The sequence below is a fragment of the Bos indicus genome, chromosome X (assembly GCF_029378745.1).
Source record: "Bos indicus isolate NIAB-ARS_2022 breed Sahiwal x Tharparkar chromosome X, NIAB-ARS_B.indTharparkar_mat_pri_1.0, whole genome shotgun sequence".
NCBI classification, from domain to species: domain Eukaryota; kingdom Metazoa; phylum Chordata; class Mammalia; order Artiodactyla; family Bovidae; genus Bos; species Bos indicus.
The window spans coordinates 15,584,889-15,656,977 of record NC_091789.1 but is presented as its reverse complement, the minus strand read 5'-3'; the positions used below and the strand labels follow the sequence as shown (position 1 = coordinate 15,656,977).

Sequence of the window (72,089 nt, the reverse complement as noted above, 5' to 3'; positions counted from 1 at the left end):
AGTGTCCTTAGTGGTTCCCAGGACCAGCCCTGCTGGGGGGTTGACTGCTTGGCCCATCTCGTCCTCCAGGAAGCCAGTTCAAAACTCAACCTGGCGTGGATGTGGTCTTGCTCTAAAGAGACTCTCCTTGCTGACTCCTAACATCCCCCAAGGAAACACAGCTTTCAGAACACAGACTTTCCAATTTTCCTAGTAAAATGAATGAAAGACGCTTTTGGGGAATAAAGTGATTTCTTTTTAGCTCCACTTGTTTACTTTTCCATAAGCTCCCAAGATGGCTTACATGTTAGCTGTTAATCACACCATCTGTTCAAACAGTACTTCAGTAAATGATTCAATTCATATTTTTCTTCTAAAAAGATCTTTTAAAAGGCAGTGTTTATATCTCTGTTATCCTTCATTTGGCAATGTAGCATGAGCTATTTTAATGTTGCCATCACTGTAAACACACTGAATTCCCCATTTCTTAACCGTGCAGAAAATAGGACAACTTCTCTGTGTTTGTTCCACTTGACTCTAGGCTTGGAGGCTAGAGATTGTAATAGATAAAGATTTCATATTTCTAAAAAGAAAAAGATTAAGACACAAAGTTCCAGTCAATATTTATTCTGAAAGCTTAAATTTAGTGACAATGAGTAGTTTCCAGCCACTTGAGGCCTTTTTAGGCCAAGCAACTGTGAACAGAATGTGCTTAGTGGTGGGGTCAGCTATACTGTGATCCTGGCCTGTCAGACTCAGCTCATATCACAAGAGGCAAAATTGCCTGTGAGGAAGTTCCTGGGTCCCACCAGCAATTACAAGCCCAAAGCTTGGGTGATATAAGGCTTGAGGAGGAGGTATATGCTCTTTTGATGCTTTTGAGAAAGAGTCTCTTGAGTTAGTAGAGTGAAAAGGATATGCAGGCAGAGGTAGAGTTCTTATTGTTTCAAGATGTTCTCTGGATCTCTGAAAGCCCCACATTCATGTGAGCCTCTAGGAAAGGTTGTACAGCAGCAAGGATATGTCCTAGTGCTGGTCCATATGGAGACGGTTCTCTTTTGTTTCCTAAGACCTGTAGCCAAATGGAAAGAGTGCTATGTTGTGCAGTCACATACAAATTATAAGAAATGTACAAAGTAAGCAAACACAGATTTGTGTTTGGGGACACTGACAAAGAGGGGACTTACTTTCCAAGCCTAGAAATAAAGAGTAAATGAAGACCACTGATATTAAAGGAGGCATTTTTCCTGGGTTTCCAGGGTCAGATAGCTTACTAGTTGAGTAGGCATATATTTTGTGGAGACCACATCAACCCTATGCACAGGATTGGAAAAGAATGAAGTGTTTATTGGAATGGTAATTAGTCTGTTTGATTCCATCAGCAGGTCAGGATACCCGTGTGAGCCCGGTCCAGATCTTGGAAAGTCTTAAATGCCACACTGATGAGTCTTGCTTTTTTGCATCCACATGACTAAATACCATTGAGGATATTAAAACAAGAAAGTGATGTGCTTTGACATGTCTCAGGAAGATCGGTGACACCATAATGTAGAGCCTAATTGCAGTGGGCTGTTGAGGAGACTGTTTCAAGTCATTGGAACAGTCAGAGCAAGAAATGATGAGTGCTAGAAGTGAGAGAGGAGTGGGATGAAAGACCAGGAACGAACTTGAGATTTATCACAGAGGTAGAAGAGGCAAAGCTTCCAAGATGATTGGACTGTGTAGTGAGGGAGCAGGAGGATTACAGGATGTCCCTCAGGTGGATGGGGGCACCATTAAATGAGATACAGAAAACAAGAGGGGGAGATTTTAGGGTGAATATGGAGTTTTCTGGTTTGGAATGGTTCCATTTGGGTTGTCTGTGAAGCCTTGAAGTAGATACATGTCCATTTTTTGAGAACACTTGTGACCGGAGCTCAGAAGAGATATCCAAAGTCTAGATAGAGCTTTGGCAGTTATTACTCTAAATAATGATTTGTCACAGTGTTCATGAGTTTGAACTTTCTTTTACCAATATCTTTTGCTCTAGTTGTCTTATAGAAATCATGTTTCACCCATGCCATGGTATATCCTCCCCCAATATGGTTTAGGGTAGAGAATGAAATCAGTATGAAACAATAATCACCAGGTATACAGCGAATAATAATAAGTCAGTTTGTAGGCAGTGAAGGAATGAACAATGCAGTTAAGACCGAAATATTGTAAATACCCATGAACCATGCATATATAAAGAGGTATAATTAGTCAGACATGTTGAGCTTTGAAACATTGCGTGGTAAGGCTTAGTTATCTTCAAATGGACATGACAAACTGGCAAGGACCATGTATCAGTCGAAATCAGTTTCAGCTTCAAGGGATAGAAAACTTAATATACAGCAGTTATAAAAGATGGGTAATCCCGAGGAAACTAGAATTGAAAGAGACACATGTATCCCATTGTTCATTGCAGCACTGTTTATAATAGCTAGGACAAGGAATCAGCCTAGATGTCAATCAGCAGACAAATGGATAAGGATCTATCCATGTACAAATGTGATACATATACACAATGGAATATTATTCAGTCATAAAAAGGAATGCATTTGAATCACTTCTAATGAGATGGACTAAACTGGAACCTATTATACAGAGTGAAGTAAGTCGAAAGAGAAACAAAAACTGTATATTAATGCATATATATGGAATTTAGAAAGACGGTAACAGCAAAGATCTTCATGACCCAGATAATCATGATGGTGTGATCACTCACACTCACCTAGAGCCAGACATCCTGGAATGTGAAGTGAAGTGGGCCTTAGGTAGCATCACTATGAACAAAGCTAGTGGAGGTGATGGAATTCCAGCTGAGCTATTTCAAATCCTAAAAGATGATGCTGTGAATGTGCTGCACTCAATATGCCAGTAAATTTGGAAAACTGAGCAGTGGCCACAGGACTGGAAAAGGGCAGTTTTCATTCCAATCCCAAAGAAAGACAATGCCAAAGAATGCTCAAACTACAGCACAATTGCACTTGTCTCACATGATAGTAATGCTCAAAATTCTCCAAACCAGACTTCAGCAATACATGAACTGTGAACTTACATATATTCAAGCTGGTTTTCGAAAAGGCAGAGGAACCAGAGATCAAATTGCCAACATCCACTGGATCACTGAAAAAGCAAAAGAGTTCTAGAAAAACATCTATTTCTGCTTTATTGACTATGCCAAAGCCTTTGACTGTGTGGATCACCATGAACTGTGGAAATTCTGAAAGAGATGGGGATACCAGACCACCTGACCTTCCTCTTGAGAAACTTGTATGCAGGTCAGGAAGCAACAGTTAGAACTGGACATGGAACAACAGACTGGTTCCAAATAGGAAAAGGAGTACATCAAGGCTGTATATTGTTGCCCTGCTTATTTAACTTATATGCAGAGTACATCATGAGAAATGCTGGGATGGAAGAAGCACAAGCTGGAATCAAGATTGCCGGGAGAAATATCAATCACCTCAGATATGCAGATGACACCACCCTTATGGCAGAAAGTGAAGAAAAAGTAAAGAGCCTCTTGATGAAAGTGAAAGAGGAGAGTGAAAGAGTTGGCTTAAAGGTCAACATTTAGAAAACTAAGATCATGGCATCTGGTCCCATCACTTCATGGGAAATAGATGGGGAAACAGTGGCTGATTTTATTTTTGGGGTTCCAAAATCACTGCAAATGGTGATTGCAGCCATGAACTTAAAAGACGCTTACTCCTTGGACAGAAAGTTAAGAGCAAGCTAGACACCATATTAAAAAGCAGAGACATTACTTTGTCAACAAAGGTCTGTCTAGTCCAGTAGTCATGTATGGATGTGAGTGTTGGACTATAAAGAAGGCTGAGCACCAAAGAATTGCTGCTTTTGAACTGTAGTGTTGGAGAAGACTCTTGTGAGTGCCTTGGACTGCAAGGAGATCCATCCAGTCCATCCTAAAGGAGATTAGTCCTGGGTGTTCATTGGAAGGACTGATGTTGAAGCTGAAACTCTAGTACTTTGGTCACCTGATGCGAAGAGCTGACTCATTTGAAAAGACCCTGATGCTGGGAAAGATTGAGGGCAGGAGGAGAAGGGGACAACAGAGGATAAGATGGTTGGATGGCATTGCCGACTCAATGGATATGAGTTTGGGTAAACTCTGGGAGTTGGTGATGGACAGGGAGGCCTGGCATGCTGTGGTTCATGGGGCCGCAAAGAGTTGAACACGACTCAGTGACTGAGCTGAACTGAATAGCTATCCTATATTCAAGACAGCAAAAGAGACACAGATGTAAAGAACAGACTTTTGGACTATGTGGGAGATGGCACAGGTGGGATGAATTCAGAGAATAGTACTGAAACATGTATATTACCATATGTAAAATAGATGATCAGTGCAAGTTTGATGCATGAAGCAGGGCACTCAAAACCAGTGCTCCGGGACAACCCAGAGGGATGGGGTGGGGAGGGAGGTGGGAAGGGGGATCAGGATGGGGGACACATGTGTATCCATGGCTGATTCATGTCTATGTATGGCAAAAACCATCACAATATTATAAAGTAATTATTCTCCAATTAAAGTAAATCAATTTGAAAAGTAAAATAAATAAAATAAGAAAACATGGGTGATTTTTTGTACCTTACATAATAGATAACTGAAGATGAGAAGTCTTGTAAAGCTATAGTAGTTCTACAATATTTATGGACTTGCATTCCTTCCAGCTAAATATTCTGCCCTCATTCCCATAGAGCAGAAGCTTCATAGAGCTCCAAATATCACATTTACATTCTCAACATCAGGACTGAAGAAAAGGAAAATAAGGGGAGGGGAAGCTCACTTTCTCCTTTTTAGGGCTTTCTAAACATTTCCCACAACATTTTTACTTGTATTTCATTGATACGAATTTTGTTATCTGGACACACCTAGCTTCAAGAGGAGTTGCAGTTTTTTTTGTTGTTTGTTTTTTAAGCTAAATATGTTGCTACCTAAGTAAAATTTAGTGATCTAGTACCAAAGAAGATTGGGAGGAAGAATGGGAGAAAGGATAATGGGATAGATAAATATCAATCCTTGCCACAGGACATAATCTCAATTTGGGCCCATTTGGTGTAAAGAAGAGCTAAAAGAGAGTATCATCTAGAAGATCCATGGGAAGGTTTCCAGTCTGATAAGTGGAACATGATATTTTGAGGGATTGTCCAGGAAAACACTTGACCTAAGAGACATCCAACTTGAGTTACCAGGTATAGCCTCACAGGCACTTAAAAACAGTAAAAAAAAAAAAAAAAAAAAAAAAGCAGTGACAAGTAACATTTGGAAGGTAAACTAATCAAGTGTATACCCCAAGGGATCCATCAGTAGGTAGAAGGATCCCAGTCACAATATCCCATTTCAGGAATAGGATACTAATCCTTGGCTGATGGTGATGGTGAAGGACATCAACAAAAGCACAGCAAGGTCTAAGTCTTAGAAGGCACGGGCTACTCAGCAGAGGTCCAAGGCAGGACTATAGATCCAGTACTGAGACACAAAGGGAGAAATAGCAAAAAGATAAACTAGTTGTTGGCTCCCCAAGAAGGACCTTAGAACAATGGTACTACAAATTTTGGATTTCATATATTAGTACATATTTTTAAAGTAAGTTTGCCATAACATTGCCAATTTTTATTTGCCAAGTAAAGATATACTAAAAACAAAGAAACCAGCCACAACTTACAAACTTTGTTATTTCATTTAAAAGACTATTTTAAGCTAAAAAAATGAGATAAATTCAAAGAAAAGAACAGTCCTTGTTCAAAATTTAAAATGTACAGAAGAAGAGACAAAATTAAGGCTCCCACTTACCCCTGTCCCTTTATCACCCACTGTCCCTCTCTGGAGGCAGTCATTGTTATCTGTTCCTTGGACATCTTTCCAGAGATGTTCTATGTAGAAACCAGCAGATACATGTGTGTGTAGAGCATTCTGTACACATTTTTTTTAAACTAAAAAGGGTATCTTTGAATGCACTCATGTGAATATATAAAGACCTTCCTGAATCCCTTAGACGAAATGGAGTAGCCATCATAGTAAACAAAGGAGTCTGAGATGCAGAACTTGGATGCAATCTAAAAAAACAAAAGAATGATCTCTGTTTGTCTCCAAGGCAAACCATTCAATATCATGGTAATCCAAGTCTATGCCCTGACCAGTAATGCTAAAGAAGCTGAAGTTGAATGGTTTTATGAAGACTTACAAGACCTTCTGGAAGTAACACCCCCAAAAGATGTCCTTTTCATTATAGGGAACTGGAATGCAAAAGTAGGAAGTCAAGAAACACCTGGAGTAACAGACAAATTTGGCCTTGGAGTACAGAATGAAGTAGGGCAAAGGCTAATTGAGTTTTGCCAAGAGAACACACTTGTCATAGCAAACACCCTCTTCCAACAACACAAGAGAAGACTCTACATATGGACATCACCAGATGGTCAACACTGAAATCAGATTGATTATATTCTTTGCAGCCAAAGTTGGAGAAGCTCTACACAGTCAGGAAAGACAAGACTGTGAGCTGACTGTGGCTCAGACCATGAACTTCTTATTGCCAAATTCAGACTTTAACTGAAGAAAGTAGGAAAAACCACTAGACCAATCAGGTCTGACCTAAATCAAATCCCTTATGATTATACAGTGGAAGTGAGAAATAGATTTAAGGGACTAGATCTGATAGACAGAGTGCCTGATGAACTATGGATGGAGGTTCGTGACATTGTACAGGAGACAGGGATCAAGACCGTCCCCATGGAAAAGAAATGCAAAAAGGCAAAATGGTTGTCTGAGGAAGCCTTACAAATAGCTGTGAAAAGAAGAGAAGAGAAAAACAAGGGAGAAAAGGAAAGATATAACCATTTGAATGCAGAGTTCCAAAGAATAGCAAGGAGAGATAAGAAAGCCTTCCTCAGTGATCACTGCAAAGAAATAGAGGAAAAAAACAGAATGAGAAAGACTAGAGATCTCTTCAAGAAAACTAGAGATAGCAAGGGAATATCTCATGCAAAGATGGGCTCAATAAAAGACAGAAATAGTACGGACCTAAGAAGCAGAAGATATTAAGAGGTGGCAAGAATACACAGAAGAACTATACAAAAAAGAGCTTCATGACCCAGATAATCATGATGGTGTGATCACTCACCTAGAGCCAGACATCCTGGAATGTGAAGTGAAGTGGGCCTTAGGTAGCATCACTATGAACAAAGCTAGTGGAGGTGATGGAATTCCAGCTGAGCTATTTCAAATCCTAAAAGATGATGCTGTGAATGTGCTGCACTCAATATGTCAGCAAATTTGGAAAACTCAGCAGTGGCCACAGGACTGGAAAAGGGCAGTTTTCATTCCAATCCCAAAGAAAGACAATGCCAAAGAATGCTCAAACTACCACACAATTGCACTTGTCTCACACAATAGTAATGCTCAAAGTTCTCCAAGCCAGGCTTCAGCAATATGTGAACCATGAACTTCCAGATATTCAAGCTGGTTTTCGAAAAGGCAGAGGAACCAGAGATCAAATTGCCAACATCCACTGGATCACTGAAAAAGCAAAAGAGTTCCAGAAAAACATCTATTTCTGCTGTATTGACTATGCCAAAGCCTTTGACTGTGTGGATCACCATAAACTGTAGAAAATTCTGAAAGAGATGGGAATACCAGACCACCTGACCTGCCTCTTGAGAAACTTGTATGCAGGTCAGGAAGCAACAGTTAGAACTGGACATGGAACAACAGACTGGTTCCAAATAGGAAAAGGAGTACATCAAGGCTGTATATTGTTGCCCTGCTTATTTAACTTATATGCAGAGTACATCATGAGAAATGCTGGGCTGGATTAAGCACAAGCTGGAATCAAGATTGCCGAGAGAAATATCAATCACCTCAGATATGCAGATGACACCACCCTTATGGCAGAAAGTGAAGAAAAAGTAAAGAGCCTCTTGATGAAAGTGAAAGAGGAGAGTGAAAGAGTTGGCTTAAAGGTCAACATTTAGAAAACTAAGATCATGGCATCTGGTCCCATCACTTCATGGGAAATAAATGGGGAAACAGTGGTAGATTTTATTTTATTTTTGGCTCCCAAATCACTGCAGATGGTGATTGCAGCTGTGAAATTAAAAGACGCTTGCTCCTTGGAATACATTGTATGATCAACCTAGACAGCATATTAAAAAGCAGAGACATTACTTTGCCAACAAAGGTCCATCTAGTCAAGGCTATGGTTTTTCCAGTAGTCATGTATGGATGTGAGAGTTGGGCTATAAAGAAAGCTGAGTGCCGAAGAATTGCTGCTTTTGAACCGTGGTGTTGGAGAAGACTCTTGAGAGTCCCTTGGACTGCAAGGAGATCCAACCAGTCCATCCTAAAGGAAATCAGTCCTAAATATTCATTGAAAGCACTGATGATGAAGCTGAAACTCCAATATTTTGGCCACCTGATGCAAAGAACTGACTTATTTGAAAAGATGCTGATTCTTGATGCTAGGAAAATTGAAGATGGGAGGAGAAGGGTATGACAGAGGATCAGATGGTTGGATGGCATCACCGACTTGATGGACATGAGTTTGAGTAAACTCCAGGAGTTGGTGATGGATAGGGAGGCCTGGCATGCTGCAGTCCTTGAGGTTGTAATGAGTCGGACATGACTGAGTTACTGAACTGAACTGAACTGAATTCTTTTCATGTATCTTGTAGCCCATTGTGTAGATTTACCAAATTTGTTTATAGCCATTTATTAATGGAAATTTTGATTATTTTTAACCGTTTGCTATTATGAAAAGTGCTTCAGTAACCTGGCTCATAACTCTCTTTGAAGTGAATCTAATTATGAATATCTCTTTATTTTCACTTTTTTTTTCATTTCAACATCTACTGTTACAAGCTTTACCATCACCAGTACCATTTTATGTACTGGTATTTGACCAACTCTTTCCCTCTACATCCTTGAAGTCATTTAGGTTTTTTAAATTGGCCATTTGCTTTTAGCTGTCAGGTATCTCATCGATGGGCTTCCCTTATAGCTCAGCTGGTAAAGAATCCAACTGCAATGCAGAAGACCCGGGTTTGATTCCTGGGTCAGTAAGATCCCCTGCAGAAGGAAATGGCAACTCACTCCAGTATTCTTGCCTGGAGAATCCCATGGGTAGAGGAGCCTGGCGGGCTACAGTCCATGGGGTCGCAAGAGTCTGACATGACTTAGTGACTAAGCCAACAATACCAACACCTCCTTTATAAAATAGAATCCACTGGAAAAGGTGGTTTATCTTGTGAAGTGGGAGCTGAGTTTCTGTTTCCAACTGCTTTTTTTTTTCATACTGTTTTTCCCCTGGTTAAATATTTTTCCTATTTGGTTTTGCATGTTTATTTGTAGCCAAACACAGAAATTTGATATGGCTGGACATAGGCTAATTAAAGATGCCAGATGTACCAACAAAAGGACAAGATTTTGAATGCTACTCAGGCATTGGGTGGATCTGGCACAGTGAGACAAGAATATCCTCAGGTGTTGGGATATATTAGAATCTCTTTTGTACATCTTGGCTTCACCTGTATATTATTTACTTGTCATTATGAAAATTAGCTGTGTGAATTCCAGCATACTTCCTGCAGGTACACCCTGACAGTACCTTACCTCATGCTCTCTTTGTACGCCTCTCAACTTCTGGGCTGGGATTGACCAGTGATCACTACCATGAGACATCACTGCTACCTGTATATCTACAATCTGAAAGCATGTATGATTGAAGAATGAACTTTTTGTTCATTGGGAGATAAGAGATGCTGGCTAAATTCATCCATCTTGTTTTCACTCATGAATATGATTGAGTTTATAAAACTTCTTGAAAAATCCAATGAAATTAACAAACAGTCTCACTGAGCTGAGTTTAGCTCAGTAACACGTCCTAGAATTGGCTTTACCTGTTTCCTTCATTCACTATCCATGTCCCCCCATTCTTATTCTCTGGAATTTTACTCCATATAACTGCACATAAATACTCTGCCTCAAATTGGGGTAGTGATGTGAGATAAGACCTTGTATGTAAGATATTTAGGCAAGCATGGCCAAAGCAAACAATAGAGAATACAGATCAGCAGTCATAAACAGGGATTTAATAATAATGGAAGCTTTTCCAGACATGAAGATGGGACATGGTGATCAGAAATTCATTGTGCATATGGTAACTATATTTAGTAATCTATGAAGGTAATCATCATTCAGGAATTTTGTGATCATAAAGTTGTACTCTAGGTCAGGTAGGATTTGGATTTCTGAAAGGATGGAGGGAACACTGCTTGAAAGTGTAAGACTGCTCATGAGTCCTAGAGGACCTAGAGTTATAGGCATTTGATGACCCAAAGAACTACTTTGAATAAAGCTAATGGAGGTCCACAGGGGCACTAGGTCAAGGATGGAATAGAAACTGTATATATTGAATCACAAAAGTATTTAGAATTTCCTATGTAACCCTTGCCCAAATTCAAGCTTGCAATTGGAGTGAGGCTTGGTAAGTAGGCAGGGGGGCAAAAGACCCTGTGCTATGCTGAAAGAAGTGTTTCAAAACCAAAGACTGGGAATGACACAGAAATTGACAAGAGGGGCAGTGTTTCTACACTTGATGACTCTAGCAGGTGGAGTGAAACAAATACTATCCTCCTAATGCAGATCATGTTTCTTGGTTTAGCATTTCACTCTATGACACACATGAATTTCTCTACCTATTTGATGAGAAAACTTGAACATGCCACCAAAATAAATGACAATCAGAAGTTTATCTTCAACAGTTTACTTTAAGACACATTCTTAGATGTACAATAGGAACTACACTGGATGTTTAGTCAAGATCCCTGTCTGTAAGTGGTGCCCTTTAGTGAGTCATCTGATTTCTCTGATTCTCTTTTCAATTCTGAAAAAGAGGCTACTTTTCTTTGCCTTATCTAACTCATAGGTTTGCTATAAGTATGAAATATGATAATATATGTGAAAACAATGTGTAAATTGCTAAATGTTATGCAAATGCTAGTTATTATTATAAGAAAGTATCTTTAATGTTTAGGAAAATAGAGCTCTTTATATGATTTGCCTTAAATTTTGCATATGATGCAAATGCAATAACATTAGCTTCAGGGTGGACACATTTCCTATATTTATGACATTAGGTTCCTGGACCACTGCTTTGTCCTTTCCAGTCTAATGCCAAAAATATAGCTTTCAAGCCCCTGTCCATGCAGCAAATGTCTCATTATCCTCTGTGGAAGTCTCACTTTAGATGTCATTTTGTAAACAGCATCATTAAAGATTAAGAAAAGCATCACTGAGTCATTGTCATGTAAGTTATAGAGTCTTGAATAATATCTAAGGCAGAAATGTGTTCTTTGTGGGGAACTTTATTTTTTATTCTCAGTGTTATAGGAAAGCATAAGAATTGTAAAGCAAAATGTCAAAATGTTTAAGGATTTCTGTGTGATACTATGTATGTAAATTTTCTCTCCATTTATAGTCTTATTTGATATCCACATTACCATGTCAGTTTTTTCTAGATGGAATTAGTCACACTCTTGATACTCAAATGTGTGGTCTATAGGCTAACAGCATTATAATCACCAATCTGAAATTCATCAGGATTTCTCAGGTGATTCTTAAAGTTTAAAAACCAGAGGTCTACACTAACCTGTTCTTATGAATCAGTTCACTTCAGTCTTCTTAAATTTTTAGGCTCTGTTCCTGTGCCCCACTCTGCTTTGCTTTGGGGTCCTTACATCAATTCCAGATTCTAGCCCTATGAATTTGTCTGTCTTTATAGTATATGTGTTCTCTCAAGTGTCTGAAATTCCTCTTTTCCTTATGCATGTTGTTTTGACTCACCAACTTGTCCTAGTTGCTTTTAATACATAAACATATTGCTCTTGTTTAGTTGCTAGGTCATGTCTGGCTCTTTTGTAACCCCCTGGACTATAGCCCACCAGGCTCCTCTGTCCATGGGATTTCCCAAGCAAGAATACTGGAGTGGGTTGCCATTTCCTCCTCCAGGGAGTCTTCCTGACCCAGGGATCAAACCCACATGTCCTTCAAGTCTTCTGCATTGCAGGCAGATTCTTTACTGTTGTGCTACCTGAGAAGCCCCATAGAAATATATGGTATATATTTATATTGAGGATCTACTTCTTTAGAACCTAATCCCACACCCCTATCCATTTAACTCAGCCAGTACTGAATAGGCCAGGCCAACTCCTTAGGAAGGAAGGGAGTTGGAGAAAATCAATTTGGCAGTACTGTAGAAGTTGCCTACATTAGATAGGGTATGAATATCTGAGTCTTGGCACATTTCTTATTCCTCTAGACTGACTTTTTTGGTAGTTATCTGGTCCTTTTCATAGTATAAGCTTCTGGAATATAAAGAGATCTCTACTTTTACTTCCTAGACTCTCATTTCTGCATATTGGCAGCGATATACTAGAGTAGGCAAAACAGAGCAATGGTTGATCCAAAAGTCATTTGATCTGGCTCTGGAAATTGGAAACTTATAGCAAACACATCAAGATACCTAGCATACCAGGGAGAATGTGGAGAGTGTACCTTCTTGCCACATCTTTTTATTCTATCTAGTGAACACCATGGCTACCTAACTGCTTCAGAGCTAGTGTGTGAAATTTGCTAGCAACACAATTGTTTGTGGCAATCTCTTCTTTGGGAAGGGGCAGTTTATAAGCCAGAGTATACTGTACAGTTTGTATATAAGAGACCAGTTCTCTTCCTTATGTGGTACCACAGAGACTGGACTGTCCACTCTCTTCTAAAATCTAGCGTTTGCTTTTTCTAACAATTATCATCAGTGAGAAATAAATTCAAAAACTGGAGAACTATCATTAATATCCATTTTCTTAAAGATGAAACTGTCATGGAAAAGAGTCTTTTGACAACTGATTCCCATTTGATTGGGTCTGAGATAGGTTCATCTTTTATTCAGTTCTTTGTGGACAGTTGCGAAAGAGCAAAGGACTGATGACTCATTGACAAGGATGCAGGACATTTGAGGACATGAGACCATTATCCTTCCTTTGACCACCTTCATTAGGGAATCTTTCACAGTCTTGTTTCTCAGAGTGTAATGAGTGGGTTCAGCCTATCATACAACATTGTAATGATATTATCCTCATCCTGGGAAGATGAGAGTGTGGGCTCATATACATTAAGATTGCTGGCCCATAGTAAATTGTGACCACAGCCAAGTGGGAGCCAGTGGTAAAAAAGGCCTTGAGTCTGGCCCCTACAGAGTGGATCTTCAGGAAAACCACAGTAATATGGAAATAAGAGAGCACAGTGAGCCCAAAAGGCAGGAACAGTATTATTTTACTGCTAGGAAATATTAGGATCTCCTTTACTAGCAAGTAAGTTTGAAGATTACTTGGAGCTCACATGTGAAATGGTTAACTACCTCGTGGCCACAAAATTGGATTGATGTGACTAGGACAGGGATCATAGCCATTAAGATAGCAGTGGCCCAAACTCCTGCCACCATCCAGACACAAACTGTTGCACAGGGGTTTTGCAATGGCAATAAACCTGCCATAGGCAATAACACCTGAGTGCTGAAGGATTGATGCTTTTGAACTGTGGTGTTGGAGGAGACTCTTGAGAGTCCCTTGACTGCAAGGACATCAAACTAGTCAATCCTAAAGGAAATCAGTCCTGAATATTCATGGGAAGGACTGGTGCTGAAACTGAAGTTCCAGTACTGATGTGAGGAACTGACTCATAGAAAAGACCCTGATGCTGGGAAAGATTGAGGGCAGGAGGAGAAGGGGTTGACAGAGGATGAGATGATTGGATGGCATCACCAACTCAATGAACATGAGTTTGAGCAAGCTCTGGGAGTTGGTGATGGACAGGAAATCTGGCGTGCTGCAGTCCATGGGGTCACAAAGAGTCGGACATGACTGAACGACTGAACAGAACTGAGGTGATAACAGCGAGAAGGAAACACTCCATCACCCCCGAGTAAAGAGAAGTCATCATTTGGAACAAGCAGCCACTATAGGGTGTAGTGGGAATGTCCTTAAAGCAATTCACCAGAACCATGGGTATAGAGCTTATAGACTAACAATTATCTGAGAAGGATAAGTGACTGAGAAACAAGTACACAAGCATGAAGACGGGAATCAATCTGGATAATGCCAATGATGAGAATATTGTCCACAAAGGTAACCAATTAGATGAACAAAAGGAGCTGAGATGCAGGCAGTCTGGAGAGTCCCACCAGAATGAATTCCATCACATTTGCATTATTTTCTTCAGTTGAAGAAATCACCATCCTTTCTATGAAGAGAAAAAGGAGGAAAGTATGACAAATGTGACAGAGTCCTAAGAAGGCACTGGGAAAAGTGCAAGGCTGATGGTGAGGAAGAACTTCACTTCACCAGAGAGAGGAAAAATATAGTTTATGCCACTCTAACTGTAATCCTTTGCATCTTCTCATAGCTGTGGTTAGGTCAAGGAGGCCTTGTTTTTAGCTCTTCATCCTCTCACTCAACAGTCAAACCTGAAGAGGCAGAACCACACCCTCCTTACAGACTATTTGTTTTAAAATGGAGTCTTTTGTATAGAAATTTGTTTTGAGTGGCTAAACTTGATTTTATGTCTGTAATGAGTGTTCTCATGGTGAAGTGCAGCCTTTCAAAGGAAGGCTTTGAAAGGCCTTCCTATACTTACTAACACATTTACTTGGCCCAGAATAATAAGAGAAGCCATCCAATACAAGGGCAAGCATCTCAAACCTAAACAGAATATTTCCCTTGTCTTTGTCTAAGTAACAAAATAAAAATTATTTTGCTTCCAGTCAGACTTCAAGTCTTGAACATCTATTGTGTTTAGAGAACAATTTCTTAGGTACAAGAGGCTAAAAGATACAGTTGAAATTAAAGATCTGATCATAGAATTCAAGGAACTTGAAAAGGGACTTGATCATCAAGAGAAGTCAAGAATGTGTTGAGGGTAGCTCTGTGCCAATTTTGAGCTTTGCTTTTTGTGAAATTGCATGCAACTCTCACCCAGGATAATTGTAGTTGAGTTGAATTATAACAAAGAACCAGTGAAATTTATAGGAAAGAGTACCTAAGTAAGGGCATTTTAGCTTTGGATGGACTCTTTACTTGCTATGTGACTCAAGTGAGTGGCAGTTTCATTACCTATAGAATGAGGGGAAATATATGCCTTTCCTACGTCACAGAAATAGATAGATAGAAATAGACAAAAAGATTCAAGGGATTAGATCTGATAGACAGAGTGCCTGAAGAACTATGGACGGAGGTTTGTGACATTGAACAAGAGGCAGTGATCAAGACCATCCCCAAGAAAAAGAAATGCAAAAAGGCAAAATGGTTGTCTGAGGAGGCCTTACAAACAGCTATGAAAAGAAGTGAAAGGCAAAGGGGAAAAGGAAAGATATACCCTTCTGAACACAGAATTCCAAAGAATAGCAAGGAGAGATAAGGAAACCTTCCTCAGTGATCAATGCAAAGAAATAGAGGAAAACAACAGAATGGGAAAGACTAGAGATCTCTTCAAGAAAATTAGAGATACCAAGGGAACATTTCATGCGAAGATGGGCTCAATAAAGGGCAGAAATGGTATGGACCTAATAGAAGCAGAAGATATTAAGAAGAGAAGGCAAGGATACACAGAAGAACTGTACAAAAAAGATCTTCACAACCCAGATAATCCCGATGGTGTGATCACTCACCTAGAACCAGACATCCTGGAATGTGAGTCAAGTGGGCCTTAGAAAGCATCAATACGAACAAAGCTAGTGGAGGTGATGGAATTCCAGTTGAGGTATTCCAAATCCTGAAAGATGATGCTGTGAAAGTGCTGCACTCAATATGTCAGCAAATTTGGAAAACTCAGCAGTGGTCACAGGACTGGAAAAGGGCATTTTTCATTCCAATCCCAAAGAAAGGCAATGCCAAAGAATGCTCAAACTACCACACAATTGCACTCATCTCACATGCTAGTAAAGTAATGCTCAAAATTTTCCAAGCCAGGCTTCAGCAATATGTGAACCGTGAACTTCCTGATGTTCAAGCTGGTTTTAGAAAAGGCAGAGGAACCAGAGATCAAATTGCCAACATCTGCTGGATCATGGAAAAAGCAAGAGAGTTCCAGAAAAGCATCTATTTCTGCTTTATTGACTATGCCAAAGCCTTTGACTGTGTGGATCACAACAAACTGTGGAAAATTCTGAAAGAGATGGGAATACCAGACCACCTGACCTGCCTCTTGAGAAACCTGTATGCGGGTCAGGAAGCAACAGTTAGAACTGGACATGGAACAACAGACTGGTTCCAAATAGGAAAAGGAGTTCATCAAGGCTGTATATTGTCACTCTGTTTATTTAACTTATATTCAGAGTACATCATGAGAAACACTGGACTGGAGGAAACACAAGCTGGAATCAAGATTGCTGGGAGAAATATCAATAACCTCAGATATGCAGATGACACCACCCTTATGGCAGAAAGTGAAGAGGAACTAAAGAGCCTCTTGATTAAAATGAAAGAGGAGAGTGAAAAAGTTGGCTTAAAGCTCAACCATTCAGAAAATGAAGATCATGGCATCCGGTCCCATCACTTCATGGGAAATAGATGGGGAAACAGTGGAAACAGTGGCAGACTTTATTTTTTTGGGCTCCAAAATCACTGCAGATGGTGACTGCAGCCATGAAATTAAAAGACACTTACTCCTTGGAAGGAAAGTTATGACCAACCTAGATAGCGTATTCAAAAGCAGAGACATTACTTTGCCAACAAAGGTTCGTCTAGTCAAGGCTGTGGTTTTTCCAGTGGTCATGTATGGATGTGAGAGTTGAACTATAAAGAGAGCTGAGCACAGAAAAATTGATGCTTTTGAACTGTGGTGTTGGAGAAGACTCTTGAGAGTCCCTTGGACTGCAAGGAGATCCAACCAGCCCATTCTGAAGGAGATCAGCCCTGGGATTTCTTTGGAAGGAATGATGCTAAAACTGAAACTCCAGTACATCGGCCACCTCATGCGAAGAGTTGACTCATTGGAAAAGACTCTGATGCTGGGAGGGATTGGGGGCAAGAGGAGAAGGGGACGACAGAGGATGAGATGGCTGGATGGCATCACTGACTCGATGGACGTGAGTCTGAGTGAACTCCGGGAGTTGGTGATGGACAGGGAGGCCTGGCGTGCTGCGATTCATGGGGTCACAAAGAGTCGGACATGACTGAGCAACTGATCTGATCTGATCTGATTGGTGTTTTTCTTTCTGACTTACTTCACTGTGTATAACAGGCTCCAGTTTTGTCCACCTCATTAGAACTGATTCAAATGTTTTCTTTTTAATGGCTGAGTAATACTCCATTGTGTATATGTACCACAGCTTTCTTATCCATTTATCTGCCGATGGACGTCTAGGTTGCTCCCATGTTCTAGTTATTGTAAACGGTGTTGTAATGAACGTTGGGGCACATGTGTCTCTTTCAGTTCTGGTTTCCTCAGTGTGCATGCCCAGCAGTGGGATTGCTGGGTCATATGGCAATTATATTTACAGTTTTTTAAGGAATCTCCACACTTTTCTCCATAGTGGCTGTACTATGTTGCATTCCCACCAACAGTGTAAGAGGATCCGCTTTTCTCCACAGCCTCTCCAGCCTTTATTGCTTGTAGACTTTTTGATAGCAGCCATTCTGACTGGCGTGAGATAGTACTTCATCATGGTTTTGATTTGCATTTCTCTGATAATGAGTGATGTTGAGCATCTTTTCATGTGTTTGTTAGCCATCTGTACGTCTTCTTTGGAGAAGTGTTTATTTAGTTCTTTGACCCATTTTTTGATTGGGTCATTTATTTTTCTGGTATTGAGCTCATGAAAGGAAGACTAATCCTTTTTTTAAATTTTTAATTGGAGAATAATTGCTTTATCATATTGTGTTGGTTTCTGCCATACATCAACATGAATCAGCCACAAGTATACATATGTCACCTCTCTTAAACCTCCCTTCCACCTCTACCCCATCCCACCCCTCTACTTGTCACAGAGTAGGTTAGCTCCCTGCATCATACAGCAAATTCCCATGGGCTATCTATTTTACATGTGGTAACATATATGTTTCAAAGCTCTCAATTCATCCCACTCTCTCTTCCCCTACTGTGTTCACAAGTCTGTCTTCTATACCTGCATCTCTATTGCTGCCTTGCAAATAGTACCATTTTTCTAGATTCCATATATATGTGTTAATATAAATATTTGTTTTTCCTTTTCTGACTTACTTAGAGCCTGTATAACAGGCTCTAGGTTCATCCATCTCATGAGAATTGAGTCAAATTCATTCCCTTTTGTGGCTGAGTAATATTCCATTGTGTGTGTGTATATATATATATATATATATATATATATATATACTATATCTTCTTTATCCTTTCATCTGTTGATGATATTTAGATTGCTTCCATGTCTTTGATATTGTAAATAGTGCTGCTATGAATACTGGGATGCATGTATCTTTTTAGATTAGTGTTTTCTTAGAAACACTTTTTTAAGGAGGAAGCCTGATCCTTCCTTATGTAATACTTGATACACAAAAAAGTAGTTTAAAGTATACATTAAGTTGTTTGCATAGCTAGAAATGTGGTATTCTGGATAATCAAATCTACTATATACTGATATTTATGTATATGAATATTTACCTTTATGTGTATTATTAAGAGTAAGGCCAATTTATTCAATAACTTGCTGAAAGTAACAATTATTAAGCATAGAATTAATGTTAAGTTTGTAGTTCTGGGTCATCAGTAAGAGATAGGAAGTGAGAGGCAAAAATGAGGAATGGAGGAAAGAAGGCAGAAAGAAGAGAGAACATCAACATCAAGAATGAAGTATGGAAGAGAATAATTTCATTGCAATAAAGGAGGGTAGAATTGGAAGCCAGTTAAACAGAGGCAGATTTCAGCTGAATAGGAGGATAGATTTTCTGTCTAGATAGCTAGAGTTATCTAATATGATGGAATGAGCAGTTTCATGAATTAGTGGGCTCCCTCCTTCACTGATGCACATTCAATTTCAGCTTGGTTGTCTGGGAAATCCCATGGACTGAGGAGCCTGGCAGGCTACAGTCCATGGGGTTGCCAAGTGTCAGACACAACTGAGCTACTAACACTTTCACTTTTCACCAGCCGACAGTATGCAACTGGCTAGTCCCAATTTCCACAGCTTCTTACTTCCATATCACTTCTTTAGCTTGTTACTATTAATCTGCCCATGATAAGCATCCTTCACCCCACCCTCCTTAACCCTAAAACTTTATCCAGCACTGATACAAGAAAGTTTGGATTACATCACTTCTGCTACTACCATCAGTTGCAATACACTCATATTTCTTGGCTATGTGATAATAAGCTTCTTAAGATTATATTTTCATAGTGAAATGTTGGGGATAAAATGGTAAGGATAGAGAATTTGTTCTTACATTTTAATATCCTTAGCCTCATGTGCTTAATTTGGGAAAGTTAGTAGGAGGCAAGTGTGCACTGAGAAATCCTTGATTTTAGATACTTTTTGTGGCCTCAATTCACCTCAAAGGTCATGGTCCCCCTCTGCTGAGCTAAACCCTTCTTCTCTTTAAGTAAATTAAATTTGAGAGATAAATTTTGAGCATCTGTAATGTACATGATACTGTGCTACCTGCTGTGTTCTTATAGGACTCTACACATACTTCTATTAGAGCACTCTGTGTATTAAGTTGTTGCTGTTTGTTCAGAGTCTGGTTTCCTCACTACACTGAGAGAGACAGAGAAATAATTTTTTTAAGTGTATCCAGTGCTCAGTACAGTGTCAAGGACAAAAACAGTGCTCAGTAAAGGTTGGAAGGATAAATTTGTAGATACTTAAAAAGAAACAGGGATAAGTGAAGGACGTGATCCCTGTCCTGGAAGAGGTTACCACCTAGCAGGTAGAAGAGGAGAGGACCTCAGGATACAAATAACTTGAAAGAAGTCACACAAAAGTCTTGTCAGTCTATTTTAGAACCCAGTGAATAACTGAGAGATTTATTTTGACCAGGGCATCTTCAGTTTATCTAAATTTGAACTCAATGAAACTTTGGGGGTTTACTTAATAAAGCCTTATGGCAGATTTATACTTGGCCCCAAATTTTCTGTATTATCTTCAATATAGGCTTTTATTTTGTCTTAGAATTGCATGACTTGATGACCAGCTTCATTTTTCTGCTAGACAATATTTTTTCTTGCCATGAAAAGGTACTAATATTAAAAATCAAAATAGAGTTGTTGTTTTCTTGGGAGAAAAATGGGAAGGTAGAGGAATGCTAACTGAATTTTCTGAATCTAAAACTGATACGGGTAATCTGACAATTATGAGGCAACTTTCAGGAATATCATGATGGAGTATTAGAAGCAGAGCTTATCCTAGATAATTGAGTTATGAGGGACAGTATGGTGTTTAAGGGTGTGAGCTCTGCAGACAAACATAGGTTTGAATCTTGCCCTTGCTACTTCATGTGACCTTGGCCAAATCATCTAACTTCTCTGAGTTTTAGTTTTGTCATTTGTAAAATAATTTCTACTCTAGAGTAATGTTACGACTTCTAAATGAGATGATAGATAAAATATTATCCTCAGTATACAATAAGTACTGGATAAATTTATTTCTATTCTATTGTTATTACAGGAGCCTGAATATGATGCTCAAGTGATATAGGAATTGACTAGAAGTTGGACAAGATGGCTTTTTAAGTTATTCCTGGCCAGAGACACTGAGTTTATAATTCTTTGGCCGGGGGGAAAATAAACTTTACTTACCATTGCCTGTGCTGATCAGATAACCTCAAAGCCCAGACACACTGCATAATTCTCCGACAGCAATAACTCAGCTGGCAGTTTCCAGGCAGAGATGTAGAAGAAAGTCCAATATCCGGGAAGGCTAGGATCTACAACTTCCTGTGGCCTGCCTAGTGAAATTTGACCAGATAAGAACAGTTAATAAAAAGCTCTTGTTATATAAAAGCTCCTTTTATCTCTGAATGAGAGTATATTGATGTTAAATACCCGAATGGATGAAATTAATTTGAATAGTCTTCTATTGTTGCAAGAAATATGGAAAAGTATTCAGGAAAACTTGAAAAACTCATTTTTGTGGCATGAACTGAAAGAAGTATTTTCTTATTCTGAAAAAAATGATGGTTCTACTGCATGAGGGTAGAAGCATTTAAGGTAGAAGCTTTCAAGCACTGGACCCAGAGTCACCCCATTGTGATGTCTAAGAAGAGATCAACTCTTATATTCTGGATCTGCCTTCTGTGACACTTTGCAAGTCATGCCAGATTCCTATCAAGGCCAAACAATTTACCTTGAGGTCCACAAGTTTTTCCAACTGCAGTTAGTGACTTGAATTAAGAAAGCATTGCATTTCAACGAAAACATTTAATGGCTATAAATTCAATTTCCAAGAAGCTCTTCTCTTTTGAATACTCAAGCAGCAGGGTCCCTGGGCAATGGCCTTTTATTTCTCTTGCCTGCTCTGCAATGATTACAGAGACAATCCAGGTAAATATTTTGATAACTTGATTTTCCTAGTGATCCCTCTCCATTTTCATTTCTGGAAACAATTTTTTAAGCATGATCATACACCTTTTCTCCTTCCATCATGAACAGGAGAATGTACTATAACATCAAAGACTGCATTCATGCCTCAAACTCCCTACGAGTGCACACCCAAGCTAAAGGCCTGATAAGGATTTAGCAAGAAAGCAGCATGGCATAGTATTTAAGTGAGAGTTCTGTTGTCAGGCAATCCTGAGTTGGATTTCCAGATTGCCACTTACTAATTGTGTGAACTCTGCATCTGTTTCTTCATCTGAAAAATAAATATGATCATAGCAATACTTATCTAATAGAGTTATTTTCATAATAAAATATAACAACGCATAGCAGTACCTGATTAGTGTTCAGTAAATGGTAGCTTCTATTATTGAGAAGCAAATTTCTTCATCAAGTTCACAAGATGAGAGGATGTAGCTGGAAGTGGTAACTGTGTATACAAGTACTTTTTGAAATATTAGATGATTCTGAAAGTATGTTGTTGTTCATCTCCTGGAGTTTGCTACATTGGCAGGTGGGTTCTTTACCGCTGGCACCACCTGGAAAGGTCTGGGTTTGTCATATATGGCCTTTATTATGTTGAAGTATATCCCTCTCTCTGATACTTTGGCCACCTGATGCAAAGAGCTGACTCACTGAAAAATATCCTGATGCTGGGAAAGATGGCAGGCAAAAGGAGAAGTGGGTGTCAGAGGATGAAATGGTTAGATAGCACCACTGACCCAATGGACATGAATTTGAGCAAACTCTGGGAGATAGTGGAGGACAGAGGAGCCTGGTATGCTGTAGTCCATGGGGTCATAAAGAGTTGGACGTGGCTTAGTGACTGAACAACAACAACCACAGCTTTCCCTCTACTTTCTAAAAATTTTTTTTTATTATCATAAATGGCTGTTGAACTTTGTCAAAATAATTTTCTGCATCTATTGAGATGATCATATGGTTTTTATTTTTCATTTTGTTAATATGGTGCATCATATTGATTGATTTGCATATATTGAAGAATACTTGCATCCCTGGAATAAATCCTACTTGATCATGGTGTTTGATCTTTTTAATATGTTGTTAGATTCTGTTTGCTAGCATTCTGTTGAGGATTTTTGCATTTATGTTCATCACTGACACTGACCTGTAATTTTCTTTTTTGTGTGGTATCTTTGGTTTTGGTATCTATGTGATGGTGGCCTTATGGGATGAGATTGGGAGTGTAATTTTTTGGAAGAGTTTCAGAAGGGTGGGTGTTAACTCTCCTTTAAATGTTTAATAGAATTCCCCTGTGAAGCCATCTGGTCCTGGCCTTTGGTTTGTTGGAAGAATTTTAATCACTGTGTCAATTTCAGTACTTATAATTGGTATTTTCACAATTTGTATGGAAATACAAAAAACCTCGAATAGCCAAAGCAATCTTGAGAAAGAAGAATGGACCTGGAGGAATCAACCTGCCTGACTTCAGGCTCTACTACAAAGCTGCAGTCATCAAGACAGTATGGTACTGGTACAAAGACAGAAATATAGATCAATGGAACAAAATAGAAAGCCCAGAGATAAATTCATGCACCTATGGACACCTTATCTTTGACAAAGGAGGCAAGAATATACAATGGAAAAAAGACAATCTCTTTAACAAGTGGTGCTGGGAAAACTGGTCAACCACTTGTAAAAGAATGAAACTAGAACACTTTCTAACACCATACACAAAAATAAACTCAAAATGGATTAAAGATCTAAACGTAAGACCAGAAACTATACAACTCCTAGAGGAGAACATAAGCAAAACACTCTCTGACATACATCACAGCAGGATCCTCTATGACCCACCTCTCAGAGTAATGGAAATAAAAGCAAAAACAAACAAATGGGACCTAATTAAACTTAAAAGCTTTTGCACAATGAAGGAAACTGAAAAGACAGCCTTCAGAATGGGAGAAAATAATAGCAAATGAAGCAACTGACAAAGAATTAATCTCAAAAATATACAAGCAACTCCTGCAGCTCAATTCCAGAAAAATAAAAGACCCAATCAAAAAATGGGCCAAAGAACTAAATAGACATTTCTCCAAAGAAGACATACAGATGGCTAACATACATATGAAAAGATGCTCAACATCACTCATTATCAGAGAAATGCAAATCAAAACCACATGAGGTACCATCTTACACCGGTCAGAATGGCTGCTATCCAAAAGTCTACAAACAATAAATGTTGGAGAGGGTGTGGAGAAAAGGGAACCCTCTTACACTGTTGGTGGGAATGCAAACTAGTACAGCCACTATGGAGAACAGTGTGGAGATTTCTTTAAAAACTGGAAATAGAACTGCCATATGACCCAGCAATCCCACTGCTGGGCATACACACTAAGGAAATGAGAATTGAAATACACACGTGTACACCAATGTTCATTGCAGCACTGTTTATAATAGCCAGGACATGGAAGCAACCTAGATGTTCATTGGCAGACAAATGGATAAGAAAGCAGTGGTACATATACACAATGGAATATTACTCAGCCATTAAAAAGAATACATTTGAATCAGTTCTAATGAAATGGATGAAACTGGAGCCTATTATACAGAGTGAAGTAAGTCAAAACAAAAAACACCAATACAGTATACTAACACATATATATGGGATTTAGAAAGATGGTAACGATGACCCTGATGCTGGGAAAGATTGCGGGCAGGAGAAGAAGGGGACGACAGAGGATGAGATGGTTGGATGGCATCACCGACTCAGTGGACATGGGTTTGGGTAGATTCTGGGAGTTGGTGATGGACAGGGAGGCCTGGTGTGCTGTGATTCATGGGGTCACAAAGAGTCGGACACAACTGAGCAACTGAACTGGAACTGGAATGATGACCCTATATGCGAGACAGCAAAAGAGACACAGATGTATAGAACAGTCTTTTAGACTCTGTGGGAGAAGGCGAGGGTGGGATGATTTGAGAGAATAGCATTGAAACATGGGTGGGATGATTTGAGAGAATAGCACTGAAACATGTATATTATTATATGTGCAACAGATCGCCAGTCCAGGTTCGAGGCACGAGACAAGGTGCTCAGGGTTGGTCCCCTGGAATGACCCTGAGGGATGGGATGGGGAGGGAGGTGGAAGGGGGTTTCAGGATGGGGAACACATGTACACCCAGGGCTGATTCATGCCATTGTATGGCAAAACCCACTACAATATTGTAAAGTAATTAGCCTCCAATTTAAATAAATAAATTAAAAAAAAATAAAAAACATTGGTCTTTTCATAACTTCTGTTTCTTTCTGGCTCAGTCTTTAAGAATTGTAAGAATTTGTCCATTTCTTCTAGGTTGTCCATTTTTATTGGTGTATAGTCACTTCTGGTAATCTCTTATGATCCTTTGTATTTCTGTGGTGTCCATTTTAACTACTTTTTCATTTCTAATTTTATTGATTTGAGTCTTCTCCCTCTTTTTCTTGATGAGTCTGGCTAAAAGTGTATCAATTGTGTTTATCCTCTCAAAGAACCAGCTTTTAGTTTCATTGATCTTTATTTTCTTTGTCTCTATTTCATTTATTTCTGTTCTCATCTTTATGATTTTTTTCTTTCTACTAACTTTGGGTTTTGTTTGTTCTTCTTTCGCTAGTTGCTTTAATTGTAAGGTTAGGATGGTTATTTGCAATTTTTCTTGTTTCCTAAGGTAAGATTATATTGCTATAAACATCCGTCTTAGAGCTGCTTTTGCTGCATCTTCTGGGTTTTGGATCATCATGTTTTCACTGTCATTCATCTCTAGGTATTTTTTTTTTTAGAATAGTTACTTATTTTACAAAATTTTAGATTCCCACAGCAGCCATCTAGAACCTGTCCAATATGTACAGAGTGAAATAAGTCAGAAAAAGAAAAAGAAATGTCTCTAGGTATTTTTTATTTCTTCTTTGATTTCTTCAATGATCTCTTGGCTATTTAGGAACATATATTTTAGCCTCTATGTGTTTGTGTTTTTACAAATTTCCCCCCTGTAATTGACTTCTAATCGCATAGCATTGTGCATGGAAAAAATGCTTGATTTGATCTTCAGTTCAGTTCAGTCACTCAGTCGTATCTGACTCTTTGTGACTCCATGGACTACAGCATGCCAGGCCTCCCTGTCCATCACCAACTCTTGGAGCTTGCTCAAACTCATGTCCTTGGAGTCAGTGATGCCATCCAACAATCTCATGCTGTGTTGTCCCCTTCTCTTCCTGCCTTCAATCTTTCCCAGCATCAGGGTCTTTTCAAATGAGTCAGTTCTTTGCATCAGGTGGCCAAAGTATTGGAGTTTCAGCTTCATTATCAGTCCTTCCAATGAATATTCAGGACTGATTTCCTTTAGGATGGACTGGTTGGATCTCCTTGCTGTCCAGGAGACTCTCAAGAGTCTTCTCCAACACAACAGTTCAAAAGCATCAATTCTTTGGCACTCAGCTTTCTTCACAGTCCAACTCTCACATCCATACATGACTACTGGAAAAACCATAGCTTTAACTATATGGACCTTTGTTGGCAGAGTAATATCTCTGCTTTTTAATATGCTGTCTAGGTTGGACATAGCTTTTCTTCCAAGGAGCAAGCGTCTTTTAACTTCATGGCTGCAGTCACTATCTGCAGTGATTTTGGAGCCCCCAAAAATAAAGTCTGTCACCGTTTCCATTGTTTCCCCATCAATTTGCCATGAAGTGATGGGACCAGATGCCATGATCTTAGTTTTTTGAATGTTGAGTTTTAAGCCTATGATATGATTTTTAAGCCTTGAAGATATGATTTTAATTTTCTTGAATTTATCTAGGCTTGATTTGTGACCTAAGATGAGATCTATTCTGGAGAATGTTATGCATGCACTTGAGAAGAAAGAGTATTGTGCTACTTTCAGGTGGAATATTCTTTAGGTGTCAGTTAAGTTTATCTGGCTAACTTCTCACAGTTAAAATATAGATAATTGATTTTAAATCATTCTTTTTAAAATATAAACATTTGAAGTTATAAATGTTTCTCAAAGCACAACTTTTGCTGTATCCCATGAATTTTATGGTGTTTCTTAATTTTCACTAAGTTTGAAGTATTCTGTAATTATTCCCTGGTGGCTCACATGGTAAAGAATCCACCTGCAATGTGGTAGATCTGGGTTTGATCCCAGGCTTGGGAAGTTCCCCTGGAGGAGGGCATGGCAACCCACTCCAGTATTCTTGCCTGGAGAAACCCCATGGACAGAGGAGCCAGGAGTGCTGCAGTTCATGGGGTCAAAAAGAGTTGGACACGACTGAGTGACTAACCACAAGCACATAATTTTTCTGTGATTTCTTCCTTAATTCATGTGTTAGTCATGTCCTACTTGACTCGGGTATTATATTGAATTTCATTGTTGACTTTGAAACTAATTTTCATTATGGCCTGAAAAGATATCCTGTTAGATTTAAATATGTGAAGTTTTTGTTGTTCTGTCACTCAGTCATGTCCGACTCTTTGCCACCCCATAGACTGCAGCGCGCCAAACTTCCCTGTCCTTCACTATCTCCCAGAGTTTGCTCAAATTCATGTCCACTGAGTCAATGATGCCATCCAACCATCTCATCCTCTATCACCCCTTTCTCTTCCTGCCCTCAATCTTTCCCAGCATCAGGGTCTTTTCCAATGGGTTGACTCTTCACATCAGGTGACCAAAGTATTGGAGCTTCAGTTTCAGCATCAGTCCTTCCAATGAATATTCAGGGTTGATTTTCTTTAGGACTTACTGGTCTGATCTCCTTGCAGTCCAAGGGACTCTCAAGAGTTTTCTCCAGCACCACAGTTTGAAAGCATCATTTCTTTGGTGCTCAGCCTTCTTATGATCGAACTTGCATATCCATACATGACTACTGGAAAAACCTTAGCTTTGACTATATGGACTTTTATTAGCAAAATGATGTCTGTTTTTAATACATGGTCTAGGTTTGTCATAGCTTTTCTTTCAAGGAGCAAGCGTCTTTTAATTTCATGACTGCAGTCATCATCCACAGTGATCTTGGAGCCCAAGAAAATAAAGTCTGGTACTGTTTCCATTTTTTCCCCATCTATATCACATGAAGTGATGGGACCAGACACCGTGATCTTCCTTTTCTAAAGATCTTTTTTCTGTTGAGTTTTCAGCCAGCTTTTGCACTCTCCTCTTTCACCTTCATCAAGAGGCTCTTTACTTCCTCTTTTCTTTCTGCCATTAGGGTGGTGTAATCGGCATATCTGATGTTATTGATATTTCTCCCAGAAATCTTGATTCCAGTTTGTGTTTCATCCAGCCCAGTATTTCATATACTCTGTGTATAAGTTAAACAAGTAAGGTGACAACATACAGCCTTGACTTACTTCTTTCCCAATGTTGAACCAGTCTATTGTTCCATGTTTGGTTCTAACTGTTGCTTCTTGACCTGCATACAGGTTTCGCAGGAGGCAGGTAAGATGGTCTCTTATTCCCATCTCTTTAAGAATTTTCCACAGTTTGTTATGATCCAACAGTCAAAGACTTTAGCATAGTCAATGAAGCAGAAGTAGATGTTTTCTTGGTATTCCCTTGCTTTGTCTATGATCCAATGTATGTTGGCAGTTTGATCTCTGGTTCCTCTGCCTTTTCTAAATCCAGCTTGAGCATCTGAAAGTTCTTGGTTCATGTACTGTTGAACCTAGCTTGAAGGATTTTGAGCATTACCTTGCTACTGTGGGAAATGAGTGCAATTGTGCGGTAGTTTGAACATTCTTTAGCATTGCCCTTCTTTGGAATTGGAATGAAAACTTACCTTTTTCAGTCCTGTGGCCACTGCTGAATTTTCCAAATTTGCTGACATACTAGTGTAGCACTTTAACAATATCATCTTTTAGGATTTGAAATAGCTCACCTGGAATTTTATCAACTCCACTAGCTTTGTTGGTAGTGATGCTTCCTAAGGCCCACTTGATTTTGCACTCTAGGATGTCTGGCTCTAGGTGAGTGATCACACCATCATGGTTATCTGGGCCACTAAAACTTTGTATAGTTCTTCTGTGTATTCTTGCCACCTCTTCTTAATATCTTCTGCTTCTGTTAGGTCCAGACATACCACTTCTGTCTTTTACTGTGCCCATCTTTGCATAAAATGTTCCCTTGGTATCTCTAATTTTCTTGAAGAGATCTCTAGTCTTTTCCATTCTATTGTTTTCCTCTATTTCTTTGCATTGATCACTGAGGAAGGCTTTCTTTCTGGAACTCTGCATTCAGAATGTGTATCTTTCCTTTACTCCTTTGCCTTTCACTTCTCTTCTTTTCTCAGGTATTTGTAAGGCCTTCTCAGAGAACCGTTTTGCCTTTTTGCATCTCTTTTTCTTGGGGATAGTTGATTACTCACTCTTGTACAATGTTGTGAACCTCTGTTCATAGTTCTTTAGGCACTCTGTCTTTCAGTTCCAATCCCTATATTAAATTCATCAAAGACAAAGAGATACAGTAAAGAATGTGAAGATAATGTGAGAGAACAACATTGACATATATACACTTCCATGTGTAAAGCAGATAGCTAGTGGGAAGCCACTGTATAACACAGGGATCTCAGCTCATGCTCTATGGTGATCTCTAGATGGGTGGGCTAGGGGAGGGGGTGGTGGTGGGAGGGAAGCTCAAGAGGGAGGGGTTATATGTATGCTTACTACTGATTGGCATCATTTTATGGCAGAAACCAATGCAACATTGTGACGCAATCATCCTCCAATTAAAAATAAAGCAAAAAAAAAAAAAAATTCCCAAACTTCTAACAAAAACAGAGACTTTTATGCAAAATGTGGTTAGATTTCTAGTTCTACCAGTTATTAGCTGTGTAGCCAGTCCTCTCTGAGTCTGTGTAAAGTAGGTAGCTGGTGGGAAATGCAAGGTTAACTTAGCATATCAATGTAATACACTGTGTTAAATTCATTAAAGGAAAAAAATCCCACATCATCTAAACAGATAGTTAAATAATTTTAGAAAATCGAATACCCTTTTATAATAAAAAAGCATTAGGCAACTAGGAACAGAAGGAATGTTACTCAACCTGATGAAGGCCAGAAATGAAAGCTACATACACAACTGCAAGCTTTCCCCCTAAGATCCTGGAAGAAGACCAGTATTTCTACTTTTACCACTTGTCTTCCTCATTGTGAGATGCGAGAGTTGAACAATAAAGAAGGCTGAGGAAAAAGGAGAAAGGGATGGCAAAAGATGAGGTGAGGAGATAGCATCACCAGACTCAATGGACATGAGTTTGCGCAAACTCTGGGAGACAGTGGAGGACAGAGGAGTCTGACGTGCTGCAGTCCATGGGGTTGCAAAGAGTTGGACGTGAGTCAGTGATTGAACAACAACAGGAATTCCACATTGTGCTGCAGTGTTTTTCCAGGGCAATCAGGCAAACAAAAATAACAACCAAGAACCCCAAAATCATCCATATTGGAAAAGAAGTACAGCTATCTCTATCCACAAATGCCATAATCTAATGTATAGGAAATCCTAAGGAGCACAGAGAAAAAATGATTAGAACTAATAACCTCTTTCAACAAAGTTGCAAGATACAAGCAATATAGTATATCAATGGTATTTCTATACACTAGCAATGAGCAATCAAAAATTAAATTAAGAAAATCATTCCAACTAAAAACTTAGAATAAAACACTTAGGAATAAATTTAACAAAAGAGTTGCAAGACTTGTTGAGTGAAAATTACCAAAAAAAAAAAAAAAAAAAAACTGTTGCAAGAAAGTAAAGGAAACCTAACTAAATGGGAAAATTTCCTATTTTCATGACTAGGTATACTTAATATTGGAAAATAGGAAGAAAGCAGTACTCTCCATATAAATCTATAGGTTCAACCCAATCTTTACCTAAATCTCAGCTGGAATTTTGTAGAAATTGCCCCATTAGCCCTAAAATGCATGTGGAATTGCATGGGACCCAGAGTAGCCAAATCAATCTTGAAAACTAACAAAATTGGAAAATTCGCAAAAGAAGCACATGAAAAGATACACATCACTACTTACTCAGTTCAGTTCAGTTCAGTTCAGTCACTCAGTTGTATCTGACTCTCTGCGACCCCATGAACTGCAGCATGCCAGGCCTCCCTGTCCATCACTAACTCCTTGAGTCCACCCAAACCCATGTCCATCGAGTCAGTGATGCCATCCAACCATCTCATCCTCTGTCATCTCCTTTTCCTCCTGCCCTCAATCTTTCCCAGCATCAGGGTCTTTTCCAATGAGTCAGCCCCTCGCATCAGGTGGCCAATGAACGCCCAGGACTGATCTCCTTTAGGATGGACTGGCTGGATCTCCTTGCAATCCAAAGGACTTTCAAGAGTTTTCTCCAACACCACACTTCAAAAACATCGATTCTTCTGCGCTCAGCTTTCTTTATAGTACAACTCTCACATCCATACATGACCACTGGAAAAACCATAGCCTTGACTAGATGGACTTTTGTTGGCAAAATAATGTCTCTGCTTTTTAATATGCTGTCTAGGTTGGTCATAACTTTCCTTCCAAGAAGTAAGCATCTTTAAATTTCATGGCTGCAATCACCATCTGCAGTGATTTTGGAGCCCCAAAAAATAAAGTCAAAATCACAATTAGATACCAACTTAGCCTACTAAAGTGGCTATAAAAATCTAATTTTACACTAACAAGCATTAGTTAGAAATTGGAAACTGTATACTGCTGTGGCATGGATTCCCCTATTTCTCTAGTTTTGCTACACATGTATTCACATTCTGAAGATTATTATTTCTGAAAACACAGGAACAAGCACCTGATGAATAGATAAATAAAAGTAAATCTGCTATATCCATACAATGGAATATTATTCATCCATAAAACATTATTCAACATAGATGAACCTTGAAAACATAATGCTAGATCTCTCCAGATATTCTACAATTTGAAAGTTAAAACTGCGCTAAAATAAGTTAATTGATGAAAGGTTTGTGGAAAATGGACGCCAAAAAGGGTTTGTACATGATTAATCAGGATTGACTAAGCATAAAACATGTTTAGCTGAGTAAATAAAACTTTAAAGTATGGGGGTGGAAAACGTAAATTTGGCTTTTCTCTCCATTAAAAAAAGACAAGTTTTCTGAAGATGTTAAACTGCCTTTGACAATGGATTTTAAGTTTCTTTACCTTTTAAGTGATCCTTTCTGTACTTGTCTTTGAAAATTTTTATTGTCTCTTTGGCTAAGTAATAGCTATTTTTTCACAGTGACCTGCAATCCTGTTGTGTTTTAAATGTTTCTTGAAGGTTCTTTTGACAATACTTCTCATATCAAATTACCTCTAGCTAACTTTGGGATGCTTCGAAAGGCCCCTGAAACAGCCCAGTGGAAAATATTGAACTAATTAAGATCACTTGGTATGTTAAACTGCATGGGAGGTGATGTCAAATGAGTACTAAATTTTAAGTTATATGGTAAATGATCCAGATAGTCTAGAGATTATATTGACTTCCTAAAAATCTAATAAGTCCTTATTAGATTTTTTACAATATTTTGTACAATATTTGTACAATATTATTAGTCGTCATTCTAGTTATTATCTGAAAGTGTTGTATGTCACAGTAGTAACTGGGTTGCCTTGTCAATTGCATTGCAGTCAGACCTAAACTTGCCTTCTTAAGTCTTTTGTCATTATAGACAGTTATGGTTTCACTCTGATGCCTTTGCAAAAATGCCTCCTCTTCAAGAAGATTTATAAAAAGGTCTTTTGGGTAAATACAAGTTCCTGATTTTCAGACTGTAATACTGAACTGAGTAAGAAACTGAAGAATTCTAATGGAAAACCTGATGGTTTCATAAAGCTGTTAACAAAAAGGATTAGTTACATAGGACTGACTAAACTGGTAAATATGGTTATACATTTTATGAAAGTGTGAAAGTATTTGTCACTCAGTCATGTCCAACTCTATGATCCCATGGACTCTTGCCTTCCAGGCTCCTTGATCGATGGAATTCTCCAGGCAAGAATACTGGGATGGTAACCATTCCCTTCTCCAGGGCATCTTTCCAACCCAGGGATTGAACCCAGTTCTCCTGCACTGCAAGTAGATTTTTTTACCATCTGAGCCAAGATTACTGGTTTGAATATGTCTTTTCCAGGTGTAAGAAAAATCTTATTGTGACTTACAGTAACTTGGTAAATTATGCCTTTTGTGAGCAGAGTTGGATCATTTACCTTTTTTTTCTCTCTAATTTGTTGATTCTGTCAGTAACATATGCTTGCCTCAAAGATTAAGCCGTGCATAAATGTGCATGGCTGGTACAATGAAACTGAAGATAGAACATTAAATCAGTCACAGCTCCTTTGATCTCTCCATTATTACAACTAGATTACAACTAGTTATATTAATCTTGTTTAAATTTGTTCTTTGTTTTCAAATTGTGTTTGTTTCTCCCTGCTGCATTTTGTCATTGTGAATGTTACTAGCTGCATTACTTATATCCTGTCTAATTTATAAGATTACTGTCTCTTGCAGTAACCAAAGTGTAATCACACCTGTATGGCTAAACATTTTGAGAAAATAACATTTATAACATAAAATAATTCTAATAGTGAGATTCTAGGTATGGAAAGAGAAAATGTCTCTTGGATTATAGTTAGAATCCAGAGAATTTTTAATTGTTGCTGGGGCCTGGTCCAAAATTTAACACCTGGAGTGGCATATTAAGAATTTTTACCTGAACTGGGATGAGCCTCCCAGTGCCATGGGACAAAAGTTGATCATGAAATGTCTTCCAAATATTGGTCAAATTCCTGACCAAGAGGGAAAAACTTGAGAAATGGAATCAGCAATTGTGGCCGTCCAATGTGAGCTGGTGAGCCCCAAGGAAGGAGAATACCTGCCATCTAGTAGCCATCACACTGCAGCCACTCCCTATCATGAGCCCCAAGGAAATTCTGAGAATACAAGATTATAGGTCTCCACATAGCTAATGTATATACCAAGAAAAAAATTTTAATGAGCCCTGACTCTTGCATCTTCCCATACATAGAAAAGAACTAAATTCCTTAACTTGAAATGCTGCCTCCTGGGTTTGAAGTTCAGTATTTCTAAGTTTGCAGGTGTAACCTTTTTGTTCCAAAAGAGGAACAAAAAGAAGACAAATCTCAACATTTGAAACATTGGCACTGATGGCAGACACTCCCAGAAAGATCCATCTGATGAAACAGAATGGTCATCATCCCCTTTCTCCCACAAGATTGTGGAATGGACTTCAACAGCAGGGAATTGTTGCAGAGGAGAACCAATTCTGACTCCATGTTGGAACTCTATTTGATTTGCTTTTCATTGCTGTTGTTATTATAATCATACATAATGGCCTGCCTCAAAGGACCCTGCCCCTCTGCCTATTAAACTAAAGTGTCTTTGTTCAACTCATAGCGAGATATTGAGACCCTGCCCATCTGTCAATTGCTACAAAAAAGAAGATATTAACCCACCCCTTCTAAAGGCTGGCCCTTCTGGAGATGTTGTGCAAGACTGAAGATCCTTTTTACTTTCCTTGCCCACTGCCTCTCCCTCTTTATTCTGCCTTTTGACTTTAGTTCCTCATTGCTTCTCTTTTTGGTTCTATAAAAGAACCTGGAATCCAGACCCCAAAAAGATGGTTACTTTAAGACATAAGTCTGCCATCTTCCCAGTCAACTGGCTTTCAGAGTAGAATTGTATTCCTTGCCTCAAAAAAAAAAAAAAAAAGAAAGAAAGAAAAGATTATGCTAAAAAAGGTACATATTGTATGCTTTCATTTATATCATATTCTATTATTTGATCATAGTCCACAAAACTATTGCAGGAATAAATGAACAATTTTCTGTATTGCCTTTCCATATGATGAAAATGGTAGATTTCACAGTTATGCTTTCCTGAATTGTAGAAAAACAAGATTCATTTTGCAGTAATTAATTTTATTTTCTTATTACTTAGTACTGCTGTTGTTGACAAACTCACTCAAAACCCAGTTCAGTTCAGTCAGTCATGTCTGACTCTTTGCAAACCCATGGACCGCAGCAAGCCAGGTTTTCCTGTCCATCACAAACTCCTAGAGATTGCTCAAACTCATGTTCAACAAATCAGTGATGCCATCCAACCATCTCATCCTCTGTCATCCCCTTTTCCTCCTGCCTTCAATCTTTCCCAGCATCAGGGTCTTTTCCAATGAGTCAGTTGTTCTATCAGGTGGCCAAAGTACTGGAGCTTCAGCTTCAGCATCAGTCCTTCCAAAGAATATTTAGGACTGATTTCCTTTAGAATTGACTGGTTTGATCTCCCTGCAGTCCAAGGGCTTCTCAACAGTCTTCTCAAACCCCACAGTTCAAAGGCATTAATTCTTTGGTGCTCAGCTTTCTTTATGGTCCAACTCTCACATCCATTCCTGACTACTGGAAAAACCATAGCTTTGACTAGACAGACCTTTGTTGGCAAAGCAATGTCTCTGCTTTTTAATATGCTGTCTAGGATGGTCACAGCTTTTCTCCCAAGGAGCAAGTGTCTTAATTTCATGACTGAAGTCTCCATTTGCAGCGATTTTGGAGCCCAAGAAAATAAAGCCTGTTGCTGTTTCCACTGTTTCCCCATCTATTTGCCATGAAGTGATGGGACCAGATGACATGATCTTCATTTTTTGAATGTTGAATTTTAAGCCAACTTTTTCACTCTCCTCTTTCACTTTCATCATGAGGCTCTTTAGTTCCTCTTTGCTTTCTGCCATAAGGGTGGTGTCATCTGCCTATCTGAAGTTATTAATATTTCTTCCAGTAATCTTAACTCCAGCTTGTGCTTCATCCAACCCGACATGTACTCCTTTCTCAATTTGAAACCAGTCCATTGTTTAGTGTCTGGTTCTAACTGTTTCTTCTTGACCTGCATACAGGATTTGCAGGAAACAGGTACGGTGGTCTGGTATTCCCATCTAAGAATTTTCCATAGTTCCTTGCAATCCACACAGGAAAAGTTTTTTAGTGTAGTCAATAAAGCAGAAGTAGATATTTTTCCTGAAATTCCCTTGCTTTTTCTATGGTCCAACGGATGTTGGTAATTTGATCTCAGGTTTCTCTGCCTTTTCGAAAACCAGCTTGAACATCTGGAAGTTCTCAGCTCACATACTGTTGAAACCTGGCTTGGAGAATTTTGAGCACTACTTTGCCAGTGGTGTGTGAGATGAATGCAATTGTGTGGTAGTTTGAGCATTCTTTAGCATTGCCTTTCTTTGGGATTGGAATGAAAACTGACTTTTTCCAGTCCTGTGGCCACTCCTGAGTTTTCAAAATTTGCTGGCATACTGAGTGCAGCACTTTCACAGAATCATCTTTTAGGATTTGAAATTGCTCAGCTGGAATTCCATCACCTCCACTGGCTTTGTTCATAGTGATGTTTCCTAAGCCCCATTTGACTTGGCACTCCAGGATGTCTGGCTCTAGGTGAGTGATCAGACCATCATGGTTGTCTGAGTCATTAAGGTCTTTTTTGTATAGTTCTTCCATGTAGTCTTTCAATTCTTCTTAATATCTTCTACTTCTGTTAGGTCCATACCATTTCTGTCCTTTATTGTGCCCATCTTTGCATGAAATGTTCCCTTGGTATCTCTAATTTTCTTGAAGAGATCTCTAATCCTTCCCATTTTATTGTTTTCCTCTATTTCTTTGCATTGATCACTAAGGATCAATTAATTAGTGCTTCCCTGGTGGCTCAGATGGTAAAGCGTGTGCCTGCAATGCAGGAGACCCAGGTTTGACTCCTGGGCTGGGAAGACCCCCTGGAAAAGGAAATGGCAACCCAGTCCAGTATTCTTGCCTGGAAAATCCCATGGACAGAGGAGCTGATAGACTACAGTCCATGGGGTCGCAAAGAGTTGGACACGATTGAGCGACTTCACTTTCTTTTCTTTCTTATCTTTGCTTGCTATTCTTTGGAACTTTTCATTCAGATGGATTTATCTTTTCTTTTCTCTTTTGTCTTTAACTTCTTTTCATTTCTCAGTTATTTGTAAGACCTCCTCAGACAGCCATTTTGCCTTTTGGCATTTCTTTTTCTTGGGGATAGTTTTGATCACTGCCTCCTGTACAACGTCATGAACCTCCATCCATAGTTCTTTAGGAACTCTGTCTATCAGATCTAATCCCTTGAATCTATTTGTCACTTCCACTGTATTATCATAAGGGATTTAGTTTAGGTTATACCTGAATGGTCTAGTGGTTTTCCCTACTTTCTTCAATTTAAGTCTGAATTTTCAATAAAGAGTTCATGATCTGAGCCACAGTCAGCTCCCGGTCTTGTTTTTGCTGTCTGTATAGAGCTTCTCCATCTTTGGCTGCAAAGAATATAATCAATTTAATTTTTGGTATTGACCATCTGGTGATGTCCAATTTGCAAAGTTATGTCTTATGTTGTTGAAAGAGGGTATTTGCTATGACCAGTGCATTCTCTTGGCAAAACTCTATTAGCTTTTGCCCTGCTTCATGTTGTACTTCAAGGCCAAACTTGCCTGTTACTCCAGGTATTTCTTGACTTCCTACTTTTACATTCCAGTCCCGTATGATGAAAAGGACATCTTTTTTTGGTGTTAATTCTAGAAGGTCTCGTAGGTCATCATAGAACCCTTCAACTTCAGCTTTTTCAGCATTAGTAGTTTGAGCCTAGATGGATTACTGTGATATTGGATGAAACAAACAGAGATCGTCTGTCATTTCTGAGATTGCACCCAAGTACTGCATTTTGGACTCTTTGGTTAACTATGAGGGCTACTCCATTTCTTCTAAAGGATTCTTGCCCATAGTAGTAGATATAATGGTCATCTGAATTAAATTTGACCTTTCCAGTCCATTTTAGTTCACTGATTCCTAAAGTGTTGTTGTTCAGTCTTGCCATCTCCTGTTTGACCACTTCAAATTTACCTTGATTCATGGACCTAACATTCCATGTTCTTATGCAATATTCTTCTTTATAGCATTGGACTTACTTCCATCACCAGTTACATCCAGAGCTGGGTGTTGTTTTTGCTTTGGCTTCATCTCTTAATTCTGGAGTTATTTCTCCACTCTTCTCCAGTAGCATATTGGGCACCTACTGACATGGGGAGTTCATCTTTCAGTGCCCTATCTTTTTGCCTTTTAATACTATTCATGGGGTTCTTAATACTATTCATAGGGGACTGGAATGCAAAAGTAGGAAGTCAAGAAACACCTGGAGTAACAGGCAAATTTGGCCTTGGAATACGGAATGAAGCAGGGTAAAGGCTAATAGAGTTTTCCAAAAGAATGCACTGGTCATAGCAAACACCCTCTTCCAACAACACAAGGGAAGACTCTACACATGGACATCACCAGATGGTCAACACTGAAATCAGATTGATTATATCCTTTGCAGCCAAAGATGGAGAAGCTCCATCCAGTCAGCAAAAACAAGACCAGGTGCAGACTGTGGCTCAGATGATGAACTCCTTATTGCCAAATTCAGACTTAAATTGAGGAAAGTGGGGAGAACCACTAGACCATTCAGATATGACCTAAATCAAATCCCTTATGATTATACAGTGGAAGTATAATCTATAAGTATAATCTATAAATCTATACAGAGAAATAGATTTAAGGGACTAGATCTGATAGACAGAGTGCCTGATGAACTATGGACAGAGGTTCATGACATTGTACAGGAGAAAGGGATCAAGACCGTCCCCAAGAAAAAGAAATGCAAAAAAGCAAAATGGCTGTCTGAGGAGGTCTTACAGATGGCTGTGAAGAGAAGAGAAGTGAAAAGCAAAGGAGAGGAGGAGGCGCCCCGCGAGGCGGCAGTCGGGAGCCGGGAGGCTGGGGCGCCAGGACCAGCGAACCGATTGAAGATGACAGCGATGCAGAAACCTATGGAGAAGAGAATGAAGAACAGGGAAATTATTCTAAAAGGAAGATAGTCTCTAACTGGGATCGATATCAAGACACTGAAAAAGAAGTTGATAATGAAAGTGGAGAATCACAGAGGGGGACAGATTTCAGTGTTCTCAGCTCTGCAGACAAGAGGAGGAGCTAAGATGGCGGATGAGTAGGATGGGGAGAACACTTTCTCCCCCACAAATTCATCAAAAGAACATTTAAACGCCGAGTAAATTCCACAAAACAACTTCTGAAAGCCGGCAGAGGACATCAGGCACCCAGAAAAGCAACCCAAGTCTTCGAAAGGAGAGAGAAGAAATACAGCTCCACTCACCAGAACACCGACACAAGCTTCCCTAACCAAGAAACCTTGACAAGCCACCTGTACAAACCCGCACAGAGCGAGGAAACGCCACAATAAAGAGAACTCCACAAACTGCCAGAATACAGAAAGGATACCCCAAACTCAGCAATTTAAACAAGATGAAGAGACAGAGGAATACCCAGCAGATAAAGGAACAGGATAAAAGCCCACCAAACCAAACAAAAGAGGAAGAGATAGGGAATCTACCTGATAAAGAATTCCGAATAATGATAGTGAAATTGATCCAAAATCTTGAAATCAAAATGGAATCACAGATAAATAGATTGGAGACAAAGATTAAGAAGATGCAAGAAAGGTTTAACAAGGACCTAGAAGAAATAAAAGAGAGTCAATATAAAATGAATAATGCAATAAATGAAATTAAAAACACTCTGGAGGCAACAAATAGTAGAATAACAGAGGCAGAAGATAGGATTAATGAATTAGAAGATAGAATGGTAGAAATAAATGAATCAGAGAGGATAAAAGAAAAACGAATTAAAAGAAATGAGGACAATCTCAGAGACCTCCAGGACAATATTAAACGCTACAACATTCGAATCATAGGGGTCCCAGAAGAAGAAGACAAAAAGAAAGACCATGAGAAAATACTTGAGGAGATAATAGTTGAAAACTTCCCTAAAATGGGGAAGGAAATAATCACCCAAGTCCAAGAAACCCAGAGAGTCCCAAACAGGATAAACCCAAGGCGAAACACCCCAAGACACATATTAATCAAATTAACAAAGATCAAACACAAAGAACAAATAGTAAAAGCAGCAAGGGAAAAACAACAAATAACACACAAGGGAATTCCCATAAGGATAACAGCTGATCTTTCAATAGAAACTCTTCAAGCCAGGAGGGAATGGCAAGACATACTTAAAGTGATGAGAGAAAATAACATACAGCCCAGATTATTGTACCCAGCAAGGATCTCATTCAAATATGAAGGAGAAATCAAAAGCTTCTCAGACAAGCAAAAACTGAGAGAATTCAGCACCACCAAACCAGCTCTCCAACAAATACTAAAGGATATTCTCTAGACAGGAAACACAAAAACAGTGTATAAACTCGAACCCAAATCAATAAAGTAAATGGCAACGGGATCATACTTATCAGTAATTACCTTAAATGTAAATGGATTGAATGCCCCAACCAAAAGACAAAGACTGGCTGAATGGATACAAAAACAAGACCCCTACATATGTTGTCTACAAGAGACCCACCTCAAAACAGGGGACACATACAGACTAAAAGTGAAGGGCTGGAAAAAGATTTTCCATGCAAATAGGGACCAAAAGAAAGCAGGAGTAGCAATACTTATATCAGATAAAATAGACTTTAAAACAAAGGCTGTGAAAAGAGACAAAGATGGTCACTACCTAATGATCAAAGGATCAATCCAAGAAGAAGATATAACAATTATAAATATATATGCACCCAACACGGGAGCACCGCAATATGTAAGACAAATGCTAACAAGTATGAAAGGAGAAATTAACAATAACACAATAATAGTGGGAGACTTTAATACCCCACTCACACCTTTGGATAGATCAACTAAACAGAAAATTAACAAGGAAACACAAACGTTAAATGATACAATAGACCAGTTAGACCTAATTGATATCTATAGGACATTTCATCCCAAAACAATGAATTTCACCTTTTTCTCAAGCGCACATGGAACCTTCTCCAGGATAGATCACATCCTGGGCCATAAACCTAGCCTTGGTAAATTCAAAAAAATAGAAATCATTCCAAGCATCTTTTCTGACCACAATGCAGTAAGATTAGATCTCAATTACAGGAGAAAAACTATTAAAAATTCCAACATATGGAGGCTGAACAACACACTGCTGAATAACCAACAAATCACAGAAGAAATCAAAAAAGAAATCAAAATTTGCATAGAAACTAATGAAAATGAAAACACAACAACTCAAAACCTGTGGGACACTTTAAAAGCAGTCCTAAGGGGAAAGTTCATAGCAATACAGGCATACCTCAAGAAACAAGAAAAAAGTCAAATAAATAACCTAACCCTACAACCTAAAGCAACTAGAAAAGGAAGAAATGAAGAATCCTAGGGTTAGTAGAAGGAAAGAAATCTTAAAAATTAGGGCAGAAATAAATGCAAAAGAAACAAAAGAGACCATAGCAAAAATCAACAAAGCCAAAAGCTGGTTCTTTGAAAGGATAAATAAAATTGACAAACCATTAGCCAGACTCATCAAGAAACAAAGGGAGAAAAATCAAATCAATAAAATTAGAAATGAAAATGGAGAGATCACAACAGACAACAGAGAAATACAAAGGATCATAAGAGACTATTATCAACAATTATATGCCAATAAAATGGACAACGTGGAAGAAATGGACAAATTCTTAGAAAAGTACAACTTTCCAAAACTGGACCAGGAAGAAATAGAAAATCTTAACAGACCCATCACAAGCACGGAAATTGAAACTGTAATCAAAAATCTTCCAGCAAACAAAAGCCCAGGTCCAGATGGCTTCACAGCTGAATTCTACCAAAAATTTAGAGAAGAGCTAACACCTATCCTGCTCAAACTCTTCCAGAAAATTGCAGAGGAAGGTAAACTTCCAAACTCATTCTATGAGGCCACCATCACCCTAATACCAAAACCTGAAAAAGATCCCACAAAAAAAGAAAACTACAGGCCAATATCACTGATGAACATAGATGCAAAAATCCTTAACAAACTTCTAGCAATCAGAATCCAACAATACATTAAAAAGATCATACACCATGACCAAGTGGGCTTTATCCCAGGGATGCAAGGATTCTTCAATATCCGCAAATCAATCAATGTTATACACCACATTAACAAATTGAAAAACAAAAACCATATGATTATCTCAATAGATGCAGAGAAAGCCTTTGACAAAATTCAACATCCACTTATGGTAAGAACTCTCCAGAAAGCAGGAATAGAAGGAACATACCTCAACATAATAAAAGCTATATATGACAAACCCACAGCAAACATTATCCTCAATGGTGAAAAATTGAAAGCATTTCCTCTAAAGTCAGGAACAAGACAAGGGTGCCCACTTTCACCACTACTGTTCAACATAGTTTTGGAAGTTTTGGCCACAGCAATCAGAGCAGAAAAAGAAATAAAAGGAATCCAAATTGGAAAAGAAGAAGTAAAACTCTCACTGTTCGCAGATGACATGATCCTCTACATAGAAAACCCTAAAGACTCCACCAGAAAATTACTAGAACTAATCAATGATTATATTAAAGTTGCAGGATATAAAATCAACACACAGAAATCCCTTGCATTCCTATACACTAATAATGAGAAAACTGAAAGAGAAATTAAGGAAACAATTCCATTCACCATTGCAATGGAAAGAATAAAATACTTAGGAATATATCTACCTAAAGAAACTAAAGACCTATATATAGAAAACTATAAAACACTGGTGAAAGAAATCAAAGAGGACACTAATAGATGGAGAAATATACCATGTTCATGGATCGGAAGAATCAATATAGTGAAAATGAGTATACTACCCAAAGCAATTTATAGATTCAATGCAATCCCTATCAAGCTACCAACGGTATTCTTCACAGAGCTAGAACAAATAATTTCACAATTTGTATGGAAATACAAAAAACCTCGAATAGCCAAAGCAATCTTGAGAAAGAAGAATGGAACTGGAGGAATCAACCTACCTGACTTCAGGCTCTATTACAAAGCCACAGTCATCAACACAGTATGGTACTGGCACAAAGACAGAAATATAGATCAATGGAACAAAATAGAAAGCCCAGAGATAAATCCAAGCACCTATGGACACCTTATCTTTGACAAAGGAGGCAAGAATATACAATGGATTAAAGACAATCTCTTTAACAAGTGGTGCTGGGAAAACTGGTCAACCACTTGTAAAAGAATGAAACTAGAACACTTTCTAACACCTTACACAAAAATAAACTCAAAATGGATTAAAGATCTAAATGTAAGACCAGAAACTATAAAACTCCTAGAGGAGAACATAGGCAAAACACTCTCTGACATACATCACAGCAGGATCCTCTATGACCCACCTCCCAGAATATTGGAAATAAAAGCAAAAATAAACAAATGGGACCTAATTAAACTTAAAAGCTTCTGCACAACAAAGGAAACTATTAGCAAGGTGAAAAGGCAGCCTTCAGAATGGGAGAAAATAATAGCAAATGAAGCAACTGACAAACAACTAATCTCAAAAATATACAAGCAACTCCTACAGCTCAACTCCAGAAAAATAAATGACCCAATCAAAAAATGGGCCAAAGAACTAAATAGACATTTCTCCAAAGAAGACATACAGATGGCTAACAAACACATGAAAAGATGCTCAACATCACTCATTATCAGAGAAATGCAAATCAAGACCACTATGAGGTACCATTTCACACCAGTCAGAATGGCTGCGATCCAAAAGTCTACAAATAATAAATGTTGGAGAGGGTGTGGAGAAAAGGGAACCCTCTTACACTGTTGGTGGGAATGCAAACTAGTACAGCCACTATGGAGAACAGTGTGGAGATTCCTTAAAAAACTGGAAATAGAACTGCCTTATGATCCAGCAATCCCACTGCTGGGCATACACACTGAGGAAACCAGAAGGGAAAGAGACACGTGTACCCCAATGTTCATCGCAGCACTGTTTATAATAGCCAGGACATGGAAGCAACCTAGATGCCCATCAGCAGATGAATGGATAAGAAAGCTATGGTACATATACACAATGGAGTATTACTCAGCCATTAAAAAGAATACATTTGAATCAGTTCTAATGAGATGGATGAAACTGGAACCTATTATACAGAGTGAAGTAAGCCAGAAAGAAAAACACCAATACAGTATACTAACGCATATATATGGAATTTAGAAAGATGGTAACAATAACCCTGTGTACGAGACAGCAAAAGAGACACCGATGTATAGATCAGTCTTATGGACTCTGTGGGAGAGGGAGAGGGTGGGGAGATTTGGGAGAATAGCATTGAAACATGTATAATATCATGTATGAAACGAGTCGCCAGTCCAGGTTCCATGCATGGTACTGGATGCTTGGGGCTGGTGCACTGGGACGACCCAGAGGGAGGGTAGGGGAGGGAGGAGGGAAATGGGTTCAGGATGGGGAACGTGGGTATACCTGTGGCGGATTCATTTCAATATTTGGCAAAACTAATACAATACTATAAAGTTTAAAAATAAAATACAATTAAAAAAAAAAAAGAAAAGCAAAGGAGAAAAAGAAAGATATTCCTATTTGAATGCAGAGTTCCAAAGAATAGCAAGGAGAGATAAGAAAGCCTTCCTCAGCAATCAATGCAAAGAAACAGAGGAAAACAACAGAATGGAAAAACTAGAGATCTCTTCAAGAAAATTAGAGATACCAAGGGAATATTTCATGCAAAGATGGGCTCAATAAAGGACAAATGGTATGGACCTAACAGAAGTAGAAGATATTAAGAAGAATTGAAAGACTACATGGAAGAACTATACAAAAAAGATCTTAATGACTCAGACAACCACGATGGTCTGATCACTCACCTAGAGCCAGACATCCTGGAGTGCCAAGTCAAATGGGGCTTAGAAAACATCACTATGAACAAAGCCAGTGGAGGTGATGGAATTCCAGCTGAGCAATTTCAAATCCTAAAAGATGATTCTGTGAAAGTGCTGCACTCAATATGCCAGCAAATTTTGAAAACTCAGGAGTGGCCAGAGGACTGGAAAAGGTCAGTTTTCATTCCAATCCCAAAGAAAGACAATGCCAAAAAAATGCTCAAGCTACTGCACAATTGCACTCATCTCACACGCTAGGAAAGTAATGCTCAAAATTCTCCCAGCCAGGCTTCAGCAATACATGAACCATGAACTTCCAGATGTTCAAGCTGGTTTTTGAAAAGGCAGAGGAACCAGAGATCAAATTGCCAACATCTGCTGGATCACTGAAAAAGCATGAGAGTTCCAGAAAAACATCTGTTTCTACTTTATTGACTATGCCAAAGCCTTTGACTGTGTGGATCACAATAAACTGTGGAAAATTCTGAAGGAGATGGGAATACCAGACCACCTGACCTGCCTCTTGAGAAACCTATATGCAGGTCAGGAAGCAACAGTTAGAACTGGACATGGAACAACAGACTGGTTCCAAATAGGAAAAGGTGTATGTCAAGGCTGTGTATTGTCACCCTGATTATTTAACTTATATGCAGAGTACATCCTGAGAAATGATGGGCTGGAAGAAGCACAAGCTGGAATCAAGATTGCTGGGAGAAATATCAATAACCTCAGATATGCAGATGACACCACCCTTATGGCAGAAAGGGAAGAGGAACTAAAAAGCCTCTTGATGAAAGTGAAAGAGGAGAGTGAAAAAGTTGGCTTAAAGCTCAACATTCAGAAAACGAAGGTCGTGGAATCTGGTCCCATCACTTCATGGGAAATAGATAGGGAAACAGTGGAAACAGTGTCAGACTTTATTTTTGGGGGGCTCCAAAATCACTGCAGATGGTGACTGCAGCCATGAAATTAAAAGATGCTTACTCCTTGGAAGGAAAGTTATGACCAAGCTAGACACCATATTAAAAAGCAGAGATATTACTTTGCCAACAAATGTCCGTCTAGTCAAGGCTATGGTTTTTCCAGTGGCCATGTATGGATGTGAGATTTGGACTGTGAAGAAAACTGAGCACCGAAGAATTGATGCTTTTGAACTGTGGTGCTGGAGAAGACTCTTGTGAGTCCCTTGGACTGCAAGGAGATCCAACAAGTCCATCCTAAAGGAGACCAGTCCTCGGTGTTCACTGGAAGGACTGATGTTCAGGCTAAAACTCCAGTAGTTTGGCCATCTCATGTGAAGAGTTGACTCATTGGAAATGACCCTGATGCTGGGAGGAATGGGGGCAGGAGGAGAAAGGGATGACAGAGGATGAGATGGCTGGATGGCATCACTGACTTGATGCACATGAGTTTGGGTGAACTCCTGGAGTTGGTGATGGACAGGGAGGCGACTCATGGGGTTGCAAAGAGTTGGACACGACTGAGCGACTGAACTGAACTCAACTGATTGGGGTCTTAAGGTAAGAATACTGAAGTGGTTTGCCATTCCCTTCTCCAGTGGACCACGTTTTGTCAGAACTCTCCACTATGACCCATCCATCTTGGGTGGCCCTACAGGGCATGGCTCATAGTTTCATTGAGTTAGACAAGGCTGTGAGTCATGTGATCTCTTTGTTTAGTTTTCTGTGACTGTGATTTTCATTCTGTCTGCCCTCTGATGGATAAGGGTAAGAGGCTTGTGGAAGCTTCCTGGTGGGAGGAACTGGCTGTGGGGGAATCTGGGTCTTGTTCTGATGGGTGGGGCAGTGCTCAGTAAATCTTTAATCCATTTTTATGTTGATGGGCGGGGCTGTGTTCTCTCCCTGTTCTTTGGCCTAAGACTGAATTATGGTAGGGTTAATTCTTTTAAACACTTACAGGAAAACTTGTTATTATGGCTCTCAAGTGCATTTTCTTCACTCTGCTTCTGCCAGTACACAGCACAAAGCTCTTTTCTCAGTGATGCTGATTTTTCAGGGTCAGTTCAACCTTTTAAGATGTCACCTTGTGATTTTGGCACACCTTATGAGGAGATGGTGTACAGGGAGGCAGAGTTGCCCATTATCAGCTGCAAGTCATAAGTGCTGTTTGGCAGAGTTAAGAAATTTAAACAAGTTTCCCAGGGCATAGGTAGTTCCAAATTATTGCCTGTATTATAATTCTAACTTGTTTACTTAGCAATACAAGGAGGGTTTTAAGAAACAACTCTCACAATAAACATTTAACATAAAACACCTTATGCACATATCTCTAGCTGATTAGTGGTTCATATAATCTCTTACACTTTCCATCATCCAGTCTTGACTTCATGTCTGAAGTCTTCCTGCAGCTCGTTCTCTACTTCTGCTGCTGCTGCTGCTGCTGCTAAGTCACTTCAGTCGTGGCCGACTCTGTGCGACCCGATAGACGGCAGCCCACTAGGCTCCCCCGTTCCTGGGATTCTCCAGGCAAGAACGCTGGAGTGGGTTGCCATTTCCTTCTCCAATGCGTGAAAGTGAGATGTAACATATTTCTCTCTCTAGAGAAAACCCTGTCTAACTTCTTCCTGAGGTAATCAAAAGGGGAGACATTACTTTAGCTAATTTTCTGTTGTTGCAAAAAAACTCCTTGCCTCTCCCCAATAAATTCCTTTCTGTCAGCAAAAGGCACATCTCACTGCTTATTCTATTCTACCTCTTCTTAGTCCCTAATGAAATGATCAAACTCCAGTAAGTATTATGTTTGCAGTTTTGCAGTTTTATTCCGCTTTTCCTTCCTTTTGAAGAATCACATTTGTTCCCCCCCATCTAGTGTGTGAATTTATCTGCTCACTGTGTCTTGTTAGTTAGTACATTCCCTTTAGTTTCAGGGGTGCTTTAGGTTAAATGAGAAGTTTTAGAAACACCAGAAATAAAACTTACAGAAGAATTTGTTCAAGGTTAAAATGGTAATGTTACAACAAAATTTGCATAACACCATAGGTTCTCTTTCTAAAGAGTTTTCTACTGGAATTCCCATCAGTTCAGTTCAGTCGCTCGGTCGTGTCCATCTCTTTGCAACCCTGTAGACTGCAGCATGCCAGGCCTCCCTGTCCATCACCAACTCCCCCCGGAGTTTACTCAGACTCATGTCCATAGAGTTGGTGATGCCATCCAACCATCTCATGCTCTGTTGTCCCCTTCTCCTCCCGCCTTCCCATAGTTTTATTATTTTCATTTTCATTTACAATAGTCTCCTATCAGCTTCTGTTGTTGGTCAGTTAGGCGTTAATTGCAGGGGTGCTTACCATGGTGAAATAAAATGGCTCAAACTGGGGATCTGCCTGTTAAGATGTATCTGGAAACAATGGTGGAGTCAATCAATGTTGAAACGAATTTGGGGTTTTTTTGTTAGTCATATGTTACTGAGTGCAGCATTTTGTTCCCCAAATTGGACTTTTTTATTGTTATTTTGAACCAACAGTAAAGACCCTAACTATTGAAATACAAATGGCCAATGAACATGAGAAACATATTTTTAATAAGATAAATTCAAATTAAGAACACAGTGGGAACATATTTTCAATCTATCCTATTTTCGTGAATTATTTTAAAAACAATATAGTCGTTATTTATACAGACATAAGCAAGCAAACACTCAAAAATGGCTTTGTGTTAGTTAATTGACAGATTCCGCCCCCACTTTTGACTAATGTGTCTTCTGTGTCCACCATGTGCCAGAAGCTTGACATGCATTATCTTATTTAATTCTCAAAACAAGTTTGTGAGGTAGGCACTCTTATTATCCCCATTTTATAGATGAGAAAATTGAAGCTTAGAGATGAAAAGTAACTAACTTAATCCCATAAAACTTTGAGTGGCAGACTTGAATACATGTCTTTTGGATTCTAACACCTATGCCAGCCTCATTGAGTGTTGGAATTATAGGAGATGTTTTATTTTTTCCCTACTCCCCTCAATGTATTTTTTTAAAAAATGAACATTATACTTTTTATAATCAAAAGATACAGCTCATTTTTTTAAAAGGAGTTCCTCCTGTATTTCTCAATTTGCTCTATGTGAGATCAACAACTTTGGAAGTGGTATGAAATTATCCAGAAGTAAGGTATATTTGCAGAGAGAATGCAGCCCTATCTATGGATCAAGACAGGCAAGTGTAGGTTTCATAGAGTCGTCAGTTGTGGCCCTCAGTATGTATATAGTCTTGAAGGGCTCTTTGCTTCAGCAGAGGACTTTTCATGTGGAAGTCTTATATAGAAATTGAGTGTATTTCCTCTCTCTACCCACTCACACTCATCACTCCTAAGCCTGGGTCATAATATACTTCATTCAAAATGTATTGAGATAAGAATTGTCCATGTTATAGCTTTGCTCTTTATCATCTATAAAAGAGAATCTAGAATATTGAAGTTTCTCATTTAGTAAAACAAAATCAAGCTACTCAGGATTCAAATGTGCTAATTATTATTTTGTTTTATAAATGCTCCCACAAGATTGTCCTGTATAATTTATTACTTAAATGGACAGCATTGTAAATGTTTAACATGTTTTTCTCAGTGGGAGTAAGTTCTTTATCACATGCCTGTTGGAAATAGAAAAAAAAAAAAAAACACATTTGAACTAATTACCTTACTAAAACATTGTTTAGTATTTAGGCCTCGTTAATTTTATAAGTCAATGTCAAGCTGTTGGTTAGATGAGCCTCTGTGGGCTATTCACACCCTGTTTAGAATTCTTGCCTCTTAATTATTTTTCTTAGGGCATCTTTCACATCCTTGTTCCTCAAAATATAAATGAGAGGGTTCGGCATAGGGGTTACATTACCACAAATTGCCGAGATGACTTTATCCTGGTCCTGGTACTGCCTTGACTGAGGTTTCAGGTACATGTAGATGGCTGTCCCATAAAATATGTTGACCACAGGTGGATGGGATCCACAGGTGGAGAAAGCCTTGAGCCTGGCCTCTGCAGAACGGATCTTCAGCATGGCAACCACAATGCAAGTATAGGAGATGAGGATGAAGGTGAAGGGCAGGGGCAGTGTGAATATACCAATGACCAGACCCAGAATAAGTCTAACTGGAGTTTCTAAGCAGATGAGCTTCAAAAAGGCCTGTGTCTCACAGGTAAAATGTTTGATGAGATTGTGTCCACAAAAATGGGCCAGAATTGCAGTGATTGGTATTTCTGCTAAAAGGAAGCACTAGCTCAGGTCACCACAGCCAACTGTATGCAGACCTGGTTATTCATAATGATAGTGTAATGCAGGGGATTTGAGATTGCAATAAATCTGTCATAAGCCATGACAGCAAGGAGGAGGCACTCTGTCATCCCCAGAAAAAGAGAAATGACCATCTGAGCATAACAGCTAGTATAGGAAATGGTGGGGTAGTTTCTTAAAGCACTGAAAGGTACTGAATTGCTAGAGTAGCAGATATCAAGGAAGGACAAGTTGCTTAAGGAAAAATACATAGGGGTGTGAAGCTGTCTATCTACTTCTAACCAAGACAATGATAGGACTGTTACCCACTAATGTGATCAGATAGACTGCTACCATGGTGCAGAAAAAGGCAATCTGGTCTTTTGGATGATTCAACAAACGCACGAGGATGAACTCTGTCACCCCGCTGGCATTATCAGAAACTGGAATATCCATTTTGTTCTATTTGCTGAGGTAGAAGAAACTGAAATCATTTTATTTTGGGAGACATTGATTATTTGCTGTATCCTCAGTAACATGCATGCGTGCGTGCTCAGTCACTTTAGTCCTGTCCTACTCTTTGTGACCCTATGGACTATAGCCCACCAGGCTCCTCTATCCATGGGATTCTCTGGACAAGAATACTGGAGTGGGTTGCCATGCCCTCCTCCATGGGATCTTCCTGACCCAGGGATCAAACCTGCATCTCTTGTGTCTCTTGCATTGCAGGCTGATTCTTTACCACTGAGCCACCGGGGAAGCCCCCTCAGCAGCGTATCAGGTGCTATTAGGAGAAGGAGAATATCTACCAAATAAGTGATGTTGTTTGTAAGTTTATGTTCTATTTTGGAAGATAAAGCATTCATACACAGCACAAGATTAATTTACAAAGTAGCACAATCCATTGTAAGTTTTATTTCCTTCCTATATAAAATGAGGGAGGTTGGACTCCACCTGAACATGCTTTGAACACTCCCCCTTAAAGAAAATGTGCTAATTTACTGCTTAAACATAATCAGATCCCTGAATCACAGAATTACTAACTGTTTTTTCCTGCTCTGAATATTAGTCACAGATTTGTCATTAGCTGGTTCATATTCATGATATAAAATATATGCCCAGTTCACTCTCATTTCTTCCTTAACATGTACATCAAATCAATCACTAAGTACTATGGGTTCATTCAAATCTGCCTACAAATCTCCATATCCACAGCTACTTCATCATCTCACATCTGGACTGCTTAATGATACATGAGCTGCTTAATGTATCTCCCTTCTTCCATTCTTACCTCCCTATAGTCTAGTCTATACATAACTGCCAGAGACTTTTTACAAACATACATAATTATGACCTTCCCATGCTAAAAAGCCACTTGAAGGGCTTTTAATTACAATTGGAATGTAATCTAACCTACTTACCATGACCCACAAGATTCTAAATGATCATGAATCCTTACCTTGTGCTGTCTCTTCTCATGCTGACTTTATTTTAGTCATATTATCTTTATGAAGAATCTAAGCTTGTTCCCACCTTAGGACTTTTGCACATTGTGTTCTTTCTGCTAGAAATATTCTTCCTACCTTCTTTGTTTGGTGAATTGCTAGTCATTCTTACTATTAATGTGTGTGTGCATGCTAAGTCACTTCAGTTGTGTGTGACTCTTTGCAACTATGGAGTGTAGCTCGCCAGGCTCCTCTGTCCATGGCATTCTACAGGCAAGAATACTGGAATGGGTTGCTGAGCCCTCTTCCAGGCAATCTTCCCAACTCAGGGGTCAAGACCGCATCTCTGATGTCTCCTGCATTGGCAGGCATGTACTTTACCACTAGTGCCACCTGAGAAGCCCTCTTACTATTAATATCTCAGTCCAAAAGAAAGTTCATTCGAAAAGCCATCCCAAACCCCAGTAATTTAAATCAGATCTCTTTGTTAAAATTGTTCATAGTACTCAGAACTTTTCCTATATGGCTTTTATCATAGTTTGTGTTTATATAGTTGTGTGATTATTTAATTTTTGCTCTCTTACTATAGCACTAGAAAGAACAAGCCCCTGACTCTTCTATGTACTGCTTTATTCTCACTATCTTACACAAAATATGGGTTCAATGTATGTTTGTTGAATGAACCAAAGCCAGTTACTTGGTCTTCTGTCTTACCAAATGTCATGAAATTGATTTGACTGAAACTACTTTGAACTGGCTGAAGAAAATAAATGTTTGATTTGACGGTAAACAGCTATGATGATAAACAGTTAATATATCATAGTATTCAGTCTTTCTTTTTTTTTTTTTTTAACTTTTGGCCACACCCTGCAACATGTGGGATGTTAGTTCCCCAGCCAGGGATCAAATGCATTCCCCCTGCAAGGGAAACATAGAGTCTTAACCACTGGACCACTGGGAAGTCCCTCATAGTATTCAGCTTTATTAATAGCTCAGAAATGATACTTTTTTAGCTCTATAATTTGCCCTTTGCATGGAGTGCACGGTCAGTCACATCAGTCCTGTTTGACTCTTTGTGACCTGATGGACTGTAGCCCGCCAGGCTCCTCTGTCCATGGGGTGTGCCAGGCAAGAATACTAGAGTGGGTAGCCATTTCCTTCTCCAGGGGATCTTCCTGACTCAGGGATCTAACCCACGTCTCTTGCACTGTTGGCAGATTTGTTACTGCTGAGCCACCGGGAAAGCCCTTTGCATGGAGGGAAGGTGTGATAGTGAAGAGAGCAAATGGGTTTATTCTAAAATCTGGAAAAAAAATGTTTTCACCCTTTTCCATCCATTCCAAATTTTATCTTTTTTGTTTGGTATGATTATATCAGATATGCATACTATCACAGACTAGTTCATTATTAAGGTCAAGCTCTTTTCCTGGATTGTCTGTAAAAATTCTCATGAATTACGTGCGTGCTCAGTCACGTCTGACTTTTTGCGACCCCATGGACTATAGCCTACTAGGCTCCTCTGTCCATGGGATTCTCCAGGCAAGAATACTGGAGTGGGTTGCTATTTCCTCCTCCAGGGGATCATCCCAACCCAGGGATCAAATCCACACCTCTTGTCTCCTGCACTGGCAGGCGGATTCTTTACCAACAGCACCACCTGGAAAGACCCCTTCTTACAAAGTTCTAGTCACAAATCAGGATTTGGGGCATCTACGGTGTAGTTTCAGTCTCATGAGGCAGTTGTCAGGCCTTGGTGAGAACAGGCTGTGGATGGGAAGGTTTGTCTTGGGCGTTAGACAGCAGGGAGAACTATCCAGGCTAATGATGTAGGTGATCTCTTTGGATTCTCTACTCAGGACAGACTCCAAATCTCAGAAAGCACATGATGTTTATAGACAAGTAATTCAGGAAGTAGAGTAAGAATTTATAACAAGCTCCTCAATAAAACCTAATACAGGATAAAGCCTTCTGAAAAGAAATCAGGACCAAGGGCCAACAAACTGAAAAAATACTGAGCTGCTGCCAAACTTCGAATTACAGTTGTTTTTACTTATGAGTGATCCTACAAGAAGGGCTTTTAACTAGAAGGGGATGACAGAAGATGAGATGGTTGCATGGCATCACCGACTCAATGGGCATGAGTTTGAGCAAGCTCCTGGAGATGGTGATCGACAGGGAAGACTGGTGTGCTGCAACCCATGGGGTCACAAAGAGTCGGACATGGCTGAGTAACTGAACTGAACTGAATGAGAATTTAAAGGCTCCTTTTTATTCTGTATACTCCCAGAATTAAAATCAGAAAACACAATCAGTCAGAAGTGAAAAGGTCTTCTTGGAGTAGAGTTATGGGATTGTGACTGAAACAAAAGTCAGGTGATCTGATCTTTATTCACCACAAGCATAGTTTATTAATAGCATTACAAGAATTGGATTTTCGGGGCACAGATTTTTTCAAGGAGTACTAAAGTTTCACCTAGAATGGCAGCATTTTAAATCATAAAGCCTTATTTTGACTGGCAATATCTGCCATCATATAGCCCTAAAAATCTCAAAACAAATGCCAGTGTAGATAGCTGGAAAACAAAGAAGACATTTTTGTGTTTATATGATTTTAGAGAATCTCACTCAGAGAAGGTGATGACACCCCACTCCAGTACTCTTGCCTGGAAAATCCCATGGATGGAGGGGCCTGGTAGGCTGCAGTCCATGGGGTCGCTAAGAGTCGGACACGACTGAGCGACTTCCCTTTCACTTTTCACTTTCATGTATTGGAGAAGGAAATGGCAACCCACTCCAGTGTTCTTGCCTGGAGAATCCCAGGGATGGGGCAGCCTCGTGGGCTGCCATCTATGGGGTCACACAGAGTCGGACACCCCTGAAGCGACTTAGCAGCAGCAGCAGTATCAGCAGAGAATCTCACTAGACTAACCATATATGTGTGTATGTATATATATATATATATATATTTATTGAATAATTCAGTGTTTTAGCGCTGTGTGGGCTAGATTCTTTCTAAATTAACTAGACATATGTGGAGATTTTCACATGTAGTCACAGGCTTCTGATGTTTCAGAAATATATTGGGTACGCTTTTCTTCACACAGGTTTCCCAAAGAGGGCTTTCCTGGTCCCACTTACCATGTAAAAGCATGCTTCCCAGGAGGACTCATTTCATTTTTTATACTAAAATTAATGGATGCTTGGAGTATCTTCCCTGTTCTCTGTGCTCTTCAGAAAGCTCCCAGGTCCTCAAAATATACTGGAATAGATAGTGAGTACAGAAAGGAATTGCTGTTATTCATATCAGGCAGTGCAGACTGTTGGTTAAGAGCATGGATTCCTAATCAAAGTTTGAATCCTGGATCCATCACTGATTCACTATGTGACATTGGTAATTTGTTTAACTCACTTATTTTGGTTTCTTCAGTTATAAAGTTGGGGAAATTATAGTGACTACCTCATAGGGCTTTTGTGCTACATATATATTTATATATCTGGTGCATATATATATATATATATATATATATATATAATATATATATTAGCTATTATTATTTTAAAGTGAATCTTCATTTGGGAAGTAGCACCCATGACAATGTGACCACATTTGTCGTCTTTCTTTGCTGGAAGAGGGAAAATAATTAAATGAATGAAGACATAAATAAGGCAATATGGTCAGATTATACTATGAGCCTTCTGAAAGAAGAATTTGCATTTTATTTATTTCTATAACTCCAGTACTTGTCTCAATTCCTGACACATGGCAGGAAGTTAATGAATAAATGAAGATTGGGGGAATCAAATTGATTTTAGTCACTGGAATAGCAAAAAAAGCCCCTCAAACAAAAACAGGAAGGTCTCTAAGAGTTGTGTTAATATATAGCTCCTTACGTGTTGTAGGATCATTACCTTACTGACGTATTCGGGTCTTTCAAGGGGGGTGAGTTACAGGTGCATCCTAGGAGATCCATGTCAAGACTGACCATTCCATACATATATGTTGATTTGCTCAAAAAGACAAGTAAGGCTTCCTTCTTCCTTGCTGGGTGTATGTTCTTCACCTGCTCTTGGGTTTTATTTTGATTCTATTCAGCATTTTAGAAACCAGGACTTTAAGTGGTCCAAAAGATGAACAAGAGAAGAAGAGAACAATCTTAAACATTATCTGCTGTTACTTTCTGTGTTTATTCACTCTGGTTCCAAAGAAGCGATTTCACTAAGAGACTTCAGGGATTAGGTCCCTAAAATAGGCAATTAAATCCTGTTACTGAACTAAAGCTGTATATTCTTCTGGGATGTTATTTCTAAGTCATTAAAATACAAGTAGATTTTGTCTATTAATACCAATGTTTTATTAGTGACAGTATGTAAAATTTTTGACTAACACTATCAACCCGACTTCTGCTCTTGAGTTACCAGATAATGGAACCAACACTAGGGTGATTACTCAGAGTCCTGTGTTTCTTGGGAGGGTTTCCAATGCAGTGACTCAAGAAGGTAATGAATGAACAGGAAAGGAGGAATGGCTTCCATCTATTGTGATGCCATGAAAGCTTCGATTAAGCATTCAGGTAAACAAAATTATGTTAACAGTGTTTATTGGAGATTTCCTCTTCTTATTCACTTTACCCTCAATTTCCCCAGCCCATCCCAGCCTCTTTGACTTGAATGGTTTCTGGAAATCCCACTTTTTCCTAAAACTTTGGTGAATTACTTTTGAGGTGCCATACCCAGGTGGCACTGTTGGTAAAGAATCTGTCTGCCAGTGCAGGAGACACAAGAAGTGTGGGTTCAATCCCTGGGTTTTGAAGATCCGCTGGAGTAGGAAATGGCAACCCACTCCAGTATTCTTGCCTGGAGAATCCCCATGGACAGAGGAGCCTGGTGGGCTACAGTCCTTGGGGTCTCAAAGAGTTGGACATGACTGAGCGTGCATGCACTTCATAGGCGGTCATTGTCTAAATATAATCCTGCACCTTCTCATTCACTGTCCCATTGATCTACTTCATCTGTGCCTATGGCTAATTATGATAATATTATTTTATTGATTTCTTGCCCAGTTGTAGCCTGAATATATGATCTGATTGTTTATTATTTTACATGTATCCTTCTTAAAATTTCCAACTCAGAGTTCAAGATTTTAGGGGCTAGGAATGAGGCATCTTAGTAAATAGTCTAGCTGGAAAAGTGAAAGTTAAAGTGTTAGTAGCTCAGTCGTGTCTGACTCTTTGTGATCCCATGGACTGTAGCCCTCCAGGCTCCTCTGTTCATGAAATTCTCCAGGCAAGAATAATGGAGTGGGTTGCCATTCCCTTCTCCAGGGGATCTTCCTGACCCAGGAATCGAATGCAGGTCTCTTGCATTGCAGGAAGATTCTTTTTTAAAAATTTATTTATTTTAATTGGAGGCTAATTACAAGCAGATTCTTTATCACTGAGCCACCAGGGAGTGCTTCTCAAAATGTTTTCAATGAGATAAAAACAGAATTGAGAGTAAACAGTAACTTTTAAAGTGATTTGACATTCATTGCCAAAATATTTTTGTTGTATTTTGTAAAATATCAGTCTGTAACAGCTTGGAACTTTAAAAATAGTTGTATTTTACCCCAGACAGTTAAGTATTAGTTGGCCATGTATTCATTTAACAAATTCTTATTATGTATGTACTCTGGGCCAGGAACTATGCTAGGGAAACAGATGAAAACCTTCTTGTTCTCAATAAACTTATGATCTAATTTGGGATAAATACTCCAAAACAACTGATTATAAAATACTAGGGAAGATGTTGAATTTAAGATTGAACTGAATGTTATTAAGCAAAAGAAAACGGGATTAAGTCACCTGTCCAGGTTTAAACAGAATGGAGTACGCTCTGGGGAAGGCTTCACTGAGGACATGACATATGATCTGAACTTGAAGGATGACTGAGGTTTTGCCAGGCATAGAAGACAAGAAGGTCACTGCAGGCAGAGAGAACAGTGTACACAGTGGCATATATACATAAAGGGGTCAGAAAACAGTACTGCTTTCCTGGGGCCTGGGGTTTGCAGAGTTAAGGTAGAGAATAAGGATAAACAGGTTTGCAAGGGTCTCAAGTAATGTTGTATATCCTATAGGTAGGACTTCACAGGTGGCTCAGCAGTAAAGAATCTGCCTGCCAATACAGGAGATGCAAGAGACCCAGGTTCCATCCCTGGATCAGGAAGATCCCCTGGAGAAGGAAATGGCAACCCACTCCAGTATTCTTGCCTGGCACTTCCCATGATAGAGGAGCCTGGTGAGTTACAGTCCATGGGGTCGCAAAGAGTCAGACACAACTGAGTTGGCTGAGTACACAAGCATGCATCCTACGGGCAATAGGGACCCACTGCAAGTTTCTAATCTTGGAGTGGGATTGTAGAGGAAGGTTTAATATGATGACATTTTCCCCTTTAGATAGTCATTCTGGAGAAGTTGGTTGGATGGCTAGTTTAGAGAGAGACTGGATTAGAGAAAAATAGGAGCTGATTATAGTCATCTTGGTAAGGGCTGAGGAAGCTGTGAACTAGGGCAGGTGCACTGAGGACAGAGAAGAGATGGATTTCAAAAATATTTCAGAGCAAGAATCAATAAGATTCGGTGAGTGAGTGGTCATTAAGGGTAAGTGAGGAGAAGACGTAGAGGTTAAGTCTGAGGATAATGAAAATACCATTGTGTAGTATTTTTAGAGTACTTTTAGCTTTTTAGTGTCTAACATCTATGATCTCATTTGATCTTTCAACCCTTCTGAGACAGGTTAAAGAATACATTTTCCCCTGTTGGACAAATGCAGTCCAGAGAAGTTAAGTGATTCATCCAGAGTTTCATAGCTCATTAGCAGCAGAATCCAGACTAGAATCCAGACTCCCTGACACCCAATCATGTGCTTTTCTCACTCCATCATGATGCTGTACTGAAAAAGTGCTTGACCTGCTGCTTACACTTAATCAGAAACAGTTGGTATGCATATTACTAGCAGGGAAAAAAGAGAGAAGGAACACAGTGAGATGAACACCAACTACTTTTGAGTCAATTGAGACTTCAGTGTTAGTAGTAATAACTGTATAATAACAATGCTGCTGCTAAGTCGCTTCAGTCGTGTCCGACTCTGTGTGACCCCATAGACGGCAGCCCACCAGGCTCCCCCGTCCCTGGGATTCTCCAGGCAAGAACAATGGAGTGGTTTGCCATTTCCTTCTCCAATGCATGAAAGTGAAAAGTGAAAGGGAAGTCGCTCAGTCGTGTCCGACTCTTAGCGACCCCATGGACTGTAGCCCACCAGGCTCCTCCGTCCATGGGATTTTCCAGGCAAGAGTACTGGAGTGGGGTGCCATTGCCTTCTCCATAATATAGGTAAAGCTTATTGAGAACTTACTATGTTCCAGCCATAGTTCTCAGCATTTTATATAAAATCAACTGATCCAATTGTTTTAACAACCTTATAAATTCAGTCTTATGATTGTCATTCTGTTATAGATGAGGAAATTGAGACAGGAAGTTGCCCAAGTTTGTATAGCCAATAAGAGTCAGGGTCAGATTTTTTTAGCTAGACAATCTGAAAACCTAATGTTTTTACCTTTCCCAATTCAGCAACAGCTTTACCTTCTTCCTACTTTTCTTTTTCAAAGACTCCTGAACCCATCAGTCTCCCCTCAAAAAGAGCATCCGGCATCAGGAGAATTGTATTTTTTAATTAAATTAATTTTTTATTCAGGTATAATGGACACATAACATTATATTAGTTTTAGGTGTACACCATAATGATTTGATATTTGTATACAATCAGTAATTACCACCACAATAATTCTAGGAGAATTGTATTCTAATCCCAGTTATGTCACTAACTGCTAACCTTGATAATATCACAGCCTTTTTATAGCTCTTTATCATCAGTTAATGTCAGTTTCACAATAGTAATAATATCTGCTTGCTTATCTCATTAAATTATTTAGAAGATGATATGAGGTAATATATGTTCAAGAATAAGATAAACCATAAAGTGCATAAAGTGTTTATAATCTTAGGAACTAGGAAGATATAAATTCACATAGTAATGCTGCCCGTGTATATGTTTTTCTTCCCACCTAGACAGTGAATTCTTTGAGCGGAAGGATCAAATATGTTTTTTTGACCACTCCATCTCTGGCAATACCACTCTACTTGTATAGTAGGTAGTTAATAAGTGCATGTTAAATGAGTGATATATGTACAGAGGCTTGAATGCCTGGATGAGGGCGCAGCCTTGAAAAGCACTATTTAAGAAGCATATAGGCATTTCAATTCCTGGTGCCTTAGGTTCATGTGATCCAGACGTCATGATGACAGCCAACACTTGCTGTTCTCTAACTATAGGCCAGGTGCTTTTCTAAGTGCTTTACACGAATTGAGTCATACAGTTCTTATAACTGAGCTATGAAGTCACATTCAACACCATTCCCATCCTTTTAAGCTGTCAGCTGTATTGTAAAAGTATGTAGACTTTGTAAACAGAGATTTCAGTGGCTTTTGAGCTTTGTTCCTTGAAGCATCTACTTCAGTGACATCATTGGTAACAGTTTCCTTAAAACTTCCTCAGATTCTTGCAATTCCTGCAACTGTCTAAAGTTGTTGGCAACATTCTTTTACCTTCCCTCTCACAACACTTCCAAAGGCTTCATAGACCTCTAATTCTCTTTATTAAATCCCTTCCTGCCTGATATAACTAGAGTGGGATTGTCTACATAATCAAACCCTGAACACTATAAGTAGTGTTACATCAGCCCACTTCACATGGAGACATCGAAGCACAGAAAGTAACTTGAAAGAGGACTGGTAGAATGAAGCTCTGAATCCAAAAATTTTGGCTCCAGGGGCTGTGGTCTAAATAGTGAGTTCACTGCCTTTCCTCAAGTGAAATCCCCAATCCTATGAATGGGGCATGGTATTTTTTCTTAAATCTCTATTGGAAAATATCATTTTGCAACTTTTTTTTTCAGTTTGCAAACTTTCTTCTCAATTTTTAGCAGAGCTATCTTAGTTTCAAACCAATCCTTGCTTTCCAAGGTGAAGCAAGGTAAGCTTCACTACCCAGCTATCTAGAATGGGGAGCACAGTGGAATGCTTCTCACAGTGCCTGTGAGTGATCAAGAGGCCAAGTGATAGTCAACCTTAGGGGTTTTCAACAATCTGGAATTGATTTTGTTCTACAGCACCCTCATACAATTCATTTTTCATAGTTAAAATGAATTAGTATCAATGTTGCATTAGATTGCCTTTGGGATTTAGATGCCTAGAAACAGAACACTGGTGCTGGAAGGGCCATAGCTATGTTAACTAGCTGCTATGCTTGTTAAATAAATGCAATTATCCTCAAATTAAAAATAAAAACATTTTAGAAATAAATAAAAACTAATTTGGAACAAAAAGCCAAGTGCCTACTTGTTTCAAAGTTAAAATTTAAAGTCAGCAGATAGATCCGTATATATTGATCTGGAAGAATGTTCATGATATATTGTCAAGTGGAAAAAGCAAGTTGCAGAGTAAATTGATGATATTATTCTCTTTTTAAGAAAAGAAAAAAAATCTATATAAAATAACACCTAGATGCAGAATGTTAGAACTAGAGAGATCCTTGGGTAACAAACACAACTTTCCTATTGTATTGATGAGCAAATTTGAAGGCCAAAGAGTGATATAATTAAGGTCACATAGCCAGTTAGTAGCAGAATCAATTCTGCAACCCCATCTCCAGACTCCACTCTGTCACTCTGTCTGTAAGCTGTGTCTCTACCAACAAGTCAATACGGAGACAAAGCATCTAGTGACAGTTACAGTTTTGTAGTAGAGGCATTATTAACAAAAATACGATTCTCACTTTAAGCTGCAAATAGAGAGCTGTAATAGAGAGTAGAATATTTCTCCCCCTGAAAGCAAGGTCACTAAAATGAGCACTCTTAATATTTCTCCTAATTTCTGATTTTCTCTCTCCCTAAAGGCTGTATTATTTTTTCATGTAAAATTTTATTGATTCCATCAATTTAACTTTATTTCACAATGTTAATTTGAAATATTTATTTTAATAGTAAAGAATATTTTGCAAAATGTATGAAACTTGCCCTAGCACCTAGTACCTAGTGCCTGGTTAAAAGTAGAAAGTTAACATTGGTTGAATGAATAAATCCAAGATTTCAATCACTTGGCTTTTTTTTTCAAAATTAGTTTTTATTTTTAAAATGTTTTTATTTTTAATTTGAGGATAATTGAATTTATTTTTTATTTCTTGATTTAAAACATGATTTCTGTGGCCGAGAATACTACAATCTCTTAAAAATATGTAATAGATGGAATTTGAATAAATGTTGCATGTATTTGAAAATTAGACTGTTTTGATAAGTGATTTACTCATTCCTTTTATTTAGTTAGTGAGTAAACATGTGAGGCAGGTCTCTTGTGTGTCTGGTACTCTCTTTGCAGTACCAAACAAAGTGGCATCAACTTCCAGTGGTCAGTGTCTGACGAGTGCATTGAATATCTGCTTGCTCAGTGATGCTGTACTTCAGATCTAGGTGCTGTGCATCATCTTTTTATCTATTCATCTATGTCCAGTTCTCCATCAGGTTGCTTTGGAGAAGACTTCATTATGTTTGGTCAAACTGCCCAAAAAGTGAAACCAGGAGACAAGATATCTGGGTCTTAGTCTTAGATTGCTTCCAAAAAGTTTCATGGTCTTGGGAAATTTACATTCTGTTCACTGAGCCATTGATTCTTTATCTAAAGCAAGAGCTCTGTAATAGATCGTTGTTTGTCAAATGTTTTATTATCAGAACTCCATTTTCAAATGAAATTTTTCACAGAAAATTTCACCTCCATTGACAGGTTCCAGGCACCACAGCCAAACCCATAGAACTGCATGAACCAAAGTTTAAAAACCACTATATTATGTACAGTAACAGGGAATGGAGTTTTTAAAACTCCATAGTTTTAAATTGACAATTTTAAATTGTCAATTTTAAATTGACAGTTTTAAATTGACAATCCATAGTCAATTGTATGATGGAATATTATTCAGCAGGAAAAAGGAACAAACTACTGATGCCTACAACAACAAGGATGAATCTCAAAATCCTGCTGAATAAGAGAATCCATGCACAGAAGAGCATATACTGTATGATTCCACTTATAGTCAATTCTAGAAAATCAAAGCTGACATATAATGAAAAAAATCAGATGAGTGGTTGCCAGGGGTTGGGGGTGGAGGAAAGGGTGGACTACAAAAGACCATGAGGAAACTTTTGGATGTGATAAAATTGTTAAGTAGCTGTATAGTGGTGGTGGTTCTGGGAGTACCTGTCAAAATTTAAATTGTACACTGTAATTACATAAATTTTATTGTACATAAATTATATCAAAAAATCAGTTAAAAATCACTTCATTAAATAATCTCTAAGGCCTCTGAAATTTGGATACAGTGAATGGGATCTGAAATCAGTTATATCTGGGTTTAAATATTGGTTCTATGGCCATGGGCAAATCACAGAACCTCTAAGAGTCTCAACTTCCTTATCTCTACTATGGATTGATAGTAGTGATTCTTCCCTGAATTGTAATGAGAATTATATGTGATAATGGACATAGCTCAGTACCCAGTATATGGTTAAGTGCTTGATAAATATTGGGTGCATTTATAATTTTAAAATTCCAGATACTTTTCTGGACAATATTGAAAAGTTCAGAGGTGGCATATAGATGATCTGAATTCTAATTTTTATTCTGTTACCAATTATATATGACTTTCAGTTCAGTTCAGTCACCCAGTTGTGTCCAGATCTTTCCAACTCCATGGACTACAGCACACCAGGCTTCCTTATCCATCACCAACTCCCTCAGCTTGTGCAAACTTATGTCCATTGAGTCGGTAATGCCATCCAACCATCTCATCCTCTGTCTTCCCCTTCTCCTCCTGTGTTCAATCTTTCCCAGAATCAGGGTCTTTTCCAAGGAGTCAGTCTTCACATCAGGTGGCCAAAGTATTGGAGCTTCAACTTCAGTATCAGTCCTTCCAATGAATATACAGGACTGATTTCCTTTGGGATTGACTGATTTGATCTCCTTGCAGTCCAAGGGACTCTCAAGAGTCTTCTCCAACACCACAGTTCAAAAGCATCAATTCGTTGGCACTAAACTTTATGATCCAAATCTCACATCCATACATGACCACTGGAAAAACCATAACTTTGACTAGATGGACCTTGTTGGCAAAGTAAAGTCTCTGCATTTTAATATGCTATCTAGGTTGGTCATAGCTTTTCTTCCGAGGAGCAAGCATCTTTTAATTTCATGGCTGCAGTCACGCATGATCTGCAGTGATTTTGGAGCCCAAGAAAATAAAGTCTGTCACTGTTTCCATTGTTTCTCTATCTGTTTGCCATGAAGTGATGGGACTGGATGCCATGATCTTAGTTTTTTGAATGTTGAGTTTTAAGTCAGCTTTTTCAGTCTCCTCTTTCACTTTCATCAAGAGGCTCTTTAGCTCTTCTTCGCATTCTGCCATAAGGGTGGTGTCATTTGGGTATGTGAGGTTATTGAAATTTCTCCCAGCAATCTTGATTCCAGCTTGTGCTCCATCCAGTCTGGCATTTCTCATGATGTACTCTGCGTATAAGTTAAATAAGCAGGGTGACAATATACAGCCTTGACATATTCTTTTCCCAATTTGGAACCAGTCCATTGTTCCATGACTGGCTCTAACTGTTGCTTCTTGACCTGCACACAGGTTTCTCAGGAGGAAGGTAAGGTAGTCTGGTATTCCCATTTCTTTAAGAACTTTCCACAATTTGTTGTGATCCATACTGTCAAAAGCTTTATCATAGTCAATAAAGCAGAAGTAGATTTTTTTTTCCCGGAATTCTCTTGCTTTTTCTATGATCCAACAGATGTTGGCAATTTGATCTCTGGTTCCTCTGCCTTTTCTAAATCCAGCTTGAATATCTGGAAACTCTTGGTTCATGTACTCTTGAAGCCTAGCTTGAAGAATTTGAGTATTACTTTGCTATCATGTGAAATGAGTGCATTTGTACAGTAGTTTGAACATTATTTGGCATCGCCTTTCTTTGGGATTGGAGTGAAAACTGACCTTTTCCAGTCCTGTGGCTACTGCTGAATTTTCCAAATTTGCTGGCATATCAAATGCAGCACTTTCACAGCATCATCTTTTATGATTTGAAATAGGTCACCTGGAATTCCATCACCTCCACTAGCTTTGTTTGTAGTGATGCTTCCTAAGGCCCACTTGACTTTACACTCCAGGATGTCTGGCTCTAGGTGAGTGATCACACCATCATGGTTGTCTGGATCATTAAGATCCTTTTTGTATAGTTCTTTTATATATTCTTGCCACCTCTTCTTAATATCTTCTGTTTCTGTTAGGTCTTTAGTTCTATCCTTTAATGTGCCCATCTTTGCATGAAATGTTCCCTTGGAATTTAGTTCACTGATTCCTAAATTGTCGATGTTCACTCTTGCTATCTCCTGTTTGACCACTTCCAATTTACCTTGATTCATGGACCTTACATTCCAGGTTCTTATGCAATATTGTTCTTTACAGCATTGGACTTACTTCCATCACCATGGACATCCACAACTGAGCGTTGTTTTCACTTTGGCTCAGCCTCTTCATTCTTTCTGGAGCTATTTCTCCCCTCTACTGCAGTAGCATATTGGGCACCAACTGACCTGGGAGTTCATCTTTCAGTGTCATATCTTTTTGCCTTTTCATACTGTTCATGGGATTCTCAAGGCAAGAATACAGAAGTGGTTTGCCATTCTCTTCTCCAGTGGGCCACATTTTGTCAGAACTCTCTAACATGACCCATCCATCTTGGGTGGCCCTACAGGGCATGGCTCGTAGTTTCATTGAGTTAGACAAGGCTGTGGTCCAAGTGATCAGTTTGGTTAGTTTTCTGTAATTATGGTTTTCATTCTGTCTGCCCTCTGATGGATAAGGATAAGAGGCTTGTGGAAGCTTCCTGATGGGAGGGACTGGCTGTGGGGGAATCTATGTCTTGTTCTGATGGGCGGGGCCGTGCTCAGTAAATCTTTTGTCCAATTTTCTGTTTTGTGTGAGGCTTTAGACAATTGTTCATCTTTCTCTGGGCTTCTGTTTGTCTCATTGTTAACGTGAGGGATGGATTATGGTAACTTTTGTTACCAGCTTTACAGCAATATTAGGAATACAGAATGAGATAATATATTTGAAAGAAGTTCAGAAAAAGAAAAAAAAATGAAACACTACAGTAACGTAGGAAATGGCTATGATACAATTTTCTCATGATTCTGAGGTTAAGTGGAGAGAATCGTGCTTTTACAACAGGCCTTGCCTTCAGTAAAGTTGTAAAATTTCTGACATTTGTCTTCTGGCCTTTTATTATACCATTCTTCGTCCTATTTTCCAATTTCACTTATGCCTCACCTCCTGCTAACAGTCATAGGAGGTTGTCTTACAGCTTAGGTCTCTTCTGTCAGTGAGGAAATGATTCTGAGACATTTATTTACCTGAAGTTGAATAGCTTGACGGGTGACTACTAATGTGTTTTATGTAAAGAAAGAGTAAAAATATTGTGAAAGTGAAAAGTGAAAGTTGTTCAGTCGTGTCCGACTCTTTGCGACCCCATAGACTATACAGTCCATGGAATTCTCCAGGGCAAAATACTGGAGTGGGTAGCCTTTCCCTTCTGCAGTGGATCTTCTCAACCTAGGAATCAAACTGGGGTCTCCTGCATTGCAGGTGGATTCTTTACCAACTGAGCTATGAGGGAAGCCCCCCCAAAAGTACTGTCTGTAACTGAAACTGAAGTCTCAGTAGGAATAAGCTTTTGTGGTGAACACATCCTGAAGATTCTCACATGACAATCACCTACTGTACCAAGGGTAAAGGTGTTAATCCCTCAGTCATATTCAATTCTTTGTGACCCCATGGACTGTAGCCCGTCAGGCTCCTGTGTCCATGGAATTCTCCAGACAGAATACTGGGGTGGGTCAGGGGATCCTCCTGACCCAGGGATCAAACCTGGGTCTCCTGCATTGCAGGTGGATTCTTTACCATCTGAGCCACCGGAGAAGGGGACAACAGAGAATGACATGGTTGGATAGCATCACTGATTCAATGGTCACTTTTTGAGCAAATTCTGGGGGATGGTGAAGGACAGGGAAGCCTGACATGCTGCAGTCCATAGAGTCCATAGGGTCTCAAAGAGTTGGACATGAGTTAATGACTGAACAACAACCACTAAAGGTAAAAATGAAACTTTTAAACAGTTTTTACCATCACTGAAGATGTAGCTGAATGGTATAGAAGTTTAGAAGCAAAGAAGACTTATGTCCTTTTTGCCATAACTTTCCTCATTGCCCCTTTAACATCCTTATTCCTCAGGCTATATATTAGGGGGTTCAGCATGGGTGTCAGAGCCCCATAAAACACTGAGATAAATTTGTCTTGATCCGAGGATGACTTGGACTGTGGTTTCATATACATGGAAATGGCTGCCCCATAGAAGATCACCACCACAGTCACATGAGAAGCACAGGTAGAGAAGGCCTTGAGCCTACCCTGGGCTGAGCGAATCCTTAGGACAGCAGCGGCAATTCGGACATAGGAGAGGAGAACAAACCCAAAGGGTAGGAGAAGGGTAAAAATGCTTGTGATGAGGATCAGAAGCTCATTGAGACTGGTATCAGAACAGGCCAGCTTAAGAAGGGAGAGAATCTCACAGACAAAATGGTTGATGACATTTGCCTCACAGAAGTGAAGCCTCAGGGGTAAGATGAGCATGGAAGTGAGCACAAGAGATGCCCCCCATGAGGTAGCAGCCAGCCAGACACACACTGAGCTGTTCATGACCACGGAATAGCGCAGGGGATTGCCGATAGCAACCACACGATCATGGGCCATGACAGCCAGTAGGAGGCACTCTGCTGTACCCAAGGCCAAAGAGACACTTATTTGGGTCAAACATCGTGGGTAAGAAAGGTAAGGATGAGCAGAGAAGCAATGCACCAAAGCCTGGGGCATGGAGACTGTTCCATAGCAAAGGTCCAAGAAAGACAGGTTACTAAGGAAGAAATACATTGGAGTGTGGAGGTGAGGGTCAATGTAGATAAGAAAGATGATAAGTCCATTCCCCAATAATGTGCTGAGGTAAGTGATCAGCACCAATGTGAAAAATGTGACTCTCCACTCAGGATAGTTAGATATTCCAATAAGGAGAAACTCGAATACTGCTGTAGCATTATCCATGGCCATCCTTTCCACTTTCCACTATTCATTGAATGGGTCCAATGTAGTTGTCTAGTTTTATCTGAGAGAATGAGAATAGACACGGAAGGATGGTATAAGAAAGTTGGAAATAATTAGGGTGTACAGGATCATTCTCTTTGCCCTCTTCAAGAGATATAAGAATACAAATGAGATATCTATGATGGGAACAGAGGCCAAGCTAAAAATCTACTCCCTCCCCTGGAAAACAGCAAATTCCCCATCCTTTAGAAATGGTTATATGAAAAGTTCTCCAACCCACTTTTGCCAGATGCCTTTTTGTTTCATTTTTTTCCAAGTAAGAAGAGAGGAAAAGGAGGGCATCTTTCTGCTTCTCTCACTTGTTCACTTTCCAAGACAAATCTGATTCATAAAAATGGTTGAACATCTGTCAGGTTGAGTTATTGCCTCCACCAAGAGGGTACCTTCTGACAGTCTTAGCTAAAATATTGCCTACTCTTGTGTCTCACTCTTAGATTGTTCATACCTCCATTCTCCCATTTTGTTAGTATCTACTATGGTTCTTGTCATAGAGTCCTGCCGAGTATTTCTTTGGTCTGAAGTGATATTCTATAAATATGGTTTATCATGGAACTGCTGAGGTCTGTGAAAACTCTGCTAATGTCCATGGTTGGAGTTACATTTCCAGCTCTTATGGTGTTTTCCTTGTTGTGATTTCAGGGCCCCAGTTAAGAATGTGACAATCTAATATGATGTTTCTAAAAGTTTGAGTGGTAAGAAGTGACCACCCTACCTGAAAAAGCACTCTCTTCTCACTTTCATCATTCTCTTTCCCCTCATGCTGCTTAATTTTTCTGATAGCACGTTCCAATCTTTGAAACTGCATTAATGATTTGATGGTTTAGTACTTGCTTGTCTGCCATGCAAATGTACATTGATTGAGGACCGAACCTTGTCTATTTTTCTTTTTTTTACTGGCTTGTCCTTGGTACCTAGGACAGTGCCTGGGCCATCATATGTAACTGTTGGATATGGAATGAATAGAGGAATGTATAAAGTCCTGGGAGGTCACACATATTATTCAGAATCAAACTATCCCTCTTGTCACCTGCACTGCCATTCTTTATTCCGATTCATTGTCATTACTCACCTGAATTTTGCCAACAGCTTCCTCACTGGTTTCCCTCTTTCTGGCTTTGCCCCCATTCACTTCAAATGATTCAGCTAAACTGTAAGTTGGATCAGATTACTTTTCCATTAAAAAGTTTCTATAGCTTTCTCTTTCAACCTAATTTAGCACCATCTCCTTGCTATGAGCTATCAGGTGTTACATGGTTTGCTTTCCGTTTACCTCTCGGACCCCAGTGCCTCCTATTCTTTTCCTTGCTTACTTCGCTCTAGTCACACTGGCCTCCTCGTTGTTCCTTAAACACCATGGCTCATCCCTTTCTCAGAGCCTTTGATCTCTTTGATCTTGTTACTCCATATTTCTGAAACCAAGATCCTTGTATAGCTTACCTTCCCACTCCTCTCAAGTCTTTACTCACAGTGCATCTTTTTGGTCAGTTTTTCTTTGGCCGCCCTGTGTAAAAGCTTTACATTTCACCCCTGGTATTTTATGTCTCCCTTTTGTACATGATTGTTTTCTTTAGAATTATTACTTCTAGCACATTATATATTTTATCTATGAATTATGTTTTTAATTATCTCTCTCAACTAGAATATATACTTAGTGAAGTTGCTGCTGCATGCCCAAAACCTAGAATAGCGCCTGGTGCATGGAAGGTTCTTAAGGATTATCTACTTAATGAATGTGTGAATGCAACTCTTTAGCTGTTCCACACTAAAAGACAGCCTCTCTTTCCACCTGCCTCTTCCCTAGATAATGCTGTTTATATGCCAAGCACCCCCTAATGTATACGTGCTCCTTCATGACAGCAACTTTCCCTTCTCTTCTATCCATTTCTTGAAGCTTCTGCTACTCACTGGCTATTTCTCTGGATAAGTTTCTTCCCTTCACTGGCTGAGATTTTTATTTGCAATCTAGTTAAACTAAGTGATCTCTAAGAGTCCTTCTACCTCTAACTTGCTAGGATTCTCTGATTTCCCTCAATTAAAATGAAAACAAAACAAAATTCAACACTCCTCGGAATAGGAAGAATCCACATTTTCCTCCACTGTTGGAGAAGCATGTGGGCTACAGAAAGGGTTTACTAAGGGATGGAATTTCTCTAACCATCTTTGAAATGGGAGACTCACTTGTCTTTAGAAGTCTTTAGCAAAGAAGATTCTATAAATCTCCCACTTCTCTGTCCTGGAGTCCAAGTAACCTATCTCTGTGTCTAGTTCTCTACTTGTTCAGCCTCCCAGACAGGCTAAGTACACAAGAATGTTACATTCATGGAAGTGAAAGTGCATGCCACTTGTGAAGTGGTAAACACATGTAAGGGTTAAGGAGAATAGTAACTTGCCTTCACAGGACTGTGCTCATAGCTTGAGAAATCTAATGCTGATTTTGTCCTCATTTATCATGGTACTCTGAGAAAGGGGTTTCCCTTGGATTGCTTCTTCCTTCCCAAGCTAAAATTGAAATAGTCATTTCCACAGAGGAAAAATGTAGAAAGATTAGAGTCACACGACTATATGAAACAATGCCCTGAAGCCTGTTATATTTTAAGTTAGTACACTCATACTTCCTGGAGAAGGAAATGGCAACCACTCCAGTATTCTTGCCTTAAGAATCCTATGGACAGAGGAGTCCATGGGGTTGCGAAGAGTCGGACACGACTGAGTGACTAACACACACACACATACTTGAAATTTGAGTGGTTTGTGTTTAACTCTCAATTACCTATATATGGGCCATTCAGAGTAGAATATCTAGAAAGATGGTGGACAAGCTGCAGATGGGAGGATGAAGTGGTTTTGCATAGATACAGACTGCTGACTATTATGCCATTTAAAAATATCTGTTGCTCCTAGAATGCTATAAAACAGACTGATTTTGTTGTTGAATATTAAATATTGGTCAAATGTTTTCTCTCCTTATATAAACCTATCATTCTTAATGACCTGAAAGATGTGTTTTGTTTCTCCAGTATTGAGGTTGTGTTTATAGAGTCTAGGGCTTCCCTGGTGGTCAGACAGTAAAGAGCCTGCCTGAAAGACAGGTCTGTGGAAGACCCAGGTTCGATCCCTGGGTTGGGAAGCTCCCCTTGAGAAGGAAATGGCAACCCACTCCAGTATTCTTGCCTGGAAAATCCCATGGGTGGAGGAGCCTGGCAGGTTACAGTCCATGGGGTCGCAAAGAGTTGGACTTGACTGAGCGACTTCACTTTCTTTTCACTTTTTATAGAATCTATCCCTTAGCTTTTCCTGAATTTAACTGAAAAAGCTAATGAGCCATTTGACTAAAACTTGGTGCTCAGTCTATGTGGGTGTGGGGAGATTTGTTTTTAATGGTGTTAAGCTTACTGACAGAAACTGGAATCGAACCTATGAACTTGCCTTCATTAGTACTGTGTTTGGACCTATGGAACTAGAATTGATGACAACTTCCATTTCACACTCAAAGGCTTTTCAGCATCTAAATCAAGGGCACTATTTTTCATTTAGTGTGGGCCCTGTTGTCCAAAGACAGTGCTGATTGTCTTATCCTAAAATTATCATTAAAGAAGAATGTTTCCCATCTCAGTCTTGTTGCCTGCAATTATTTATATAGCCTAATTTTTCTTTCAACTAATAGCTGCCGTTTGCCTTCCTGGAGGTTGCCCATGTCTGATAAATGAGTAGAGATTTTTTTAAAAAGTAGGAAGGGGAATGAAAGAAATTGGAGTCTTTTTCTGATATTGACTCACCATTGGAGGTTCCTCTCAAGTACCAGTAGATGGAGCAGAATGAGACTGCCGAAAATATCAATTTTCTAACAGTTGTCAGGTTTGGAACGCTGACAATCTTCCTGAAAACTCTCCTGATGAGATTTCAAAAGCCTTTCCAGCTTCTCAAACTCCCAAATGCCTGGAAACCTGAAGAAAAAAATATTTTTTTAAAAAAATTAGGTCAAGTTACAATTGCCAAATCTTTGATGTACAGCCCTTGTTGATGGTATTATATTATTTAATTTCCTAGACAAACATTTCTTTCACTGACCTTTGACTCATATACATTGTTGTCTTATTTTTCCTAGAAAAGTTATAACATAAGGAGGATTGAGGTCTTTCAAATACTTTGCCTCAAAACCCTTAGGTTATTTCAATTTTAGAGCTGCTAGATTAGACACCTTTTGCCTCTTGGCAATACTTATCTATCTATTACCTTATCTTGATGAACTGGAACACAATTAAACCAAACTGTCACTTTAAAAAGACAGAAATGATAATAAACCATGTTGTGTTCAGGGCTTTAAAGAAAACTGAATGATTTCAAGGAAGTATCCTGGGCTCTGTGAATATCTTACCCAGTTTCCTACTCTTCCCTACTACCTATTTTCAGTATCAGAATGTGAAAGTGTACAACCTGAAGACTCCAAGGTCCTGAGCATTCCTCAGTCAGCAAAAAGATCTAATGACAGTTACTCTACCCACTAAAGCATTTCAAAAGCATTAAACTGGAGTTGAAGCCCAAAGCCATTTGGTTACCCCTCAGTTGTCCAGGAAACATAACGAACAG

The 72,089-nt window shown here is 39.1% G+C and overlaps 2 protein-coding genes across 2 annotated transcripts; both read right to left on the bottom strand.

Moving 5' to 3' along the window:
* Positions 1 to 49,236: 49,236 nt before the first annotated feature.
* LOC109554763 (olfactory receptor 13H1-like) lies at positions 49,237 to 49,982 on the bottom strand. Its single transcript, XM_019955401.2, is given in 2 exon segments — positions 49,237 to 49,712; positions 49,715 to 49,982. Coding segments are annotated over 2 exon segments (744 nt in total).
* A 16,539-nt stretch (positions 49,983 to 66,521) lies between these two features.
* Positions 66,522 to 67,448, bottom strand: LOC109555115 (olfactory receptor 13H1-like). Its single transcript, XM_019955692.2, has one exon. The coding sequence runs from the start codon at positions 67,446 to 67,448 to the stop codon at positions 66,522 to 66,524; it is 927 nt and encodes a 308-aa protein (XP_019811251.1).
* Positions 67,449 to 72,089: the final 4,641 nt, after the last annotated feature.

Bases quoted from the DNA above. Each gene is read 5' to 3' on its own strand.
- LOC109555115 (XM_019955692.2), bottom strand. From the start codon at position 67,448: ATGGCCATGGATAATGCTACAGCAGTATTCGAGTTTCTCCTTATTGGA.